Source organism: Budorcas taxicolor, chromosome 15, assembly GCF_023091745.1.
Source record: "Budorcas taxicolor isolate Tak-1 chromosome 15, Takin1.1, whole genome shotgun sequence".
NCBI lineage: Eukaryota > Metazoa > Chordata > Mammalia > Artiodactyla > Bovidae > Budorcas > Budorcas taxicolor.
In genome coordinates, this window is record NC_068924.1 from 65,846,512 (window position 1) to 65,918,600 (window position 72,089).

The following is a 72,089-nucleotide window of genomic DNA, read 5'->3' on the forward strand; positions in this document are numbered from 1 at the left end:
TGGAGTGATTTTAGTTTCATATTTATCTTAATGTGTGTTAGAAAATTATAACTAGTGCATACATACCTTTTGAATTCACTGACATTATTACTGAAGATGAGATGTCATAGTATTAAATGTAAACAAAAATCCTTATTATTTGTACCCATGGTGCAGAGACATTGCAAAATAAGTGTAGGTGTTAGAAGCAATGATTAAAAAGTAGAGAAGCCCTCACCTAACCTCTGGTCCCATCCTTATTCCAGTGGTGCTCCTCCTCTGTGTCTTTGTTCCTCCTTCACCAGGACGACTTACCTTTAGGCATCTCTTGTCCTGACTCTCAGCTGACTGTCAACTCCTACAGAGGTGCTAAGGGCTAAGCACTGCTGTCTAAAGGCATCACTTTTTATACCTCACATTCTTGCAAAAAGATTTAGAGTAGTTTAACATAAAAACCAAAAGCACAAGACAGAAACAGCTAGAGCCTGCTGCCCCCCTACATACACATGTTAAATTATTGTTGGTTAATTTTCCAGATTCTGCTCATCACCTGTTCTCCTTGTACTTCAAGCCAATGCTCTCAGAACTCCATAGTTTTGCTGTTCTTTTTGCCAGAATTTCCTTGTCTACCTGTTAAGACTTAGTTTTCAGATTTCTGCTTAAACCTTGATTCCTCTGGTTCCCTCAGCCAAGGTTAAATTCTTCCTCCATGCTCACATTCCTGTCTACCTCTTGTCATCCTAAGAATCAGCACACTGGATTGCAATAATCTGTATGTTTCCCTTCCTCCCCTGTGAGTATCCTGAAAGCAAAGACAATGCTCTATTGATCTGAGGAGCTTCTGCAGTCTGTCTCATTTGGGAATTAGTGATAATAACTTTCTGTACAAAATTTTTAATGTATTTATTTAATATTTCTAATGACCTCAAAAGGTATGTTCCAGGATAGTCCTCACATTATATGCAAAAAGGTGGGACAATATGATTATTAAATTTCCTCACATTGAGAAGCAAGAAAATGGCATAGTTTAGATTTTTAAATCTAAGCAAAGACTAGGGTCACTTTGCTTAATTCTGTTTTGACCCTCAGTGACTATCACGTCAGAATTGTTAGCTAAAGAGCCCTGTAATAACATTTAAAGAAGTTCCTCACAGTTAAAAACTTAATACACAATAAAAATTGGTCATGATATTTGAAGAGCCATGAGCCTACTTCCCAATTTAGGGAGTATTAATAAAATGAAGATGTTTATTTCTCGTTGAAGACTACTCCACACACTGGTCACTGCCGTTTACCTTTCAGTAGATGGGTGGCAGAATACAGTTTCTTCCAACCTTTAAACTCCCTTCTACCTCATCCCTGCTTTAGGGTGATGATTTCCATCAAACATCAAAGACTTCAGAGAATTGCAAAAGAGGTGTTCAGAAGAGCTGAGAAAATTATGCCACAAAATTAAAGAGGCGAGCAGGAATTGAAACAAATTGTATAAATAGAGCAGTAAAGAACTGTATTTACAGGGGTAGGAATGAAGAATGTAGCTTGTAATGACAGTGAGGAAAGGACTGTAGATTCTTAATTTAAAAAATGAGGATAAATCTGTGAGGATTTTATAGGTTATGTGCCAGTAACAAACAACCCCTATATCTTGGTGTTCTAATAAAAGTTTTTTTTTCTCTTTCCTGTCCAAGGTGGGTAGACAGCGTGCTCTGCTACTTATAGTCACTCAGGATTCAGGTCAATAGACAAGCCTAATATCAAAGGGAGGAGGGAACTTGGGGGCATGGAATAATATCAATTGCCCAGGAGGTGGATCGCAAGAAACGTTTGTGAATAGCATTAATTATTACTCTGGAGGATAATGATAGTATCTAGTCCCTGGGGTTTTTGTGTGTATTTAATGAGATCATGTTCAGAAAGTACCGGTCATATAGCAAGTGTTAGCTATTAATGATAGTAATAAGCAGACCTATTTTCTCACAAGCTTTTTTTTTTTTTAAAAAGAGAAAAAATATAATAGAATACATTACACACAGCAAGTCAAATTGGAGCCCAGGCTGATCAAATTTAATTTGTGATTGGAAGTGTTATCCTCAGGCCTTGTAACACAATTATAAATTGATTCTTGGCCACTGAGGGCAAAGTTTTTTTAAAGGCCTAAAGAATCTCATAATAAATGTACTACATTTGCTTGCTCCAAGGTACTTTTTAACATTTTAATATTTCTTAGTCTGTGTTGTATTTTATAATCAGTTGAACGGAGGACTTCCCTGTTAGTTCAGTGTTTGAGACTCTGCAGGACATGGGTTCAATTTTCCCGGGAAGATTCTACATGCCATGTACCATGACTACTGAGCCCATGAGCCCAGAGCCCGTGTTCTGCAACAAGAAGACACTGCTATGAGAATCCCACACGATGCAACTAGAGAAAGCTGGCACACAGCAAAGAAGACCCAGCACCACCAAAAGTAAAATGTAAAAAACTGAATGTAAATATACATTTTTTCCATTTAAAAATTTTGTTCCTGAAAAGCTACTAAAAAATGATTGGTATATCTTAAAATTTTTGGTGTTCTTAAACTAAGGAAAAAAAAGAGTTGAAAATAAAGTGAGTTACTGTCAAAAGAAATGAAGTAGCCTTCACCGCAGTGCTTCTTACGAAAAGACCATGCAGGATGTGGACTTCAGATGTATAACTATTTACCTTTGATCATTCTTCCACTTCTTGTTATTATACCAAGTTTCTTTGCCTACTTCACAAGAAATGGGATGCAAAAAATGGTTATTTTTTTTGCCATACTGAGAAAAGTATCCCAGTGGGATTTTTTTAAAGAGTAGCTCTTGGGTTCTGAATTGTTAGCTGACAGTGATACAACTTGGCGTGCAGCAAGGAGACGGCTTCCTCTCACTGGTGTGCTAAAGGCAAACAGCAGGAATTTCCATATGCAGTGTCGGTCTAGGTAAATGACATCTGTTATAAAATTGTATCTGTGACCAAGACAGCCATTAGTGGATGCAGGCACACCTTAACTACAGAAGGCAGCTGCCTCATGTAGCAGCAGGGTTCACCAGCAACAACAGAATCATTAACAGCAGCAATTTATAAATCACATCAAATTAAAACTGCCAACCTTGTGGCTGACTTAGAAGCTTCTTTAACATGAGTTTTCTGACTGTGAGTTGATTGAGGAAACACTGAGGGGGCTGACCTGCCCAAAGACAATCCAAATGCATAACAATTGATGGTGGCAGGGCAGCATAACTAACAGGGAAGATACCAGAGCACCAGAGTGACTGACTGCTCTGTGGGTGAGATGAAGCCCAGGGAGCTCCATGCCATGGTGGGTAGTGGGAGACATCACTGCCACTTCTGTCTGTGATTTTCCTGTTGCTTCACAGGAAGAGAAACTTGGCTGATCATTCCTAGGTTAATGAGTGTCACATTTTGTTGTGCAAAACATTATTCTGGGAAATTTGGTGAATTTCCTGACCCTAACCTAGGACATTTTGATTTGTAAGCACTAACGTTGAGTCTCATGTAGAAAGCGAGCCCTACTGTCCTGAACAATTTCCCCCAAATGGATTTATTGGTTCTTGAGTAGGAAATCAACTGTAAAGCTAACCAAAATTACTTTTTTTTTTTTTTGCTTCACCCTTAGAATGTCACAAAACTCAGTGGGTATAGGGATTTGTGTTTAAAAAAAAATGCAAAGATGATCCTGGTGCACACTTTACTAGGGACAGCTGTAGATTAACAATCTATGTTATAGAACTAAGTTACATAATTACTTCTGAAAGATCATTGAAGGTATGCATTGCATGATATGATTCAACATAGAACAAATCAGGAGACCTGCTGGTATTATTGAGGCTCTGCTATTTACTGATTAAGGGCATAATTAAGAGCCCTAGTTTTAGGGAACCACATTGACTGAGTTTGAATACTGGCCCAATTATTTTTTGCATATGTGAAACTGAGCAGACACTTCTGCTTTATTTTCCCCATGTATAAATCAGGTAACATAGGGTCACTGTATTAAGAGTGTCAGCCAAGAAAAACAATTAGAACACACCTATCACAGAGCAGATGTTCAATCATTCTTAGGTCTTGGTACTACTGTGAACCAGACACTTAATTGTGTCACTGAATTCTTAACAATTTAATAATGTAAAAACTGGAGATCATTAAAGATAGTGGAGTAGAAAGACCCTGAGCTCACCTCCTCTCACAAGCACACCAAAATCACAACCATTTGCGGAACAACCATCAATGAAAAAGACCAGAATCTACCAGAAAAGATCTTTGACAACTAAAGACACAAAGAAGGGACTACAAAGAGATGAGTAGGAGCAGTGGACCACGATACAATCAAGTCCTGAGCTGTACACCCAGAAACTGGAGAATAATTATATTGCAGAGGTTCTCTGTCACAGGACTGAGCCCTACATTGGGCTCCCCAGCCTGGGAGCCTTGCACCAAGAAAAGGAGCTCCCAGAGCATCTGGCTTTCAAAGCCAGTGGGGTTTAATTATTCGGGAGAATAGAAACTGAACTCTTAAAAGGTATACACAAATCTCACACTCTCTTGGACCCAGATGAAAGCAGTAATTTGAACAGAACAGAGGATGCCTGCATGGGCAGCACACAGGTTCACTGTGATAGGCCTCATCTGCTTCAGTGCTCACTTTTTTGAGGATAGAGAACACACTGAAGGACAAAGGAGACTTACTGAACTGGACCTTCAGGGCTTCTACTTCAACAACTGAGGAGGAAACTCTGTTCCCAATAGGGCTGTGGCAGTCACAGAGCAAAGGAGACACCCTATCCAACATTTGGTGCAGTCTCTAGTCACTACTTTCATCAAAAGGCTTTTTAGCTCCTCTTCACTTTCTGCCATAAGGGTGGTGTCATCTGCATATCTGAAGTTATTGATATTTCTTCTGGCAATCTTGATTCCAGCTTGTGTTTCTTCCAGTCCAGTGTTTCTCATGATGTACTCTGCATATAAGTTAAATAAGCAGGGTGACAATATACAGCCTTGACGTACTCCTTTTCCTATTTGGAGCCAGTCTGTTGTTCCATGTCCAGTTCTAACTGTAGAGGAGAGTGAAAAAGTTGGCTTAAAGCTCAACATTCAGAAAACAAAGATCATGGCATCTGGTCCCATCACTTCATGGGAAATAGATGGGGAAACAGTAAACACAGTGTCAGACTTTATTTTTTTGGGCTCCAAAATCACTGCAGATGGTGACTGCAGCCATGAAATTAAAAGATGCTTACTCCTTGGAAGAAAAGTTATGACCAACCTAGATAGTATATTCAAAAGCAGAGACATTACTTTGCCAACCAAGGTCCGTCTTGTCAAGGCTATGGTTTTTCCTGTGGTCATGTATGGATGTGAGAGTTGGACTGCAAAGAAGGCTGAGAACCGAGGAACTGATGTGTTTGAACTGTGGTGTTGGAGAAGACTCTTGAGAGTCCCTTGGACTGCAAGGAGATCCAACCAGTCCATTCTGAAGGAGATCAGCCCTGAAATTTCTTTGGAAGGAATGATGCTAAAGCTGAAGCTCCAGTACTTTGGCCACCTCATGAGAAGAGTTGACTCATTGGAAAAGACTCTGATGCTGGGAGGGATTGGGGGCAGGAGGAGAAGGGGACAACCCAGGATGAGATGGCTGGATGGCATCATGGACTCGATGGATGTGAGTCTGGGTGAGCTCCGGGAGGTGGTGATGGACAGGGAGGCCTGGTGTGCTGTGATTCATGGGGTTGCAAAGAGTCGGACACGACTGAACGACTGAACTGAACTGAACTGAACTAGTCACTACAACATCAAGCACACCCCCTTATCAAGGGGATAATGGCCAGCACATTCTGAAGAAAGACACAGCAGGCTTCCATACCAAAAACAGCCTTCACAGCAAAAATACTGGCCTCTTGCAGTCTACACAGTGATACTCACACATCAAAACTGCCCTTTAAGACCACAGCAGATAATTGTTTCTCCTAAATTCATAGAGACATAGAAATTTAAAATGGAAAAGCAGAGGAACAACTCCTAATTAAAGGAAAAAAGAAATCCCCTGAAAGAGCAAACAATTAAATAGACCTCTCCAGCTTACTAGATGCTGAGTTCAAAAAGGAGGCAATAAAAATGCTACAGGGATTAAGTAAATTTATGGACAGAAATGCGTACCCCTTGAACAAAGAGGTAGAAATAGCCAATGTAAACCCACTCCAGTACTCTTGCCTGGAAAATCCCATGGAAAGAGGAGCCTGATATGCTGCAGTCCATGGGGTTGCTAAGTCAGACATGACTGAGCGACTTCACTTTCACTTTTCGCTTTCATGCATTGGAGAAGGAAATGGCAACCTACTCCAGTGATCTTGGCTGGAGGATTCCAGGGACAGGGGAGCCTGATGGGCTGCCGTCTATGGAGTCACACAGAGTCAGACACAACTTAAGTGACTTAGCAGCAGCAGCAGAAACTATAAAGAGGAATCAATCAAAATTAGCTAACTTAATTGCTGAGATAAATACAGAGCTAAAAGCAATGAATAGCAAATTAAATAATGTAGAAGAATGAACAAATGATCTGGAAGACAGAATAATGGAAGTTACCCAATTAAAAGAGCAGACAGAAAGACAAAAGTAAAAACCAAAACAACATATGAGATCTATGGGATAAATAATATAAACTATGCCTGTCTCTGTATAATGGAGGTTCCAGAAGGAGAAGAAAGAAAAAATGGGATTGAAAAAATCTTCAAAGAATTATGGGTATAAAATTCCCAAACCTAAAGAAGGAAATAGGTATCCAGGTATAGGAAGCACAGAGGGTCCAAACAAGATGAACCCACTCAGATCCATGCCAACCTATAATTAAAATCACAAAAGGTAAGGACAAAGAGAGAATTCTAAAGGCAGGAAGAGAAAACAAAGAGTTAGTTTTAAGGGAACCCTCACAAGTCTATCAGCTGAGTTTTCTACAGAAACTTTGCAGGTCACAAGAAGTAGCATGATATATTTAAAAACGTGACAAGGAAAACATTTCAACCTAGGATACTCTATACCCAGCACGATTATTATTTAGAATAGGAGAAGCTAATAATTTCTCAGATAAACAAAAACTAAAAGAATACAGCAATACTAAAGCTAACCTAAAAGAAATATTGAATGGTCTTCTCTAAATAGAAACGCAGCATGAATCTATAGGAAAGGAGAAAACACAATAGGAGAGCCAAATATATAAAAGGATTGAAGATCATTTAAATAAGCTAGTATAAAGATTAAAAATAGTCAAAACATTTTTGTAAAAGCAGTTATAACTACAATTAACAGGAAAAGTATAAGCAAAGATAGAAAACAGGACATCAAAACCCCAAAATGCTGTGGAGGAGAATGTAAAATGTAGATCTTTTACAGTGTATTTGAATTTATAAAACTATTAGTCTAGAGTGAGTAGATATAGTTATGGGTTAATATACTTGAAAATGAGGGTAACCAGAAATCAAAGACACAATAGACTCACAAAATCCAAACAGAAAGGAACTCAAGCCTAATACAAAGAAAACTATCAAAGTCCAAAAGGAAAAAGAAGAAACAAAGAACTAGAAAATCGACTGGAAACAGCAATAAATACATACTTATCAATAACTACAGTTCAAAGAACTAAATGTTCTCATCTAAAGACACAGAGCAGCAGATTAGATAAAAAACAAAAACAAGATCCTATAATATGCTGCCTACAAGAGCCTTACATTGAGCAAAAGACACACACAGATTGAAAGTGAGTGAATGAAAAAATATTTCATGCAAATGGAAATGACAAGAAAACAGGAGTACCAATACTTATATCAGACCAAATAGACATTTAAATCTGTAAAGAAATATAAAGAAGGATACTATATAATGAAGGGGTGAATATAAGAAAAGGACATTATATTTATTAATATATATGCACCAAATATAAGAGAACCTAAACATATAAACACATACTAACTCAGTGGACATGGTTTTGGGTGAACTCCAGGATTTGGTGATGGACAGGGAGGCCAGGCGTGCTGTGGTTCATGGTGTCGCAAAGAGTCAACATGACTGAGTGACTGAACTGAACTGAACAGACATAAAGAGAAAATTTAACAGTAATACATTAATAGTGTGTGCATGTGTGCTAAGTCACTTCAGTTGTGTCCAACTCTGTGTGACCCTATGAACTGTAGCCTTCCAGGCTCCTCTGTCCATGGGATTCTCCAGGCAAGAATACTGAAGCGGATTGCCATTTCCTTCTCCCGGGGATCTTGCTGACACAGGGATCAAACCTGTGTCTCTTATGTCTTCTGCACTGGAAGGCGGGTTCTTTACCCTAGTGCCACCTAGTGGCTCAGTTGTGTCTGACTCTGCAGCCACATGAACTGTAACCCACCAGGCTCCTCTGTCAGTGGGGATCTTCCCAAACAAGGGATCAAACCCAGGTCTCCTTCATTGCAGGTGGGTTCTTTACTGTCTGAGCCATCAGGGAAGTCCCTGAGAAGCCCCCAAAACCTGAGACCCAATGAAATAAAATATCTTGTCAGAATTCTTACTCAGAGACTGTGTAAGCTCAGTTCAAGCACAACATCACAAGTAAATGGATAAGTGGCTTTCATTGTCCTTCTAATTTCAAAAAGAGAAGAACAACATGTTAATATCAGGGAAGGAAGAAGGCTATAAAGCAGGAGGGATGGAAGGAAGGAAATGCATCAAGAATTGAAAATTTATCAAATCTGCCTTGCAGTATAACCAATTAGTTTACCAAAGACTCCATGACAAGAAGGTAATGGTAGATGAGGTTACTATTTCTGAAGCTAGTTCTTAATCAACATATTCTTGTCTCCAGAAAATAAGAGAAAATTTTTTAGTTAATTACAACTGTAATGGTCACCTTAGTATGATTACTTATCTTCAGTTCAGTTCAGTTCGGTCGCTCAGTCATGTCCAACTCTTTGCGACCCCATGAACTGCAGCACACCAGGCCTCCCTGTCCATCACCAACTCCCAGAGTTCACTCAAACTCATGTGCATCAAGTTGGTGACGCCATCCAGCCATCTCATCCTCTGTCATCCCCTTTTCCTCCTGCCCCCAATCCCTCCCAGCATCAGAGTCTTTTCCTATGAGTCAACTCTTCCCATGAGGTGGCCAAAGTACTGGAGTTTCAGCTTTAGCATCATTCAACTCACAAATCAACTATTAGACATAACACATCTGTTGGGTGGTCTAGGAGGAAGAAGAGATGGAAGAAATAAGGTTTTAGGAGGCTTTCTTGGGAGCTTACCCTTAGCATTTGTTAACATTTTTCAGATAAAAAGTAGAGAACATTTTTTGGAAGTTCCAGATAATGATTCAGAGCTTTTACCTACTGATCCTATCACTTCATGGCAAATAGAAGGGGAAAAAGTGCAAGCAGTGACAGATTTTATTTTCTTGGGCTCCAAAATCATTGTAGATAGTGACTGCAACCATTAAACTGAAAGATGCTTTCTCCTTGGAAGGAAAGCTATGACAAACCTAGACAGTGTATTAAAAAGCAGGGTCATCACTTTGCCAACAAAGGGTCTGTATAGTCCAAGCTATGTTTTTCCCAGTAGCCATGTATGGATGTGAGAGTTGGACCATAAAGAAGGCTGATAGCTGAAGAATTGATGCTTTCAAATTGTGGTGTTGGAGAAGACTCTTGAGAGACCTAGGAATGCAAGGAGATCAAACCAGTCACTCATAAAGGAAATCAACCATGCATATTTATTGGAAGGACTGATGCTGAAGCTCCAATACTTTAGCTATCTGATGTGCAGAGGCAACTCACTGGAAAAGATCCTGATGCTGGGAAAGACTGAAGGCAAAAGGAGAAGGGGGCAGCAGAGGATGAGATGGTTGGATAGCATCAGTGGACTTAATGGACATGAATTTGAGCAAACTCTTTGGGACAGTGAAGAACAGAGACTGGCAGGCTGCAGTCCACGGGGTCGCAGAGTCAGATCTGACTTAGCCACTGAACAATAACAACAACATAGTCCAAGTTACCAGCGGTAAACCCAGCCAGTATCTGCTGCTTCATTTTCCTCTTTCTGTTTTAGATTTCTGTTGAAAAGAAACCACATGATAATTCTTAGGAAAGCAGGCAGGCATCCACTCCTTTCAGTGCCTGCTGGCCTCTACTTGAAATAACAATGTCAAGAAGAACAACAGTGCTCTAGACATTTAGGGTCATTAATAGTAGGAGATTTTAACACTCCACTGACATCAATAGACAGAGCTTCCAGACAGAAAATCAATAAGGCCACAGAGATCCTAAATGATGCAATGGAATACTTGGACCTAACTGATATCTACAGGACACTACACCCAAAAACCCCCTAGAATACAAGTTGCTTTCAAGCACTTAGGGAACATTCTTTAGTATAAATGACATACTATGACACAAAACAAGTCTCAGCAAATTTAAGAGGACAGAATTAATTCAAACATCCTTTCTGACCATGCTAGTATTAAATTAGAAATCAATCATAGAAAAAAGGGGGAGAAAAAACCAATTACAGGAAGATTAAACAACATGCTATTAAAAAACAAATGAGGTAACGATGAAATAAAAGAAGAAAACGGAAATTACCTCAAGACAAATTACAACGAAAACACAGCCTTGAAAAAAAAAAAAAACGAACCTATGGGGGTGCAGCAAAAGCAGCTCTAGAAGGAAAGTTCAGAGCAACACAGGCCTTCCTCAAGTAACAAGAAAAATCTCAAATAAACAACTAACGTATAACCTAAAAGAATTATGAAAAAAAAAGAACACGGGAATTCCAGAAAAAAACATCTCCTTCTGCTTCACTGATTACACTAAAGCCTTTGACTATGAAAAATTCTTAAAGAGGTGGGAGTACCAGATCACCTTATCTGTCATCTGAGAAACCTGTATGTGGGTCAAGAAGCAACAGTTTGAACCAGACATGGAACAACTGACTGGTTCAAAATTGTGAAAGGAGTACATGAAGGCTGTATAATGTCACCATTTTTATATAAAATATATGCAGAGTGCATCAAGCAAAAAGGCAGGTTGGATGAATCACAAGTTGGAATCAAAACTGTGGGCAAAAATATCAACAACCTTTGATGTGCAGACAATACCGCTGTAATGGCAGAAAGTGAAGAATAACTAAGGAGCTTCTTGATGGGGTTGAAACAGGAGAGTGAAAAAGCTGGCTTGAAACTCAACATTCTAAAAACTAAGATCATAGCATCTGGTCACATCACTTCATGGTAAATATAAGGGTTAAAACTGGAAGCAGTGACAGATTCCCCCCCACCCATCTTGGACACCAATATCACTGTGGACAGTGACTGCAGCCATGAAATCAAAAGACACTTTCTCCTTGGACGGAAAGCCATTGAAAAACTAGATAGTATATAAAAAATGAGACATCACTATGCCGACAAAGGTTCATAAAGTCAAAGCTATGGTTTTTTCTAGTAGTTATTTATGGATGTGAGAGTTGGACCATAAGGAAGGCTGAGAGCCGAAGAATTGATGCTTTGAATTGTGATTTTTGAGAAGACTCTTGAAATTCCGTGGACTGCAAGATCAAACCAGTCAATCTTAAAGGAAATCAACCCTGAATATTCACTGGAAGGACTGATGCTCAAGCTCAAGCTCCAGTACTCTAGCCACCTTATGCAAAGAGCTGGCTAATTGGAAAAGACCCTGATGCTGGGAAAGAGTGAAGGAAAATAGAGAAAAGGGTGGCAGAGGATGAGATGGTTAGATAGCATCATGACATGAATCTGAGCAAACTCTGAGACATAGGAAAGACAGAGAAGCCTGGAGTGTGGCAGTCCCTGGGTCACAAAGAATCAGACATGACTTAGCAACTCAACAAAAAAAATCATTCATATGTGGAATTAAAATACAAATGATTCTACTAATAGAAGAGAGACAGACTCACACATATAGAAAATACACTGATGGTTATGAAATGGGAAAGGGAGGGGTGTATAAATTAATAAAATTGGGGTGAACAAATACACACTGTTATATATAAAATGAATAAACAATAGGGGTTTACCAGGTAGCACAGGAAACAGTATTCACTATTTTGTAATAACCTAAAAGTAAAGTAATCTGAAAAAATACATAACACTCTCTGTACACCTGAAACTAACAAAGCATCTTAAGTCAATTACATTTGATTTTTTTAAAATGAGGTAGAGAAATAGGTTAAGTACCCATTTGGAAGTAGAGAAAAGACACTTTTAAAATAACTTCTTGGGCTTTTGATAGCTTGCTGTTTATTCTTACCACCCATCTTGACACCTAGTTAATGATCTTTTACTTGGAATGAATCTGCAGAATATCTTTTCAACAACTTTCATTTTATTCCTGCTGCTAAGTCACTTCAGTCGTGTCTGACTCTGTGCGACCCCATAGATGGTAGCCCACCAGGCTCCCCCGTCCCTGGGATTCTCCAGGCAAGAATACTGGAGTGGGTTGCCATTTCCTTCTCCAATGCATGAAAGTGAAAAGTGAAAGTGAAGTTGCTCAGTCGTGTCCAACCCTCAGCGACCGCATGGACTGCAGCCTACAGGCTCCTCCATCCATGGGATTTTCCAGGCAAGAGTACTGGAGTGAGGTGCCATTGCCTTCTCTGCATTTTATGCCTAAACTTGTTTAAATGAGCTTCATTCATTTGACACAAAATGGCCTTGACTAAGATGCTGAGGTTGGAAGAAACCAATACCTTTGAAGCACTTTATTTAACCATAAAACAGCCATGAAATATAGGCATTATCAACCATATTTTTAGTGGCAAATAAGTTGAAATTGATAACATGGAACTCACTTAAGATCAAACATCTATATACATGATATAAATAGAAGTCTTTGTGACACCATATCCTGTTTTCTTTACCACTTAACTATACAGGAGAAATCCTTATACCACATTAACAATGATATTCTAAAATGAGTAATTCAGGGTTATCTAGGGTAACTAAGAGTGGGTATGTAGGAATAGCCTAATTTTTATAGTGTGGATTTTCTGATTAAAGAAAAAGTCTAAAAATGCAAATAACCCCTTTTAACAAGTACATAAAGACAATTTAGGAATTTCTAATGGAAAGTTCCTGGCCTCCATGTTGTCCCTAGTCAAGTTTTGTTTTGCTTTGTTTTTCTGTGAAAAATATGAAACTCTGAAGACTTAACTAAGTTTTGGCAAATTTTCCTGTACTTTTTCTTTTCTTTTTAATTACAAAATACCATCTAGTTTTTTTTGTTTGTTTGTTTGTTTGTTTTCTGTGGTGTTTATTTAGAAGACATTTTTGTATAAGCTGTTTAATACTTTGGAACTGTGAAAGTCGCTCAGTGGTGTCTGATTCTTTGCGACCCCATGGCCAATAACAGTCCATGGAAATCTCCAGGACAGAATACTGGAGTGGGTAGCCTTTCCCTTCTCCAGGGGATTTTCTCAACCCAGGGATCCAACCCATGTTTCCCGAGTAGCAGGCAGATTCTTTACCAGTTGAGCCACACTTTGGAACTGTAGGATGATTCAAAATATTTACTATAATGTGACAGTTATAAAAATTTTCCTGTGAGAATATATTGCTCATCCTCTAGAAGAGACCTTTAAGTATGATGCATAACATACACTACTAGGGTGTTAGCATGATCAGGAGAGTACAGTATATCAGAGGTAAAACAAAATCTAGTCTCAATCTTCATTCTACTACTCAATAACTCAAGAAAATTGGAGATCTCAAGGGAACATTTCATGCAAAGATGAGCACAATAAAGGACAGAACTGGCATGGACCTAACAGAAGCAGAAGATATTAAGAAGAGGTGTTAGGAATACACAGAAGATCTATACTAAAAAGGTTTTAATGACCTCAACAAGCAAGATGGTGTGGTCACTCACTTAGAGCCAGACATCCTGGAATGTGAAGTCAAGGGAGTCTTAGGAAGTACTAGCAAAGCTAGTGGAGGTGATAGAATTCTGGAAGAGCTATTTCAAATCCTAAAAGATGATGCTGTGAAAGTGCTACACTCAATATGCCAGCAAATATGAAAACCTCAGCAGTGGCCACAGGAATGGGAAAGGTCAGTTTTCATTCCAATCCCAAAGAAGGGTAGTGCCAAAGAATGCTTAAACTACCACACAATTGCATTCACTTCTCAGGCTAGCAAGGTAATGCTCAAAATCCCTCAAGCTAGGCTTCGGGTGTACACGAACTGAGAACTTCCAGATGTAAAAGCTAGATTTAGAAAATACAGAAAAACCAGAGATCAAATTGCCAACATCCACTGGATCATAAAAAAAGCAAGGGAATTCCAGAAAGACATCTATTTCTACTTCATGGACCATGCTAAAGCCTTTGACTGTGCAGATCACAACAAAATGGAAAATTCTTAGAGAGATGGGAATACCAGATTACCTTACCTGCTTTCTGAGAATCCTGTATGCATGTCAAGAAACAGCAGAACTGGAAATGGAACAACAAAATGGCTCAAAATTGGGAAAGGAATACGTCAAGGCTTTATATGTCACCCTGCTCATTTAACTTATATGCAGAGTACATTATGCAAAATGCCAGGCTGGATGAAGCACAAGCTGGATTCAAGATTGTTGGGAGGATTATCAATAACCTCAGATATGCAGATGACCACCTTTATGGCAGAAAATGAAGAAGAACTAAAGAGCCTTTTGATGAAAGTGAAAGAGAAGAGTGAAAAAGTCAGCTTAAAACTCAACATTCAAAAATCAAGATCATGGCATCCCGACCCATGACTTCATGGCAAATGGATGGAGAAAAAGTGGAAACAGTAACAGATTTTATTTTATTGGACTCCAAAATCACTGCAGCCATGGAATTAAAAGACTCTTGCTGCTTGGGAGAAAAGCTATTGCAAACCTAGATAATGTACTAAAAAGCAGAGACATCGTTTTGCCAACAAAGATCTGTAGAGTCAAAGCTATGGTTTTTCCAGTAGTCATGAATGGATGTGAGAGTTGGACCATAAAGAAGGCTGAGTGCTGCAGCACTTATTCTTTAAAATTGTGATGCTGAGAAGACTCTTGAGAGTCCCTTGGACTGCAAGGAGATTAAACCAGTCAATCCTAAAGGAAATCAGCCCTAAATATTCATTAGAAGGACTGATGCTGAAGCTGAAGCTCCAATACTTTGGCCACCTGATTTGAAGAGATGACTCACTGGAAAAGACCCTGATGCTGGGAAAGACTGGGGGCATGAGGAGAAGAGAGGCAGCAGAGGATTAGATGGTTGGATGCCATCATTGATTCAACTGACATGAATGTGAGCTAACTCTGGGAGATAGTGAAGGACAGGGAAGCCAGGTGTGCTGCAGTTCATGGGGTTGCAAAGAGTCAGATACAACTAAGTGATTGAACAACAAAATAGCATATGGTAAGGACTCAATAGACAAAGGATATTTTAAAAAAAATACATTTGTTTATTTATTTGGCTGCACCAGGTCTTAGTTGCCTTATGTGGGATGTAGTTCCCTGACCAGGGATCGAACCTAGGGCCCTTGCATAGGGAGTGTGGAATCCCAGCCACTGAACCACCAAGGAAGTCTCATAAAGGCTATTTTTGTTAAAACAATATATTTGCAATCTCTATTCCAAGTGAAGTTGTATATATATATCTGGAGCCATATTGGAGACTGCAGAATAATGACTTTGATGTGACATAGTGATTCACTAAGCAGGAAGAGGAATAAAGACAGGTGATGGATTCAAAAGGATAAAGACTATGGTTGGAACTAAGACAATGATGTGTGAAGGTCAGCCTTTAGAAATGGAAAACAATAAGGAGGAGAAGATTCTTGAGTAGAGGGAGATGCCTAATATAGTAAAAGGTGTTATTGATGTTAACTTCTGCAAGGGTAAGTGGAATCTCTAGGGTTGGTATTTTTCAGATAATCACAGAGAATGCCACCTGCCCTGATGCTCTGCTGCCCTTCTAGAACACAGAAATAAAGCTTCAGATGAGGAGATACACCAACGTTTCTCTAAATATCATTACCTCTAATTACCTTAAAAGCAAAAAGAGGAACTATTTGCAAAATGTTGAATGTGAAATACAGCCAAATTACAGGAAACTACTTAGTTTTTACTTCTTGTAGAAGTTGGTCAAATTTGCAAAATATGGTGTGAAAGTGACCTCATCTACTAGGTGGTAAGATGTAGACAGTCCAGGAGATTCAGGCACATGAAACAAAATACAACAAATAACTGGAGAAAATGTGACTTTTCGTGAGGTAGAGTGATATAGTAGAAAAAACAAATTGAAGCTCAGTGATGGTGAGGGATAAGGAGGCCTGGCTTGCTGTGATTCATGGGGTTGCAAATGGTTGGACAAGACTGGGTGACTAAACAACAAGCATTTAGCTCAAATTTTGAGTAACCTTAATCAAATTATGTAAATTTTCTAATCTGCAGTTTCTTCATCTATAAAATGTGGATTTAAGTATACATAAATGTATTCAGAGTAGATGTATATTTAAATAAATTAATATGTATAAAGTACTGAGCCCACTGCCTGAAGCATAGTAGGTCTTAAAATCATTTCTTCCATCCCTCTCAAAGGAGTTAGACACTGAAATATTAAATGAGAGTGAAGAAAAATCCCATGAACTTTAAGAGAGAAAACACCAACCTCTCTGGTCTCAGGCATCTATCTTCAGGTCCCTGACTCAGCACCATGAAGCAGCCATGTGAGTGAGTATGGTTCATATCAGAATGAGGGACCGTGGCATCTAGGGAGCTTGGCTGTGATACATGTCTGCCAACTTGGATCACCAAGGTCTGTCAGCTCTGGTGTAGCAACTAAAAGAAGCCTTTTCTTCTCACCTGGACTCTTTCAGCACATTTGTTATGGAGAAAAATTCTCCATTTCTACCACTGGACTAAAAGTTCCTTATTTGCTTTCACTTTTGCTGCATTTCCATAATGTTGGATAATCTAAAACCACAGAAAAATATTTTGAAGTACAGCCATATATATGGTAATCTCACTGACTGACATTTGCTTGGCAGCACTGCACTGCTGTTGATAAATAATACATAGTATTACATTTTATACACTGAAGATGAGGTATTAGAAATAGAGAAAGAAAAAACCCTATTCAGGTATTCCAATCATTGCCTGCTATGATGTGATGCTGAGGGTCACACATGATTTAAATGAATATACAAGATGTAGGCATTTTGCATTTATTTCAGATTGTTATACAAAATTTAATCATAAAAATGCCAAGATAGACTGTAGGGTATCTTTTGACACATGGGTGTAGGACGATATAATGATGAGAACAGTTACCAGGCAGCGCATCAGCTTATCCTCATACGTGAATGGCAGGTACACAGCATAAACGTCATCATTTTGCATTGCAATTCCTATGGCAGCATCGCATATTGACCATGAAATGCTTTTCAACTGAATCCAGAGGTAGAAAAATGCCATCTAAACACAGTGCCAAGGCAGTCCCTATCAAATGTTGTCAACAAAATAAAACTCTGCTATAACTGACACACAAAGTTTGGAAGCTGTGGAGGAAGGCAGGGGCCTGAAAGTCTGGCTGAGGTCACAGCAACAGTTCTGACTACATTTGTAATTTCTTCAGGTTTAAAATAGTAGACAGACTTTCTAAATCCAGTGAAATAATATCTGAATCGCCTCATTGTGTCATATTGTGATTAATTTCCCAATGATTCTCCTGAGTGTCACCTAATTTAGTTAACAATTTTATTGAGTTCCCAAAATATTAGATATGTCAGTGCAACACCTGCTGCATCAACTTCCTCTTCAGTTCAGTTCAGTTGCTCAGTGTGTCCGACTCTTTGCGACCCCATGAATCGCAGCACGCCAGGCTTCCCTGTCCATCACCAACTCCTGGAGTTCACTCAGACTCACATCCATCAAGTCAGTGATGCCATCCAGCCATCTCATCCTCTGTCGTCCCCTTCTCCTCCTGCCCCCAATCCCTCCCAGCACCAGAGTCTTTTCCAATGAGTCAACTCTGCATGAGGTGGCCAAAGTACTGGAGTTTCAGCTTTAGTATCATTCCTTCCAAAGAATACCCAGGGCTGATCTCCTTTAGAATGGAATGGTTGGATTTCCTTGCAGTCCAAGGGATTCTCAGGAGTCTTCTCTAGCACCACAGTTCAAAAGCATCAATTCTTCGGGACTCGGCTTTCTTCACAGTCTGACTCTCACATCCATACATGACCACTGGAAAAACCATAGCCTTGACAAGACGGACCTTGGTTGGCAAAGTAATGTCTCTGCTTTTCAATGTGCTATCTAGGTTGGTCATAACTTTTCTTCCAAGGAGTAAGTGTCTTTTAATTTTATGGCTGCAATCACCATCTGCAGTGATTTTGGAGCCCCCCAAAATAAAATCAGCCACTATTTCCCTTGTTTCCCCATCTATTTCCCATGAAGCGATGGGACTAGATGCCATAATCTTAGTTTTCTGAATGTTGAGCTTTAAGCCAACTTTTTCACTCTCCTCTTTCTCTTTCATCAAGAGGATTTTTAGTTCCTCTCCACTTTCTGCCATAAGGGTGGTGTCATCTGCATATCTGAGGTTATCAAAACCTCCAAATTAAGTTTATTTCTGCATTAAATGATTCATGGCAGTAGTTTCCTGTTTGGGATGCCATACGAAACTTCTCAAGATGCTGAGATTTTATTAGTATTGGTAAAATACATCTTGGGAATTTGTACCAAATTATGACATGTTTAAATCAAATCTCACAATTCATTATTATATAAAATAAATTACATCATTACATTATTACAATGTCATTATTACAAAATTTTAAATTATTAAATTCCAGACATGGAACAACAGACTGGTTCAAAATAGGAAAAGGCGTATGTCAAGGCTGTATATTGTCACCCTGTTTATTTAACTTATATGCAGAATACATCATGCAAAATGCTTGGCTGGATGAAGCCCAAGCTGGAATAAAGATTGGCAGGAGAAATATCAATAACCTCACAGATATGCAGATGACATCACCCTTATGGCAGAAAGTGAAGACCTTACAAGCCGCTTGATGAAAGTGAAAAAGGAGAGTGGAAAAGTTGGCTTAAAGCTCAACATTCAAAAAACTAAGATCATGGCATCTGGTCCCATCACTTCATGGCAAATATCTGGGGAAACAGTTTCAGACTTTATCTTTCTGGGCTCCAAAATCACTGCAGATGGTGATTGCAGCCATGAAATTAAAAGACACTTATTCTTTGAAAGGAAAGTTATGACAAACCTAGACATCATATTCAAAAGCAGAGATATTACTTTGCCAACAAAGGTCCATCTTGTCAAGGCTATGGTTTTTCCAGTGGTCATGTATGGATGTGAGAGTTGGACTATAAAGAAAGCTGAGCACTGAAGAATTGATGCTTTTGAACTGTGGTGTTGGAGAAGATTCTTGAGAGTCCCTCGGACTGCAAAGAGATCCAACCAGTCCATCCTAAAGGAGATCAATCCTGAATATTCATTGGAAAGTACTAATGCTGAAGCTGAAACTCCAGTACTTTGGCCACCTGATGTGAAGAGCTAACTCATTTGAAAAGACCCTGATGCTAGGAAAGATTGAGGGCAGGGGTAGAAGGGGACAACAGAGGAGATGGTTGGATGGCATCACTGACTCAATGGACATGGGTTTGGGTGGATTCTGGGAGTTGGTGATGGACAGAGAGGACTGGCGTGCTGCGATTCATGGGGTCACAAAGAGTTGGACACAACTGAGTGACTGAACTGAACTAGAGACTAGGAAGCGTTAGACATGGACATATGGGTAGAAGTTTGGAAGGGAGAAGTTGGTAAGAGAAAGAAAAGATTGGTCTCAGTTGAGCCAGTTAAATCATTTTTGCCTATGTTCTAAACACTGTGCAAATATATCCCTATGGACGAAGCACAAGCTGGCATCAACGTTGCCAGGAGAAACATCAATAACCTCAAATATACAGATGACACCACCCTAATGGCAGAAAGTAAAGTGGCACTAAAGAGCCTCTTGATAAATGTGAAAGAGGAGAGTGAAAAAACTGGCTTAAAATTCAACATTCAAAAAACTAAGATCATGGCATTCAGTCCCATCACTTCATAGCAAATAGATGGGAAAACAATGAAAAGAGTGACAGGCTTTAATTTCTTGGACTCCAAAATCACTGTGGATGGTGACTGCAGCTATGAAATTAAAAGACACTTGCTCCTTAGAAGAACAGCTATGACAAAACTAGACAGTGTATTAAAAAGCAGAGACATCACTTTGCCAACCAAGATCTGTAGATTCAAAGCTATGGTTTTTCCAATAGTCATGTATGGATGTGAGAGATGACCATAAAGAAGACCGAGTGCTGAAAAATTGACGCTTTCAAACTATGGTGCTGGAGAAGACTCTTGAGGGTCCTTTGGACTGCAAGGTAATCAAACCAGTTAACCCTAAAGGAAATCAACATTGAATATTCACTAGAAGGACTGATTCTGAAGCCAAAGCTCCAATACTTTGGCCACCTGATGTGAAGAGCTGACTGACTGGAAAAGACCCCAGTGCTGGGAAAGATTGGAGGCAAGAGGAAAAGGGGCAACAAGTGAGAATGAGACGGCTGGATGGCATCACCGACTCGATGGACATGAGTTTGAGCAAGTTCTGGCAGTTCCAATGGACAGGGAAGCCTGGTGTGCTGCAGTTCATGGGGTTGCAAAGAGTCAGGCATTACTGAGCAACTGAATAACAAACAAGACAAAGGCAAAACAATACAATACTTTTGGAACTTCAACATTATATGACGGGGGGAGGCACCTTTAAGAAAAAGAACAAAAAATTACAAATTCAAAATTAGGTATAGTGCCTTAGAAATAGCATGCGCAAGTGAAGAAACCTGAAACTTAAGCATCATTAACTTCATGGTAGGTCTTTGACTACTGCCCCCAAATTTGAGTAAATTTTGGAAAATGTTCCTACATTTTAACAAGAGTGGCTACAGACATATCTGTTGGATTAATTGAAGAGGAGACCAAATTCACTTTATAGAAAATATTCACCTTTACATATTGAGTAAAATGGAAGAGTATTCCTCACAGACTTCCTTGAAGAGATGATGTGAAAGCCAAGTGGTTTTTATTTTTTTTAGTGTATTTCCCTCCTCTTTTAATAAGTGAAGGTCTATGATTTACCTTGTCTCAAGCCGTGTGACTAGGGGCAAATGGAAAACATTCATAGAGGTAAGATGACAGAGTGAGCAAGAGGTTCTGCTATAGGCTCAGCACGTGAGATTGTCATATTGAAAGGACTCTGGGTGTTGAGGTGAGAGTACCAAGAGGGAGGGGACCAAGAAGTCTGAATGAAGTTACCACATTGTGAATCACAGTTAGAATGATGCAGAATGAAGGCCCCTGTAAACAGTCTCCCCAAATCCTCAATGTACATCTCTAAAAGAGCCAATGTTTGGGTCCCTGACTAAGCAATCACCAGAGGACTATAAACAGCGTTAACTAAGTAAAAAGACTTTATTTTTCTCTCATCATTTCTCTCTTCTCCCTTACTTCACAAAATCTATGGAGAGGAAAAGAACTATAGCAAAACCTGCTTTTCCTCTTGCAGATCCCAAACTTTTAGTTAATGTTAGTCATTAAAATTTAGTCAAAACTAGTCTTGAACTAGGGTAGGAAGAAAATGTTTGAATTGTGTGAGAGGTTAGTTTTAATTCAAGATTATACTAGATGTCTTAATCATGAGAATGACACCCTTCTAATACCTAGAAGTTATCAGAAAGGCAACCTATCTGTCAAAGATGTCCAGGGAGAGGGAATGGAGATCTCACATAGTGAATCTGAAGGCCCTGATGGTAGAAAAACAGAATTACTTTTTGAATGTACCCTACCGAGTTCAGTGTGCTTACTAAACCTGTTAGACATCCTTATTTATTAAAATTTTATAAAATGTTTTGCCACATAGCATTCCATTGTGTTCAATTTTCTTCTCCAGAGAAACTATGTTCTATTGTTAGCATGCTATGATGAAAATTCATTACATAAATATAGTAATGTAAGAGTTACTATTGAAAGTACAGTACATGAAATTTTAGAATGTTTTATTTACTAGGTGAAGTAGATCCTAGAAAAAGCCCTCTACAAAGGCAGTGAAGAGGTACCCTTCTTCAGTACGTTGAAAAATAATTAAATTTGCTGATGACACAAAATTTCAATCCTTTCCCTCACCTTGGCTGGTGCAAAGTTTGTCATTTCTCTGGAATTTTGTCACTGTGTACCACCAGACATTACAAGCATAATAACATGGGGAGTAGTTTTATTATGTACAGAAGGTTGTATAGAAAGGGGTTATATTAAAAAAGACTGCTTTGTAACAAAGACTGACATTTACTACTGTTTACCACCCTTGTAAGTGATCAGTGCTAAAGAACTGCTGCCTTTTGTTAGTTGATACCTCTGATTCTTCATTCATTCAAGGAAACCCTGTTATTCAACATTGTGATGTTCTACATTCTTCCAGGTTTAATTTTTTAATGTAAAAAAGCAAAACAGAATTTATTTTAGTAGTAAATATTACCCTTCAAGGCCATGAATTTTGTGCGCACTTAAATATTCCCTAGAGAAATATTTTATCACCAACATTAAAATAATTTAATGGAAAATTTTACCTTATGAGGTATTAGGGTGATTATGCAATGACGATGACCTGCCCATAATACCTTAGCACTTTTATAAGCCCTTTATTGGTTACAATGTCACTTGTGTATATTATCTCACTTTATCCTGACAACTTCGTCTTGATTGAAAACTAGTTGATCCGAGATACCATAAATTTGACATTTCCCGTTCAGAGAGGTAAAATTTCTAAGACTGTAAGTTAGAACCAAAAAACGACAGAACCATCTCTAATACTAAATCTCATGTGTTCCTAAAACTGAATCCCATTCTTACTCCCTTTCAACATCACAAATATACTTGCCCTTAAAGGACTTGTTCTAAACAAGGGATATTAAACAAGAACGTATTTATCTTGGAAGCCAGTTACCACTTAAATGTTGCTGAGATCCATACAAAGAGAGTATCTGAATAACTGTTGGTGATTCTTAGAAGTCAGGATGAGGAAAAGTTAAGCAGCATTTAAAATAAGCCTTGAAGGGTATTTTGATTTCTTAAAAGTGGAGAATCAACCACTAACATTTTCCATCCATAGCACAGAACTGTGAGATGGAGTCTGAGAAACCCTGTTCTCCAAGCTGAGAATACAAAATCAGAGTTGTGGACTGCTTAAGCAGCTGGAATTTGCAGGGCATACATTGAAAAAGGGGAAGCTGTACAGAGGAAACACCCTAGAAGTTTGTGTGGTCATTCACTGTGGATGCTTGGCCAAGAGCTAGGCTGTACATGGATAAGTTTCGATCCCCTGAGGCCTAGCAGAGATCTCTGTGCTTTGAGGCTGAAAGCTGAATGATGACAGAAGCTGTGCAGTGCTGGAATTGTAGATTGTGTCGTTCTGAGTGATACTGGGATCCCACTCCACCTAGAATGGAAAGATCGCACTGAGCACTTTGTGCATATAATATAAGCCCCCAAAAGGTCACACCTGAATGGTTAGGATGCCTTACTATGGTGAGGAACTGCTGTAAGTCGAAGTTCTGAATGACAACAGGTCTACATTAACAAAGAGTGTAAGTAAGCCTAGAAGGAACAAAGGACTTGTCAGCAATTTAACTGTCTCCCAAAAGGTCAACATGCTTTCAAAAACTGACATCAAAGTTCAGCTCCATTCAGCATATAACACGATGTGAAGATAACATTTAAATAATGTGTGGATAGTCAAAAAATTATGAAAACGTGACCCGTTCCCAATTTTTTTAAAAAAGTAATAAACACAAATATTGGTATTAATATACAAAGAGTTTAAAAGTAGTTACTATTAATACATTTTAAAACAAAGGGGAAAAGTATTTGATGGGAAAGAGTAAACAGAGAATTTTAGAACAGTAACAGAAGCTATATAAAGAATCAAACAGAAATTTCAGAATTGAAAAATAAAAAATATCTGAAAAGTATTACAGGATAAACTTATCAGAACCAGAGTCAGGAAATAAAAGGGACATTAAATTGAGACATAATTAATAGAAAATATTCACTCTGAAGAATATGGGGGAAAATGCTGGAAAAATGAGCAACAAAATGTTAACTCAGTGACTTCCAGAATGAGATGAGAGAGAGAATGGTCAATGAGAATATTTGAAAACATAATTGCTGAAGCTTTTCTAAATTCATAAGAAAGACCAAATTACTTACAATTGTTGGTTTTCAATTCTAAGAAGGGTAAATATAAAGAAAATCATGGCATAGTGCACCATAGTCAGTTCAGTTCAGTCACTCAGTTGTGTTCAACTCTTTGCAACCCCATGGACTGCAGCACAGTAAGCTTCCTTGTCCATCACCAACTTCTGAAGCTTATTCAAACTCATGTCCATCGAGCCAGTGATGCCATCCAACTATCTCATCTTCTATTGTCCCTTCCTTCTCCCACCTTCAATCTTTCTCAGCATCAGGGTCTTTTCTAGTCAGTCAGTTCTTTGCATCAGGTGGCCAAAGTATTAGAGTTTCAGATTCAGCATCAGTCCTTCCAATGAATATTCAAAACTGATTTCCTTTAGGATGGACTGGCTGGATATCCTTGTAGTTGAAGCGACTCTCAAGAGTCTTCTCCAGCACCACAGTTCAAAAGCATCAGTTCTTCAGCACTCAGATTTCTTTACAGTTCAGCTCCCACATCCGTACATGACTACTAGAGAAACCATAGCTTTGACTAGATGGACCTTTGTTGGCAAAGTAATGTTTCTACTTTTTAATATGCTGTCTAGGTTGGTCATGGCTTTTCTTCTAAGGAGCAAGCATCTTTTAATTTCATGGCTGTAGTCCCCAACTGCAGTGATTTTGGAGCCCAAGAAAAAGTCTCTCACTATTTCCGTTGTTTCCGAATCTATTTGCCATAAACTAATGGGACCAGATGCTATGATCTTAGTTTTCTGAATGTTGAGTTTTAAGCCAACTTTTTCACTCTCCTCTTTCACTTTCATCAGTAGGCTCTTTAGTTCTTCTTCATTTTCTGCCATCAGGGTGGTGTCATCTGCATATCTGAGGTTATTGATATTTCTCCTGACAATCTTGATTCCAGCTTGTGCTTCTTCCAGCCCAGCATTTCTCATGACATATTCTGCATATAAGTTAAATAAGCAGGGTGACAATATACAACCTTGATGTACTCCTTTTACTATTTGGAACCAGTCTGTTGTTCCATGTCTAGTTCTAACTGTTGCTTCCTGACCTGCATAAAGATTTCTCAAAGACGCAGGTCAGGTGGTTTGGTATTTCCATCTCTTTCAGAATTTTCCACAGTTTATTGTGATCCACACAATCAAAGGCTTTGGCATAGTCAATAAAGCAGAAATAGATGATTTTCTGGAACTTTCTTGCTTTTTCGATGATCCAACAGATGTTGGCAATTTGATCTCTGGTTCCTCTGCCTTTTCTAAAACCAGCTTGAACATCTGGAAGTTCATGGTTCACGTGTTGCTGAAGCCTGGCTTGAAGAATTTTGAGCATTACTTTACTAGAGTGTGAGATGAGTGCTTTTGCAGTAGTTTGAGCATTCTTTGGCATTGCCTTTCTTTGGGATTGGAATGAAAACTGACTTTTTCCAGTTCTTTGGCCACTGCTGAGTTTTCCAAATTTGCTGGCATATTGAGTGCAGCACTTTCACAGCATCATCTTTTAGGATTTGAAATAGATCAACTGGAATTCCATCAGCTCCACTAGCTTTGTTTGTAGTGATGTTTTCTAAGGCCCACCTGACTTCACATATGCAAGTGGGCCTTTTCAGCATACTTAAGTATGGTGCGATGTGAAAATAAAGAGAATATCTTAAAAGAAGGCAGATAAAAAGTAATATGAGGTATAGAACAATAAGATTATGAAGGACTGATGATTTACTGTAACAAGGGAGACAAAGGAAAAATGGATCAACACCATTAAAGAACTGAATGTAAAACAGTGCTGACTATTCAACCCAAAATTCTGTAAACAATGAAAATATTCCTTAAAAAGAGAGAAATAAAGGAATTTCAGATAATGACAGGTAAGAAAAACTGTCAGTAGCATGCCCAAATTTCAGGAAATGAGGAAGTTTTGAGACTGAAGAGAGATTATAGCTGGTGGAAATTTAGTTCTTCCAGAGGGAATGAAAAACATAGGAAATGATAAATTATGTGGATAAATATAAACTACACTTTTTCTCTAAATTTTTCTGAAGATAACTATTTAAAGCAAAAGTATAACATTATATTGCCAGATTTCATAAGCAGATGCAAAATATATGAAAACAACTGAGGTTGGGGAATAAATGAAATTTCACTATTGTTTTGACATTTTACTTGCAATTTTGTAATACTTGAGTCTAAGTAAACTTGATACCTTAAAAACCATAGTAAAATTATAAATTTAAAGAAATATGACTAAATAGACTATAAAGAATAACTAACTAAATAAATAAAAATAAATAAATAATACATATTTGATCAACTCCAAAGAAGTGAGGAAAGGAGAAAAAGAAAGCCAAACCAGATAATATCACTAAAGAATATTACAAACAGTTGAAGTAAACCAAGCCATATATTTAATGATATTAAATATAAATGCACTAAGCATTGTAATTGGGCTTCCCTGGTAGCTCAGCTGGTAAAGAATCCACCTGCAATGCAGGAGAGCCCGGTTGATTCTTGGGTCAGCAAGATCCTCTGGAGAAGGAATAGGCTACCCACTCCAGTATTCTGGTCTGGAGAATTCCATATACTCTATACTCCATGGGGTCACAAAGAGTCAGACACGACTGAGTGACTTTCACTTTTAAGCACTGTAATTAAAAAGCAGAGGTGGTCAGACTGGATAAAAAACTCAACTATTTTGTGCTATCAAGAGTGAGTACTTTATATACAAAGACAGATCTAAGGTGAATTTAAAAGGATGAAACTACGTACTAGGACAACACTTAGCATAAGAAACATGGTATGTTTAGTATGGTACTTGCACAAGAACAGAAAAACACACCAATGGAACAATATAGAAAGCCTAGAAATAAACCTATGCACCTATGGGCACCTTAGTTTTGACAAAGGAAGCAAAAATATGCATTGGGGCAAAGACAGACTTTTCAATAAGTGTTGCTTGGAAAACTGGACAGTTACCTGTAAAAGAATTAAATTAGAACATTTCTTAATACCATACATAAAAATAAATTCAAAATGGATTAAAGACCTAAATGTAAGCCCAGAAACTATAAAAGTATCAGAGGAAAACCTAGTCAGAACACTGTATGACATAAATCACAGCAAGATTCTCTATGACTATCTCTTAGAGTAATGGAAATAAAAACAAAAATAAATGAGACTTACTTAAATTTAAAAGCTTTAATACAATGAAGGAAATTATAAGCAAAGAGAAAAGACAACCTTCAAAATGGGAGAAAATAACAGCAAATGCAACAGCTGAAAAAGAATTAATCTCCAAAATATACAAGCAGCTCATGCAGTTCAAAACCAGAAAAATAAACAAACTAATCAGAAAGTGGGCAGAGGACCTAAACAGATATTTCTCCAAAGAGGACAGACAGATGGCTAAGAAACACATGAAAAGATGCTTAACATTTCTCATCATTAGAGAAATGAAAATCAAAACTACAATGAAATATCACCTCACAACAGTCAGAATGGCCACCATCAAAAGTCTATGCATAATAAATGCTGGAGAGGGTATAGAAGAAAGGGAACCCTTCTGCACTGTTGGTGGGAATGCAAATTGATACAGCCATTATAGAAGACAGTATCGAGATTACTTAAAAAAAAATGGGAATAAAACCACCATATGACCCAGCAATCCCACTCGTAGGCATATACTCTGAGGAAACCAAAATTGAAAAAGATACATGTACCTAAATGTTCACTGAAGCACTATTTACAATAGCTAGAACATGGAAGAAACCTAGATGTCCACTGACAGATGAATGGATAAAAAGCTGAGTACATACACAAAATGGAATATTACTCAGCTTTAAAAAGGAAAGGTTTTGAGTCAATTCTAATGAGGTGGATGAACATAGAGCCTATGAAATCAGCCTATGAAATCAGAAAGAGAGAGATAAATATCACATACTAACGCATATATATAAAATCTAGAAAGATGGTACTGACGAACTAAAGAGCCTCTTGATGAAAGTAAAAGAGGAAACTAAAAAAGGTGGCTTAAAGCTCAACATTCAGAAAACGAAGATCATGGCATCCAGTCCCATCACTTCATGGCAAATAGATGGGGAAATAGTGGCTGATATTATATTTGGGGGCTCCAAAATCACTGCAGATGGTGACTACAGCCATGAAATTAAAAGACACTTACTCCTTGGAAGGAAAGTTATGGCCAACCTAGATAGCATATTAAAAAGCAGAGACATTACTTTGCCATCAAAGGTCTGTCTAGTCAAGGCTATGGTTTTTCCAGTAGTCATGTATGGATGTGAGAGTTGGACTATAAAGAAAACTTAGAGCCTAAGAATTGATGCTTTTGAACTGTGGTGTTGGAGAAGACTCTTGAGAGTCCCTTGGACTGCGAGGAGATCCAACCAGTCTATCCTAAAGGAGATCAGTCCTGAGTGTGCATTCGAAGGACTGATGTTGAAGCTGGAACTCCAATACTTTGACCACCTCATGCGAAGAGTTGACTCATTGGAAAAGACCCTGATGCTGGGAAGGATTGGGGGCAGGAGGAAAAGGGGATGACAAAGGATGAGATGGCTGGATGGCATCACTGACTCGATGGACATGAGTTTGGGTAAACTCTGGGAGTTGGTGATGGACAGGGAGGCCTGGAATGCTGCGATTCATGGGGTTGCAAAGAGTTGGACACAACTGAGCAACTGAACTGAACTGAACTGAAGATGATGGTGCATCTTCAGATTGATGGTGTCATTGACATCTTGGATGTTGTAGAGAAAATCTAGGAAAATAGTTAAAAGTGGCATGCCGTTTTAAGATATCACAAAAGTTAGATATTTGTGTACCACAGATATCATTTTCTGATCTGAAAATATAGTTAATACTGAGCAGATACTTGTAACTACAAATATTTTTAAAATGGTAAGTTTCACATTGGTAAGAAAATAAGCTGACTGTAAAGGAATAAGCATCATTTAATCAGGTTTGTGATGTATATCTTTCTCAAGACTATATACCGTCTGTTCCCCCCCGCCCCCCGACATCAGTCCTCCTTTTGCTAATTTAAGAACTAACTAGAGATAACTAAGCAGGCAGCTGTTTTCACAAACTTGCATCTTGATTTTCAATGCAAATCATCTCATTCTATTTTCTCAAATTCCAAGGAAATGAAACATACTGTTGCTGGTTCAAATTGGATAATGATGTACCAAGTTCACAGGTTTAGAATGAGGAGATGATCACATAGTGTGTTTTATGATTTTCTAGAAATTCTGTGGTTATAGCAGATCAGAACAAAGTGCTTACTCAGCATTATTAAAAGTAGTATGCCGTCACTTTGCCCATGGATATAGAATCTGGTAGACAGAATTGTATTTCCCCAGAGAGCAATATATCCCAAGGATTGCATCACTGCTCATTTATTTCCATTTACAATGATGTTGGCTGTACCCAGAACCTACTTATTTTCAATTATCGCAAATAAAAGGTGGCATCTTCTCTGCTCTCTGTAATTGGAAAATAACCTGTCATTCTGCATATCCCATTCTTAAATTTTGAGCTCAGATATCACATCCTTTATGAAGCTGTTGCTTTATCTCCTTTCTGCCAGCTTTTTCTCTTCTGAATTTCAACATATTTGTTTGTAGATGACTAATCCCTACAAACTGATTTTAGGCATCATATATTAGGAATGCTGTTTTCTAATTAGTATCCTCCATGGTGCTTAGAAAAATACTATACCTGAGACACTTAGTGACTCAATGAATTAATCTAACCCAAAGCAGGTAGAGATACTATATAGAAAAGATAAAAATAGATATAAGTTGGTTTGGTAAAATACAGTTTTGTTTTTCTAGCTAAACAATATGTCAAAAATCTTGGGGTTAATACTTTTAAATTGAATTGATGCACTAAAGTTGATTATGTGTGTGTGTGTGCATACCAAATTGCTTCAGTCATGTCTGTCTCTTTGCGACCCCAAGAACAGTAGCTCACCAGGATTCTTGGTCCATGGGAAACTCAGACAAGAATACTGGAGTGGGTTTCCATGCCCTCCTCCAGGTGATGTTCCTAATCCAGAGATCAAACCTGGGTTTCTTAGGTCTCCTGCTTTGGCAGGTGGGTTCTTTACCATTAGCACCACTTGGAAAGCCGAAAGTTGATTGTAAATATGTGAAATACATGACAGAGAATTTTGGTTACTAAAGACTGCAAAAGGAGAAATTCATATTTTTGAAATAAATTCACTATGTATTTCAATTCAGAAAATAGAATAAATTGTGTATTTTAAAATTTTTTAATTTTATTATTATTATTTTTTTATTTTTACTTTATTTTACTTTACAATATTGTATTGGTTTTGCCATACATCAACATGAATCTGCCGTAGGTGTACACATGTTCCTCATCCTGAACCCCCCCTCCCACCTCCCTCTCCATACCAACCCTCTGGGTCATCCCAGTGCACCAGCCCCAAGCATCCTGTATCATGCATCGAACCTGGACTGGTGATTCTTTCATATATGATATTATACATGTTTTAATGTCATTGTCCCAAATCATACCACCCTCGTCCTCTTCCACAGAGTCCAAAAGACTGTTCTATACATCTGTATCTCTTTTGCTGTCTCACATACAGGGTTATCGCTATCATCTTTCTAAATTCCATATATATGCATTAGTATATTGTATTGGTGTTTTTCTTTCTGGCTTACTTCAGTCTGTATAATGGGCTCCAGTTTCGTCCACCTCATTAGAACTGATTCAAATGTATTATTTTTAATGGCTGAGTAATACTCCATTGTGTATATGTACCACAGCTTTCTTATCTATTCATCTACTAATGGACATCTAGGTTGCTTCCATGTCCTGGCTATTATAAACAGTGCTGCGATGAGCATTGGGGTACATGTGTCTCTTTCAATTCTGGTTTCCTCGGTGTGTATGCCCACCAGGCGGGTTGCTGGGTCATAAGGTAGTTCTATTTCCAGTTTTTTAAGGAATCTCCACACTGTTCTCCATAGTGGCTGTACTAGTTTGCATTCCCACCAACAGTGTAAGAGGGTTCCCTTTTCTCCACAACCTCTCCAGCATTTATTGCTTGTAGACTTCTGGGTAGCAGCCATTCTGGTGTGAGTGAAATAGTACCTCATTGTGGTTTTGATTTGCATTTCTCTGATAATGAGTGATGTTGAGCATCTTTTCATGTGTTTGTTAGCCATCTGTATGTCTTCTTTGGAGAAATGTCTGCTTAGTTCTTTGACCCACTTTTTGATTGGGTCATTTATTTTTCTGGAATTGAGCTGCAGGAGTTGCTTGTATATTTTTGAGATTAGTTGTTTGTCAGTTGCTTCATTTGCTATTATTTTCTCCCATTCCGAAGGCTGTCTTTTCACCTTGCTTATAGTTTCCTTTGTTGTTCAGAAGATTTTAGGTTTAATTAGGTACCATTTGTTTATTTTTGCTTTTATTTCTAGTATCCTGGGAGGTGGGTCATAGAGGATCCTGCTGTGATTTATGTTGGAAAGTGTTTTGCCTATGTTCTCCTCTAGAAGTTTTATAGTTTCTGGTCTTACGTTTAGATCTTTAATCCATTTTGAGTTTATTTTTGTGTATGGTGTTAGAAAGTGTTCTAGTTTCATTCTTTTACAAGTGGTTGATCAGTTTTCCCAGCACCACTTGTTAAAGAGATTGTCTTTTCTCCATTGTATATTCTTGTCTCCTTTGTCAAAGATAAAGTGTCCATAGGTGTGTGGATTTATCTCTGGGCTTTCTTTTTGTTCCATTGATCTATATTTCTGTCTTTGTGCCAGTACCATACTGTCTTGATTACTGTGGCTTTGTAGTAGAGCCTGAAGTCAGACAGGTTGATTCCTCCAGTTCCATTCTTCTTTCTCAAGATTGCTTTGGCTATTCGAGGTTTTTTGAATTTCCATACAAATTGTGAAATTATTTGTTCTAGCTCTGTGAAAAATACCATTGGTAGCTTGATAGGGATTGCATTGAATCTGTAGATTGCTTTGCGTAGTATACTAATTTTCACTATATTGATTCTTCTGATCCATGAACACTGTATATTTCTCCATCTATTAGTGTCCTCTTTAATCTCTTTCACCAGTGTTTTATAGTTTTCTATATATAGGTCTTTAGTTTATTTAGGTAGATATATTCCTAAGTATTTTATTGTTTTCATTGCAATGGTGAATGGAATTGCTTCCTTAATTTCTCTTTCTATCTTCTCATTATTAGTGTATAGGAATGCAAGGGATTTCTGTGTGTTGATTTTATATCCTGTAAATTTACTATATTCATTGATTAGCTCTAGTAATGTTCTGGTGGAGTCTTTAGGGTTTTCTATGTAGAAGATCATGTCATCTGCAAACAGTGAGAGTTTTACTTCTTTTCCAATTTGGATTCCTGTTATTTCTTTTTCTGCTTTGATTGCTGTGGCCAAAACTTCCAAAACTATGTTGAATAGTAGTGGTGAAAGTGGGCACCCTTGTCTTGTTCCTGACTTTAGGAGAAATGTTTTCAATTTTTCACCATTGAGGATAATGTTTGCTGTGGGTTTGTCAAATATAGCTTTTATTATGTTGAGGTATGTTCTTTCTATTTCTGCTTTCTGGAATCCATTTTTATCATAAATGGATGTTGAAATTTGTCACAGGCTTTCTCTGCATCTATAGAGATAATCATATGGTTTTTATTTTTTAATTTGTTGATGTGGTGTATTACATTGATTGATTTGTGGATATTGAAGAATCCGTGCATCCCTGGGATAAAGCCCACTTGGTTATGATGTATGATCTTTTTAATGTGTTGTTGGATTCTGACTGCTAGAATTTTGTTAAGGATTTTTGCATCTATGTTCATCAGTGATATTGGCCTATAGTTTTCTTTTCTTGTGGCATCTTTGTCAGGTTTTGGTATTAGAGTGATGGTGGCCTCATAGAATGAGCTTGGAAGTTTACCTTCCTCTGCAATTTTCTGGAAGAGTTTGAGGAGGATAGGTGTTAGCTCTTCTTGAAATTTTTGGTAGAATTCAGCTGTGAAGCCGTCTGGACCTGGGCTTTTGTTTGCTGGAAGATTTCTGATTACAGTTTCAATTTCCGTGCTTGTGATGGGTCTGTTAAGATTTTCTATTTCTTCCTGGCTCAGTTTTGGAAAGTTGTACTTTTCTAAGAATCTGTCCATTTCTTCCATGTTGTCCATTTTCTTGGCATATAATTGCTGATAGTAGTCTCTTATGATCCTTTGTATTTCTGTGTTGTCTGTTGTGATCTCTCCATTTTCATTTCTAATTTTATTGATTTGATTGTCCTCCCTTTGTTTCTTGATGAGTTTGGCTAATCATTTGTCAATTTTATTTATCCTTTCAAAGAACCAGCTTTTGGCTTTGTTGATTTATGCTATGGTGTCTTTTGTTTCTTTTGCATTTATTTCTTACTTATTAATTAAGATTTCTTTCCTTCTACTGACCCTGAGGTTCTTCATTTCTTCCTTTTCTAGTTGCTTTAAGTGTAGAGTTAGGTTATTTATTTGACTTTTTTCTTTTTTCCTGAGGTATGCCTGTATTGCTATGAACCTTCGCCTTCAGTTCAGTTCAGTTCAGTCGCTCAGTTGTGTCCGACTCTTTGCAACCCTATGAATTGCAGCACGCCAGGCCTCCCTGTCCATCACCAACTCCCAGAGTTCACTCAGATTCACGTCCACTGAGTCAGTGATGCCATCCAGCCATCTCATCCTCAGTCGTCCCCTTCTCCTCCTGCTCCCAATCTCTCCCAGCATCAGAGTCTTTTCCAATGAGTCTACTCTTTGCCTGAGGTGGCCAAAGTACTGGAGTTTCAGCTTTAGCATCATTCCTTCCAAAGAAATCCCAGGGTTGATCTCCTTCAGAATGGACTGGTTGGATCTCCTTGTAGTCCAAGGGACTCTCAAGAGTCTTCTCCAACACCCCAGTTCAAAGCATGAATTCTATGGCACTCAGCCTTCTTCACAGTCCAACTCTCACATCCATACATGATCACAGGAAAAACCATAGCCTTGACTAGACGGACCTTAGTCGGCAAAGTAATGTCTCTGCTTTTGAATGTGCTATCTAGGTTGGTCATAACTTTCCTTCCAAGGAGTAAGCGTCTTTTAATTTCATGGCTGCAGTCACCATCTGCAGTGAGTGTCCCACAGGTTTTGGGTTGTTATGTTTTCATTTTCATTTGTTTCTATGCATATTTTGATTTCTTTTGTGATTTGTTGGTTAATCAGCAGCGTGTTGTTCAGCCTCCATATGTTGGTATTTTTAATAGTTTTTCTCCTGTAGTTGAGGTCTAATCTTACTGCGTTGTGGTCAGAAAAGATGCTTGGAATCATTTCAATTTTTTTGAATTTACCAAGGCTAGATTTATGGCCCAGGATGTGATCTATCCTCGAGAAGATTCTGTGTGCATTTGAGAAAAAGGTGAAATTCATTGTTTGGGGGTGAAATGTCCTATAGATATCAATTAGGTCTAACTGGTCTAATGTATCACTTAAAGTTTGCGTTTCTTTGTTAATTTTCTGTTTAGTTGATCTGTCCCTAGGTGTGAGTGGGGTATTAAAGTCTCCCACTATTATTGTGTTATTGTTAATTTCCCCTTTCATACTTGTTAGCATTTGTCTTACATATTGCAGTGCTCCTATGTTGGGTGCATATATATTTATAATTATTATATCTTCTTGGATTGATCCTCTGATCATTATGTAGTGTCCTTCTTTGTCTCTTTTCACAGCCTTTGCTTTAAAGTCTATTTTATCTGATATGAGTATTGCTACTCCTGCTTTCTTTTGGTCTCTATTTGCATGGAATATATTTTCCCAGCCCTTCACTTTCAGTCTGTATGCATCCCTTGTTTTGAGGTGGGTCTCTTGTAGACAGCATATATAGGGGTCTTGTTTTTGTATCAGTTCAGCCAATCTTTGTCTTTTGGTTGGGGCATTCAACCCATTTATGTTTAAGGTAATTATTGATAAGTATGATCCTGTTGCCATTTATTTGATTGTTTTGGGTTCGAGTTTATACATCCTTTTTGTGTTTGCTGTCTAGAAAAGATCCTTTAGCATTTGTTGGAGAACTGGTTTGGCGGTGCTGAATTCTCTCATGGTGCTGAATTCTCTCAAGATATCACAAGATATTCAGATATACTATAATCAAATGAAGTAAACCATTCAGTTAGCCATAGGTTTGCAAAGAGCTGGACATGACTGAGCGACTGAACTGACTTAAAATATTTTCAGATATCTGAAATGCAACATTAGTCAATATTTTACAAGTAAAGATGTTATCTATAGCCATTTTTGTTAAATGCCAAGAACTATTAAGTCTTCTCTGATTGCAACACTTTTTCTGAAAGGTCGAATCTCTAGCAGTAGTTATTCCCTCCATGTTTGGAGCTTGTGGGACCTGATTCTCCTTCTTAGCCTCAGGTCTCACTGAATTCTGGAAATTAATTTGTCCACTTGCCTCTTCAGCCCTTAGCATAAAAGCAGCTTCTGGCTTTTGCCAACATTCTTTATCTGTTCTCTTAATACTCCTCACAGCTCTGCAGTTATTCCTTAAGGTAATATCTCTTCAATACTGGCCATATGTTATTTTGAAAGTGAAAGTGTTAGTCACTCAGTCGTGTCTGACTCTTTGCGATCATTTGGACTGTAGCCCACCAGGATCCTCTGTCCATGGAATTTTCAAGGCAAGAATACTGGAGTGGGTAGCCATTTCCTTCTCCAGGGGATCTTCCTGACTCAGGGATAGAACCCAGTTCTACTGTTTTGCAGGCAGATTCTTCATTATCTTAGCCACCAGGAAAGCTCATATGTTAACTTCAGTCCAGTTCAGTTCAGTTCAGCCATTCAGTCATGTCTGACTCTTTGCGACCCCATGAATCACAGCACACAAGGCCTCCCTGTCCATCACCATCTCCCACAGCTCACTCAGACGCACATCCATCGAGTCGGTGATGCCATCCAGCCATCTCATCCTCTGTCGTTCCCTTCTCCTCCTGCTCCCAATCCCTCCCAGCATCAGAGTCTTTCCCAGTGAGTCAACTCTTCGCATGAGATGGCCAAAGTTCTGGAGTTTCAGTTTTAGCATCAGTTCTTCCAAAGAAATCCCAGGACGGATCTCCTTTAGGATGGACTGGTTGGATCTCCTTGCAGTCCAAGGGACTCTCAAGAGTCTTCTCCAACACCACAGTTCAAAAGCATCAATTCTTCGGCTCTCAGCTTTCTTCACAGTCCAACTCTCACATCCATACATGACCACTGGAAAAACCATAGCCTTGACAAGACAGACCTTTGTTGGCAAAGTAATGTCTCTGCTTTTCAATATGCTATCTAGGTTGGTCATAACCTTTCTTCCAAGGAGTAAGGGTCTTTTAATTTCATGGCTGCAATCATCATCTGCAGTGATTTTGGAGCCCCCCAAAGTAACAGTTTCCACTGTTTCTTCATCTATTTCCCATGACTTGATGGGACCATATGCCATGATCTTCATTTTCTGAATGTTATAGGATGCTAAATCAGGAATAACTTATTCCTATGTTCATAGCTTACATTTGCTGTTGAAAAGTATTTTATATTCTGGACTGGATATATTTTCACATTCCATATTTTTATTCTCTCCAACTTCTCCTGCCCTGAAAATATCAATCTGGGATCTACTTTTAACCCAGGTTAACCTTCTATGCAGAGAAACCTAAGGGGCAAAATTTGAGTCAGCATGTCATTTAAGGTTGAAAGAGTGCCAGACTCACAAGTTCCATATTAGGTATATGTCACATCCATTACAACACACTGAAATAAAAGTATCAATTACATACGACAAAGTTAATAAATAGGTAAAAGCTCATGGAAGCTCCAGAATATGACAACCAAACCTTAGCAGTTTCTAAATCTTTACAGAGATCATAGGTCTGTTTACAAACCCCACTGCCTCTTTATTGCTTTCAGAGCTTACCTATGAAATATAAAGTTTTCTGTAAGGTAAGAAATCATTAAACATTGAATTTTTAGGTAACTTGCATATACTGTTTCCTTTAATAAAGTTCATTTCTAATGGAAAGGCATATCTCCTACTTCTGCCTCCTACTTCAGCATGTGTAACTTGCTCCCACACTGATCTGTCTCCAGTGATTCTTCTATCAGAAATCGTTGTCAACCTACTCAGTTGCTAAATGAAGCCATGAATTTTTCCCTGTCCTCTTGGATTTTTATTAGCCCTGCTCTCCTTTCACGAAATTATCTCCTATGAATTTGTTCACCTTCACTCTTTCCTTTTTACTGATATCTCCATACATGTCACAGTTTCTTGTTATTTTCTCTCCTTCCAAGCATAATTCTGTTTCCAAAGTCACATTTTCAAATAGTGTTTCAGCTTGAGTTATAACCTTATAGGAATGACTCATATATTTATCATTACTAACTTTAACCTTAACTTTGGGTGTGCATTTTTCTCTGGCTTTTGGTTATCTATTTTTGATGCCATAAAAATCACTTCACCTACATTCTTAAGGCCAAATAATCTTTCTGCCACATATCAGAACTGAAACACAAAGTTCAACCCTTTTCTGACTGCTGAAGTTTAACACAGTTTTGTGCAGATGTCAAAAAATTACAGGCCATGGGCCAAATGCAGTCTTCCACCTGTTTGTATATAGCATGTAAGCAAAGAATTTGTTATATTTCAAATAGCTGAAAAAAGTAAGGGGAGAATAATACTTCATGACATGTAAATCTTATGAAGTTAAAATTGTCTATCAGTTCAGTTCAGTCGCTCAGTCATGTCTGACTCTTTGTGACCCCATGAATCGCAGCACACCAGGCCTCCCTGTCCATCACCATCTCCCGGAGTTCAGACTCAAGTCCATCGAGCCCGTGATGCCATCCAGCCATCTCATCCTCTGTTGTCTCCTTCTCCTCCTGCCCCCAATCCCTCCCAGCATCAGAGTCTTTTCCAATGAGTCAACTCTTCACATGAGGTGGCCAAAGTACTGGAGTTTCAGCTTTAGCATCATTCCTTCCAAAGAAATCCCAGGGCTGATCTCCTTCAGAATGGACTGGTTGGATCTCCTTGCAGTCCAGGGGACTCTCAAGAGTCTTCTCCAACACCCCAGTTCAAAAGCATCAATTCTTCGGCGCTCAGCCTTCTTCACAGTCCAACTCTCACATCCATACATGACCACTGGGAAAACCATAGCCTTGACTAGATGGACCTTAGTCGGCAAAGTAATGTCTCTGCTTTTGAATATGCTATCTAGGTTGGTCATAACTTTTCTTCCAAGGAGTAAGCGTCTTTTAATTTCATGGCTGCAATCACCATCTGCAGTGATTTTGCAGCCCCCAAAAATAAAGTCTGACACTCTTTCTACTGTTTCCTCATCTATTTCCCATGAAGTGATGGGACTGGATGCCATGATCTTCATTTTCTGAATGTTGAGCTTTAAGCCAACTTTTTCACTCTCCTCTTTCACTTTCATCAAGAGGCTTTTTAGCTCCTCTTCACTTTCTGCCCTAAGGGTGGTGTCATCTGAATATCTGAGGTTATTGATATTTCTCCCGGCAATCTTAATTCCAGCTTGTGTTTCTTCCAGTCCAGCGTTTCTCATCATGTACTCTGCATAGAAGTTGAATAAGCAGGGTGACAATATACAGCCTTGGAATATAGCCCTGCTTATTTGTTTACATGTTGTCTACACACCCTTCTCTCCTATATTGACAATAGCTGCAACAGACACAATATGTATTTATATCTGGCCCTATTTGAGAAAAAAGTCTGCAGACTCCTGCTTTAATCCAAGACCTCAGTTTAAGCATATATGGACAGAGCTACATATAAATCTTATATAATCTCCTCACTAAATGAAATATCAGAGAACGTTACTTAGGACTAATGAGCCTTAGTTTTATATGTAAGTTAGAAATACCCACAGTCAAAAGCTTATTTCATTTCAAGCCTAAAACAGTTACTACAGACTTTTAAATTCTCAGTTTCTTCTTCCTAATAGGTCTGGTGAAGCAACAGCAGACAAAATACATGATATCATCTCAGAAATACTTTGTAACACCACTTTTGGTCCAGCCTCTTTGACATTCAAGTGAAAGAATCTAAGCTTGAATCAATTTAACCAAATAAACATATTAAACAATAATATATTATTTTAGAGTTTGCTTTTTTCATTTTATATACATAGTATATACAGGCATAAATGGTATGCAACATATTATCTATATAAAGTGTATTACACATATGGTGTTATTAAAATGCTTCTTTAAAGTTGGAGAAACTGCCTTACCATCTTACATTACAAAAAGAGAATCTCATTTTATTTAAATGCCTATGTCTAAAAGTTACAACTCCATGATAATAGAAAATGTTGGAAAATTTCTAGGATCTCTGATCTCATAATACATGAGACAATTTTATTCTGACTCTTTCAACATCAGGTCATTGTCAACACAGAAGCCACTTTTTGTCCCTCTAACAGATTTTAGGGCACTAATTTTGTTTTCCTTGAAGTGGTTTTAGAAGCAGCATTTTTTATGACAAGCCATAAAAGTACTTATATATCCAAGGTGAAGAACATATTTTAATTAATCCTCTATTTAAAAACAGAACTGCACTCCCTTGCACTCCAAAGTATCTTTTGTTTTATAGTGCTAGTTTTTCTGTGTTCCTCATCTTCTTGACTATCTGTGCTGAGCTAAACTCTGCAGGCCTGCAAGCCTTGTAGTTGACCAGCCTTGGGACTGAAGAAAGAAGCTGGAGACAGCAACAGCCATCAACAGCTTATTGGACAGATGGTATTGCATATCTAAACCTGAGATTCTGGAGCAATAGCCCACTGTGGGCGGCAGACAGCAGACAGGACATAGCAGCAATTTTTACTACTCAGGGAGAAAGATCAGTTACCACTTCTAGGGGAATTGACTTCAGGCTGACTCATCAGTTAATAGGGAAAGAAGTGGCTGGGGCAGGGGGCAAGCAGGTAGGCATTGCTAACTAAGCCTTATAATTAAGAGGAGTCATGTAAGTAAAGCAGGGACTGGTTAACCAGGGGATAAACAAGATAACAGCCAACTTCAATGGCCTGACCATACAATTTCTATGAACACACACACTCATGAATATTGATATCTAAACATGCTCATCTCTCTCTATATATTATATATATGTACACACAGTATACATAAATATGTACATCAAGTTTATGAAGAATTGATGCTTTCAAACTGTGGTGCTGGAGAAGACTCTTGAAAATCCCTTGGACAGCAAGCAGATCAAACCACTCAATCCTAAAGGAAATCAACCTGGAATATTCATTGGAAGGACTGATGCTGAAGCTCCAGTACTTTGGCCACGTCATGCAAAGAGACGATATATTGGAAAAGACCCTGATGCTGGGGGAAATAGAAGGCAGGAGGAGAAAGGGACGACAGAGGGTGAGATGGCTGGATGGCATCACCGACTTAATGGACGTGAGTTTAAGCAAGCTCTGGGAGATGGTGAAGGACAAGGAAGCCTGGCATGCTACAGTCCATGGAGTCACAAAGAGTTGGACACGACTGAGAGACTGGACAACAACATGTGTAAGTATACATATAAATATTAAATGCATACATTGGACACATTATGGGTTACAGTAGCAAGAAGCAATCAATTAGATATATAATTGGAAATATAGATAGATCTTAAAACATTTTTTGAATTAAAAACAAAACCTCTCTCTCTATATATACGTGTGTGTGTGTGTGTGTATGTGTGTGTGTGTGTGTGTGTATCATCACTTAGTGGGCTTCCCAGGTGGTGCCAGTGGTAAAGAATCCTCCTGCCAATGCAGCAGACATAAGAGACGCAGGTTTGATTGCCGGGTCAGGAAGATCCCCTGGAGGAGGGCAAGGCAACCCACTCCAGTATTCTTGCTTGGAGAATGCTCACAGAAATAGAAGCCTGGTGGGCTACAGTCCATGGGGTTGCACAGAGTTGGATACGACTGAAGCGACTTAGCATGCATGCAAATAACTTAGTATATATGAGTTGATAACTTGATAACTCACTCTCTTGGTCTCAGAGTTTATAGTTGAATAGGGAAAATGTAAGGAGCCATATTGCATAGGAATCTTGAATGTTAGGTCCATGAATCAAGGCAAATTAGAAGTGGTCAAACAAGAGATGGCAAGAGTGAACATAGACATTTTAGGAATCAGTGAACTAAAATGGACTGGAATGGGTGAATTTAACTCAAATGACCATTATATCTACTACGGTGGGCAAGAATCCCTTAGAAGAAATGGAATAGCCATCATAGTCAACAAAATAGTTCAAAATCTCAAAAACAACAGAATGATCTCTGTTCGTTTCCAAGGCAAAACATTCATTATCACAGTAATCCAAGTCTATGCCCCAACCAGTAATGCTGAAGAAGCTGAAGTTGACTGGTTCTATGAAGACCTACAAAACTTTCCAGAACTAACACCTAAAAAAAATGTACACTTCATTATAGGGGACTTGAATGCAAAAGTAGGAAGGCAAGAGCTACCTGGAATAAGAGGCACATTTGGCCTTGGAGTACAAAATGAAGCAGATCGAAGTGTAACAGAGTTTTGCCAAGAGAACAACTGGTCATAGCAAACAGCCTCTTCCAACAACAGAAGAGAAGACTCTACACATTGACATCACCAGATGGTCAACACCAAAATCAGATTGATTATATCCTTTGCAGCCAAAGGTGGAGAAGCTCTATCTACTCAGCAAAACCAAGACTGGGAGCTGACTGTGGCTCAGATCATGAACTTCTTATTGCCAAATACAGACTTAAATTGAAGAAAGTAGGCAAAACCACTAGACCACTCAGGTATAACCTAAATCAAATCCCTTATGATTATACAGTGGAAGTGAGAAGTAGATTCAAGGGATTAGATCTGATATGAACAAGTATGGATGGACGTTTGTGACACTATACAGGAGGCAGTTATCAAGACCATCCCTGTCAGGAAGCATTTAACAGGAGGCTTCCTGTGTGCTGTTTTGGATCTGTCAGGAATCCTCTGTTCCTTATTAAGAGGAGAGGCAAGCCTCTCCTGGGGCTGAGGAATCCAGGCATTTCCTTTGATAGTATTTCAATACAGTGATAAGCATCCTCTTCCTTCTTATGAACCATATGGTAAAAGTGATTGTTTACAACTCTCACTCTATCTTTAATATGGATCGCCTATGTTTTGTGAGTCTGGAATTTTAATGTTTATCTATGGTGAGAATAACTACCTTGTAAGACAGTATATATGCCCACACAATGTTGAATAAAACACCTTTGCTCCATCAGAGCTTTGGTCCCTGTGTCTTTCTCTCTCTCTCTCTCTCAGGCTATTTCTTTGGAGTGCAGAGGCCCTCTGGGTTCACTTTCCTGCCTGGGCTTCTAAGACCCTCTCAAGAAGGCGCTCTACAGCTTTACCCCGTCAAGAAGGTGCCTGAGGCCTACGTGAACAGAGCAAGCCCTGTGTCAGGGACTTTACTGGCTTTCTGTGTAAACCAAGGAATATCAGCCTTTCTCTCTCCTTTACTTTCTTATTATCAACTCCAGACCACCAGGTTCCAGTCCATTAAAGGACCTCAACACATCCCCAAGAAAAAGAAATGCACAAAGGCAAAATGGTTGTCTGAGGAGACCTTACAAATGGCTGTGAATAGAAGATAGTTCAGTTCAGTTCAGTCGCTCAGTCATGTCCAACTATTTGCAACCCCATGAATTGCAGCACGCCAGGCCTCCTTGTCCATCACCAACTCCTGGAGTTCACCCAGACTCACGTCCATCAAGTTGGTGATGCCATCCAGCTATCTCATCCTCTGCTGTCCCCTTCTCCTCCTGCCCCCAATCCCTCCCAGTATCAGAGTCTTTTCCAATGAGTCAACTCTTCGCATGAGGTGGCCAAAGTACTGGAGTTTCAGCTTTAGCATCAAGCTAAAGGCAAAGGAGAAAAGAAAAGATATACCCATTTGAATGCAGATTTCCAAAGAACAGCAAGGAGAGATAAGAAAGCCTTCCTCCGGGATCAATGCAAAGAAATAGAGGAAAACAGTAGAATGGGAAAGACTAGAGATCTTTTCAAGAAAACTAGAAATACCAAAGGAATATTTCATGCAAAGATGAGGACAATAAAGGACAAAAATGGTATGGACCTAACAGAAAGAGAAGACATTAAGAAGAGGTTCAAGAATACACAGAACTATGCAAAGAAGATCTTCATAACCCAGTTAACCACAATGGTGTGATCACTCACCTAGAGCCAGACATCCTGGAATGTGAAGTCAAGTAGGCCTTAGGAAGCATTACTACGAAGAAAGCTAGTGTGGGTGATGGAATTTCAGTTGAACTATTTCAAATCCTTAAAGATGATGCTGTGAAAGTGCTGCATTCAATATGCCAGCAAATCTGGAACATTCAACAGTAGCCAGAAGACTGGAAAAGTTCAGTGTTCATTCCAATCCCAAAGAAAGGCAATGGCAAAGAATGCTCAAACTACTGCACAATTGCATTCCTCTCACACACTAGTAAAGTAATGCTCAAAATTCCCCAAGCCAGGCTTCAGCAATACGTGAACTGTGAACTTCCAGATGTTCAACCTGGTTTTAGAAAAAGGAGAGGAACCAGAGATCAAATTGCCAACATCCTCTGGATCATTGAAAAAGCAAGAGAGTTCCAGAAAAGCATCTATTTCTGCTTTATTGACTATACCAAAGCCTTTGACTGTGTGGATCACAATAAACTCTGGAAAATTCTTCAAGGGATGGAAATACCAGACCACTTGACCTGCCTCTTGAGAAATCTGTATGCAGGTCAGGAAGCAGTAGCTAGAACTGGACATAGAACAACAGACTGGTTCCAAATTGGGAAAGGAATATATCAAGGCTGTTTATTGTCACCCTCCTAATTTAAATTACATGCAGAGTACATCACACAAAATGCCAGGCTGGATGAAGCACAAGCTGGAATCAAGATTGCTGGGAGAAATATCAATAACCTCAGATACACCAATAACACCATCCTTATGGCAGAAAGAGAAGAAGAACTAAAGAGCCTCTTGATGAAAGTGAAAGAGGAGAGTGAAAAAGTTGGCTTAAAACTCAACATTCAGAAAACTAAGATCATGACATCTGGTCCTATCACTTCATGACAAACATGTGGAAACAATGGAAACAGTGACAGACTTTATTTTCTTGGGCTCCAAAATCACAGAGATGATGACTGCAGCCATGAAATTAAAAGACACTTGCTTCTTGGAAGAAAAGTTGTGACCAACCTCCACAGAATATTAAAAAACCAGAGACATTACTTTACCAACAAAGATCTGTCTAATCAAAGCTATGGTTTTTCCTGTGGTCATGTATGGATGTGAGATTTGGACTATAAATAAGCTGAGTGCCGAAGAATTGATTCTTTTGAACTGTGGTATTAGAGAAGACTCTTGAGAGTCCCTTGGACAGCAAGGAGATCCAACCAGTCTATCCTAAGGGAAATCAGTCCTGAATATTCATTTGAAGGACTGCTGCTGAAGCTGAAACTGCAATACTTTGGCCACCTGATGCGAAGAACTGACTCATTTGAGAAGATGCTGGGAAAGATTGAAGGTGGGAGGAGAAGGGGATGACAGAGGATGAGATGGTTGGATGGCATCACTGACTCAATGGATATGAGTTTGGGTAAGCTCCGGGAGTTGGTGATGAACAGGGAAGTCTGGCATGCTGCAGTCCATGGGGCTGCAAATAGTCAGACACGACTGAATGAGCTTAACTGAGGGAAAAGGTGAATATTCATTGGAAAGACTGCTGGTAAACTTCCAATATTTTGGCCACCTGATGTGAAAAGCTGACTCACTGGTAAAGACCCTGATGCTGGGAAAGATGGAAGGCAAAGGATAACTGGGCAGCAGAGGATAAGATGGTTAGATAGCATCACCGACACAAAGGACATGAGTCTGAACAAATTTAGGGGAGATGGTGGAGGCAGAGGAGCCTGGCATGCCGTAGTCCATAGGGTTGCAGGGAGTGAGACATGACGTTGGGATGGGACAACCACAGGGGAAATTGGGAGTAAAAACCAAACCAAAATGAATGAATATATGTATACCTACCACATACAGTATATATGAGGATAGCAACAGGTTTATATTTGTAAGTACTATGGATCACAATCCAAGCAGGTTTAAGGACTTTCTAAAAGACCTACATATCATGAAACAAACTTCTGTCATGTTATGGTAGAAATTAATATAAATATGGAGCTAACATAGTTCACGTACCTAAACTGTACAGTACCTAAACTGTAGAGTTTAAGATTAGTGCTACATATTCCCATATCATTTTATCAGTGTAAATTCTGACAAAGAGCATAGTATTCATGCATTCAGAGAATACAGAATTATTAATTGGAAAATTTGACTAATGTAATGAGGTTGCAAGGAAAAAAAACAGTTAATTTTTAAATTAACTTAAGTTGGATACTTATTTATAGAATACTTACATTTTCTTTTTATTACTGTGCCTACCTTTCTCCCTCTAGGAAATGACCAACCTGCCTCTCCTGCAAGGCAATTTCAACCTGTGCCCATTTTAATTAAATCTATTATTACCTCATCTTGCACTTATATAATTTCTCTTCTGTGTAATTGGAAATTATGTTTTATTCAATAATTATCAAAGGGATGATTTAAAGATGCTGGTTTTACTGAAATGTGTGTAGAGGAGTGTTTTATGTAAAGAAGAACAATATTTTTATTTCAGACTCCTTGTTATATTAAGATTCAGGAGTTGTTATTTAAATGGAGTTGAAGGAGAACCTATTTATTGCTGGCAATCATAGACTGAGCATTTGGAGTTCCTGTGGTCTGATCTTACTGTATATTATTTGAATAGAAGGCATCAAGTGAAATAGGGGGAAATGCAAGATAAATAATTCACAAACATAAAGGTAAAAGAAAGCTAATGTCTGTATCTCTTGCTTTCTCAAAACCTATCATGACCCTGATATATTACAAAAGTCTTGAAGTATATGTTCAAAGTATTCAGTAGTTTAAAAATAATTTACTGAATGAGAATTAAAGTAATGTCCCTCTCCAAAGTACTCTTGCTAACTTCATAATGGGAAATTTCAGTGCTGATAAATATAGAACTTTTAGTAATAAAGTGTTGTTCCAACTAGATATCTTTGAATTATGTGCATTTTCTTGATGAATGTAACCAATACTTCTCTATGCATTGTGAAGTGAGAAATGGGGGTGGGTAATAGTATTAAAATCCCTTTATGTTTTATAAAGTTCTATTATATACATTTATCAACAATCTTCTGTGGGTGTCTGAGCAGGTATTATTAGTCTTCTGACTCCCAGTTAAAATTTCTTGCATACATTAGGCTGCCATTCTTATCCTTAAAAAAAAAAAAATCTGAAAACTATTGGAATTATCCACAGTTTGTAAAAACAGGTCTGAGTTTCTAATTTGTGATTAAATATATTTCAAAGGGAAAACAGAACAAATTTTGTCATTCAGCAGCCAAATCTATTTACTGAAAATTATGGAATAGTATAGAATGCTCAGGAGAACATTTCTGATATTAATATAGGTGCTGATTATATAAGATCTATCTGAGAAGGAAAATAACTATTGTCATATTTTTAAGATGTTGGGTGGAAAGATCAATTACCATATAGGTGTCCCCACAAAAAACTTCCTGGATAAAGAATATGAAAGGAAAGAGAAGAGATATCACAGTAGTGGGTCCTTTAAAGTTAACATGTAAGAGATTCTCTTTCAGAAATCAAACTAAAATTTTCTAAGAGGACGTGGCAAGAACACTACTTTTTTGGAGCATTTAAAGAGGTCAAAGAGGCAGGATGATATAGATAGAGATAAGGAGGGTTAGGGGACTTGTGTTTTTTGGGATATCTTAGAGAACATGTGCTTTGGAGTTAGGTTGACCTATGTTTAAATCCTAGACCCATCACTTTTCCAGAGATGTGACTAGCAATTTTAAACTAAGATCAATCCAAACATGAAATTTGAAGTAATTAGCCAGAGTAATATGAAGTATGCAAAGGAAATATTTGAAAACAAGTTCATGGCTCTAGAAATCGCCCCTCCCTCCCCATCCCTGGACATAAAAACATTGAGAGAGAGGGCTGACAGAGGACACGAGAGGCTCAATCCTTGCAGAGAGTTACACATGTGCTGTGAAGCTCTCCCATCCCAGAGCAGAGGGACAGGGGGTGCCTGTGGCTAACCTCAGCTCTAATGACCAGGGCTTCTGTGGGATCCCTTGGAGAGTCTGGTAGGTGTTTTCTATAACTGTAGAAGAGCAACTGTTTTGCTGTTCACTGAACCCAGGGTAGGCAAGATTTCAGCTAACAGGCTGGAAGAAAACTCAAGGAGCTGTAGGAACTGCCAATACCTTTGTTCTCTCTTGGCTGGCACAGCAGCCATAGCAGCAGACATAACATAACCTCCCCGCCCCCAACCCCCGCCAAGGGCTTTGCAGGTGGAACTTATACATGCTTACAGAACAAAAGTAGCTTATGGCTAAGTGAGTACTCATGATACCCATGCACAGTGCTTTAACTGATTTAAGTTACATAATCATTATTCACAAAATGTGGGGTGAGAGAGCCTGACTATGGACATCTTGGCTAATTTGCCCTTTCCCTGTATGCAGGTCAGGAAGCAACAGTTAGAACTGGACGTGGAACAACAGACTGGTTCCAAATAGGAAAAGGAGTACATCAAGTCTGTATGTTATCACCCTGCTTATTTAACTTCTATGCAGAGTACATCATGAGAAACGCTGGGCTGGAGGAAGCACAAACTGGAATCAACATTGCCAGGAGAAATATCAATAATCTCAGATATGCAGATGACACAATCCATATGGCAGAAAGTGAAGGAGAACTAAAGAGCCTCTTGATGAAAGTGAAAGAGGAGAGCGAAAAAGTTGGCTTAAAGCTCAACATTCAGAAAACGAAGATCATGGCATCTGGTCCCATCACTTCATGGCAAATAGATGGGGAAACAGTGGAAACAGCGGTTGACTTTACCTTTGGGGGCTCCAAAATCACTGCAGATGGTGATTGCAGCCATGAAATTAAAAGACGCTTACTCCTTGGAAGGAGTTATGACCAACCTAGACAGCATATTAAAAAGCAGAGACATTACTTTGCCAACAAAGGTCCGTCTAGTCAAAGCTATGGTTTTTCCAGTGGTCATGTATGGATGTGAGAGTTGGACTATGAAGAAAGCTGAGCGCCGAAGTACTGATGCTTTTGAACTGTGGTGTTGGAGAAGACTCTTGAGAGTCCCTTGGACTGCAAGGAGATCCAACCAGTCCATCCTAAAGGAGATCAGTCCTGGGTGTTCATTGGAAGGACTGATGTTGAAGCAGAAGCTCCAGTATTTTGGCCACCTGATGCAAAGAACCCACTCATTTGAAAAAACCCTGATGTTGGGAACGATTGAAGGCAGGAGAAGGGGAGGACAGAGGATGAGATGGTTAGATGTCATCACCGACTCAATGGACATGGGTTTGGGTAGACTCCGGGAGTTGGTGATGGACAGGGAGGCCTGGCGTGCTGCGTTTCATGGAGTCGCAAAGGGTCGGACACGTCTGAGCAACTCAACTGAACTGAACATACTCCATCTTGTACCTCTGTCAGGAACCAGGAATCTCTCAGATTTTTAGAGCCTTCCACGCATATAACACAACTGGTTACGAGTTACTGTTCACAACGGTGCAGGAAGCTAGCGGAGCAGCGCTGGAAGTGGTGAGCAGAGGCAGCTTCGCCGAGGGGACCTGGAGAACGTAGCCTAAGGTTGGTGGAGGTACCTGGAGAGTGCGCGCATGCGCCCTGGAGCACGCTTCTCAAGAGCGGCCGCCCTTGTTCTTGTTTAATTTGATCTGCGTGGTGAGAGCGGCATCCAGCAGTAGTTCAGTCTGCACCTGTGGTGTCTTGTGGAGCCTCAGCGCTCACCTGCAGGGAAGAAAAGAAAAAACTCTTCTCAGGACCATGTGGTATTGGCTGGCCCTCTGGGTCACAGACTTCCTGGTCTTGAGCGAAGTGGAGATCAATATTTATCTTAAGCTGAAGCACCTTGTAGGAGACCTCCCCTTGATCTTCCACATCAACAGGTACACGCTGGTGCATGATGTGGTTTCCTCGCTGTGCTGGGACCGTGTGCTTGTGCTGCAGTTTGTCCACCGTTCACTGCTGGAGCTGAGCAGCTTTTACACCACGGCATGCCCCTGAAACTCGTGAATACCGCGTTCCAGAACCTGTTCTCCCATCATTGTGCACAAGGCGAACCTGAACACCATCAAGCGCTGCCTGCTCCCAATTACAGCCCCTCCTCCCCGGACCCGGACTTCCGCGGTTATAGCATCCAAGTAGTTGTGGGAGCAAGTTCTGGAATGACGAAGCATCTCCAGAAGACGTTCCCCCGACAAGTGTTCACGGTAGGACACGAGTGAGCTCTGGCCCTTTCTCGGGCCTTGAGGCAGAGCTGGTTTGTGGGCACAGTTACCCAGGCTCCTCGGGGAGTTGCCCGGTGCTGCTGTGATTGGGCCTGCGATAACCTACACCTCACCCAGGAGGGTGTCAGGGAGGGGAACGTGCTGTCCTGCGGTTTCCGCACAAGACTTTGACGGAATTCCAGGCCAGCCTGGTAGCCAAGAACGAGAAGCGGCAGCTCAGGGCCCAGAAGGAGGACCAGCAGGCCCAGAACTTTCAGAACAAGTGGGAACAGTGAGAGGCCCACTAGAAGACGGGCCTGGGATATCAAGAAGGCCAGTGAGGACTGTGATGCCCCCCGGGGGAACCCCAGAAGCAGAGGGAGCCAGCCAGCAGGAGGAGGGGGTGAAGTCTGGTGTTGCCATCAGATGCTGAGCAAGGAACTTGACACCTGCTGCTGAAGATGGTTCAATGCAGCAGCCCACCAGGCCCGGCCACCAGGCTGGAAAGGCCAGTAAAGGAGTGAAGCCAAGCCAGGCTGGGGCCTGCATGGTGACTGAAGGCTTCCGAAGATTGCTACAAAGACTGCTACTGTAACCGAGCCCCGTGACACTTTGGTGAGGTTTGTCAGTCTGTTTTTTAATTTTGGTGTCTTTTTATCTCAGTTTGGTGATGACGTCCTTGCCAGTGGGAGGTAGAAGGACAGATATATAGGCAAAATTAACTTATTTAACTTTTCCAGGAACTCTAACTCCACCAAAATTTGATTTTTAAAAGACATAAGCAAAACTTTATTATAAAATCAGTTTAGGCAGGGTTGAGTTGGCTTTTGTCTCCCACCTGCTTCTTTAAGCAAGATTCTTAAGGATGATTAGAGGACAGTGGGAAGAGAAAAGTGGAAAGGATGGCTGCTGCTGCTGCTAAGTCAATTCAGTTATGTCTGACCCTGTGCGACCCCACAGATGGCAGCCCACCAGGCTCCCCCATCCCTGGGATCCTCCAGGCAAGAACAATGGAGTGGGTTGCCATTTCCTTCTCCAATGCATGAAAGTGAAAAGTGAAAGAAGTAGCTCAGTCCTGTCCAACTCTTTGCTACCCCATGGACTGCAGCCTACCAGGCTCCTCCATCCATGGGATTTTCCAGGCAAGAGTACTGGATGGCTAGGCCAGGTTAAAACAGAAAAGCAACCCAATTAGGGGAATGCAGAGGTTCATTTTGGGTGCTAAGGGCCCTCCATTTTCCCAGTAAATTCTCCTGGGACCAATAAAAAAAGGCAACTTTCTAGAAGATTCTAGCTAAGCATGTATCCTAGGATTATCACTGTGTGTTTTTAACTTATCAATCTTCAGTTAAAGGCTCCAAAAGTCATTTGGATCTGAGAAGGTCTCAAAACCTCTAGCCAAAATAAGGATCTCTGTCAGCAAGCAGTCTGTGTTTTGTTCCCATAGCATTTTATGAGATTGGAGTTTTGCATCATACATGATGTTTTATGGGTGGGTTTTTCTTGTTGTTACAAAGTAAATATGACATATAATAGAAAGGTCAGGATACAAACAGTTAAACTGTGTAAGAAGGCAGTTTATAGGGAAGGAGATAAATAGCTGTGGGAAGACTGGGTCTATAAAACATTTCCAGGAGGCCATGATTAATTGCTCTAAGGAATAAATTTCTGTTCTCTTAAGAGAGTACTATTACCTGTAGAAGTCTTAAAATATCCCTGAGGCTCCCTAAAGGAGAAAAGTTTGATGGTGAAATAGAAACAGAAAGATTGTAGTAAGTCAGTAATGAATTTTCAGAGGAAAGTATTAATTTTATTTTCCATTTAATTTTCATATAAGTACTTGTACGATTTATGGACATGTTACAAAATAGAAGTGGAAAGTACGTCTTGTTGTTTTGTTTCAAGTTTTTAATGATCATTAAGAGATGTGAGAACTTTGTTGTAGTCAATTATGATTAGAAACTTGATTGCAATGTTATGTGTTTTAGCTGATGTTGAGTCAAGTCACTTAAAATCTTGTTCAATTATAGTGTTTAAATATATTGAGAAGTTTCAATTTATCATTAATTTATTAGGCAACTATTTATTGAGAGCCTGCTATATGCCTGGTACTGTTGTAGGTCCTGAAAACATAGCTGCTGCTGCTGCTAAGTCGCTTCAGTCGTGTCCAACTCTGTGCGACCCCATAGATGGCAGCTCACCAGGCGCCCCCGTCCCTGGGACTCTACAGGCAAGAACACTGGAATGGGTTGCCATTTCCTTCTCCAATGCATGAAAGTGAAAAGTGAAGTCACTCAGTCATGTCCGACTCTTAGCGACCCCATGGACTGCAGCCCTCCAGGCTCCTCCATCCATGGGATTTTCCAGGCAAGGGTGCTGGAGTGGGGTGCCATTGCCTTCTCCAAAAGCATAGCAGTACAATAAATATTCAAAGGGCCTCCCTTTATGATGCTTATATTTTTGAAGGGACAAAAACCGTAATCAGCTAAAAATTAATACATATTATTCAGTAGTTAGAATAAAGTTAAAGGGACACAGAGTGACAGGAGGTTGCTATGTTAGCTGCTACTGCTGCTGCTAAGTCACTTCAGTCGTATCCGACTCTGTGCGACCCCATAGACGTCAGCCCACCAGGCTCCCCATCCCTGGGATTGTCCAGGCAAGAACACTGGAGTGGGTTGCCATTTCCTTCTCCAGTGCAGGAAAGTGAAAGTGAAAGTGAAGTTACTCAGTCGTGTCCGACTCTTCACGACCCCACGAACTGCAGCCTACCAGGCTCCTCCGTCCTCAGGAAAGGCATCCTTGAGGGAGTTTCACTTGTCTTGAGTGAGGTGAGGAAGTAAGTTATTTGGCTAACTATGGGAAGAATGTTTCAAAAAGTAGAACAGGAGGAGCAAATACTGTAAATTGCAAAATAATTTCTTAAGTTTGAGAAATTCTAAGATCAGGTTGGTCAGTGATCAAGGAGAATATTGGTAGGAATGAGGCCAGAGAGATAGATGGGAGCCACATAATATAGGGATTTGTAGGGGGTCCGCTGAAGGATGTCAGAGCAGGAGAGGGACATAATCCGATTTACACTTTGAAAGTATCTTCTGCTCTTTAAGCAATAGTTAATAGAAGGAAAAGGCAGAAGTGAAGAGATCAGAAGCTATTTTAGTTGTAGGGGATAGAATGGTGTTCCCATGGACTAGGGAAATTGCCTGGGAAGAGGTGAAAGTGATCATATTTCAGATATATTTGAAATGTCAAAAACTTGTGATAAGTTCTTATATGTAATATCTAATTTAATCCTCAAAGTAACTCTGTAAGGAAAACAGATATTAGTATCACCTCCATTTCTAGAGGAGGAATCTGTGGATGAAAAGTGTCAAGTAACTTTCTCAGTGTGCTTGCACTGGTAAATGGAAGGATTAAAAATGATTAAACCTGTCTTTGGCTGTCTCCATTATTTGACTTTTTGACCAAATATTACATTGCCTTTTTAAAAAACAAAACAAAACAAAAAAAACCTTATCTATTAAGCAGACCATGACAGCAGGACAGCAGTAGAAAAATAACCTCCAAATGTCAGGCGTAGTTGCAATGAAATTGAACTTGTTTGTTGGTTACTTTGTTGCTGTCAAAAATGGTTTTGCCTCCCTCCCCGCCACCAACCTTTGAAGAATACCTTTAATCCCAGTAAAGGAAAAGGAAAGATTCTAGGAATTGCACACAGTAAGCTTGTAGATAGAGGAGTGAAAAGAATGTCACATCCTTCCTGTCCACAATAATCCACCATGAGAACAAAGGCGAATTATGTTTTATTCTTTTTAGGATGAATAATTTATTTTCTCAATGCATTATTCCAATTAACGACCAGTTTTTAAGGTAAATACATCAGATTTAACAATGGTTTCTCCCAACAAACTTACAAAATTTATAATGTTAACAAATTTACAGTTGTACAGACTTCACCATAATGCAGACTTAGAACATTCCGTAATTTCTCAGAGTTAATTCCCACACTCAACTCTAGGAAACCACAGATTTTCTTTCATTCCCTATAAATATAGCTTTTCTAAAATATTCGTATAAATAAAATCATATGTTGTAGTTTTTTTCTTTCCCCCCTAACATTTGGCTCCTATCTCTAAGCCTACTGGTTTTGAGGTTATCCAGCCTGTAAAGGTGATGGCACCCCACTCCAGTACTCTTGCCTGGAAAATCCCATGGGCGGAGGAGCCTGGTGGGCTGCAGTCCACAGGGTCGCGAAGAGTCGGACACGACTGAGCGACTTCACTTTCACTTTTCACTTCCATGCATTGGAGAAGGAAATGGCAACCCACTTCAGTGTTCTTGCCTGGAGAATCCCAGGGACGGGGGAGTCTGGTGGGCTGCCATCTATGGGGTCGCACAGAGTTGGACACAACTGATGCAACCTAGCAGCAGCAGCAGCAGTGTGAATAGACAGTTCATTCGTTTTTGTGGCTGAATAACAGTCTATTGTACAGGTGTACCACATTTTGTTCATTCATTCATTCATTCATCAGTTGATGGGCAATTGGGTTGTTTCCAGTTTGGGGCGGTTAGGGATAATGATGTGTGAACACTCACACGTGTTTTTATGGAGGCCTGTCTTTTCGTTTTTCTTGGACAGATTCCTGCAAGTGAAATTGCTGAGTTGTATGCTAAATAACTTTAATTTTTTAAGAAACATTTTCCAAAGTGTCTGTACCACTTTTATTTTCCCACTGGCAATAAATATCAGGGCTTCCCTGGTAACTCAGTTGGTAAAGAATCTGTCTGCAATGCAGGAGACCCTAGTTTGATTCCTGGGTTGGGAAGATCCCATGGAGAAGGGAAAGAATATCCACTCCAGTATTCTGGCCTGGAGAAATCCATGGACTGTATAGTCATGGGGTCACAAAGAGTTGGATACAACTGAGCGGCTTTCACTTTCAGCAGTGCCTGAGAGTTCTAGTTTTCTGTATCCTCTCCAACAATACTGTTTGATTTTTATGATTAGAGCCATTCTAATGGGTGTGTAGTTGTATCTGTTTCTGAATTTAGCATTTTCCTAATGATTAATAATATAAGCATATTTCAAGTGGTTTTAGCCATTAGTGTATCTTCTTTTGTTAAATGTCTGTTCTAATGATTTGCTGACTTTTAAGTTCAGTTGTCTTTTTATTGAATTTTAAGAGTTATTTGTGTATTCTGCATACAGGTCTTTTTTAGATGTATGATTTTCATAATGATATTCTTTGAAGCATAAAAGATAATTTTGATATAGTTCAATTTATCATTTAATTCTTTTGTGGATCGTGTTTGAATTCCAAGACTATTTTTTCAAACTCAAGATTACAATGATTTTTCTATTTTCTAGAAGTTTTGTAGTTTAATTCTTATATTTAGGTCTCTGAGATTACTTAATCGATTAACATGGTTATTTTCCCATTTATTTAGAACTCCTTAAATTTCTTTCAGCAATACTTTATGGTTTTAAGTATATTATGCCCTTCTTTGAATATTAAATGTATTCCTATATATTTTTCTTTAATATTATTGTAAATGAAATCGTTTTCTAAATTTAGTTTTTTATTGTTCACTGATAGTTTGTCTTGTATCCTTAATTAAATCCAACAGTATTTTAGTGACTTCCATAGGATTTTCTATATAGAAAATCATGTCATCTGCAAGTAAGATGATTTTTATCTTTTTTTCCTGGTACATAGCCATGACAAGGCTATCCAATACAATGGTGGACAGATATGACAAGGATGCACATTCTTGAGTCATTTTTCATCTTTGGAGGAAAACATTCATTTTCACACTAAGGACTATGTTATGTGTAGATATTTCATATGGTGGTAGCCTTTGTGATGAGATTAGTGCCTCTATAAGAAGAGACATGACAAAGCTTATTTCTCTCTTTAACTTGTCAGGATACACTAAGAAGAATGCCATCTGCAAACAAGGAAAAGGGCTCTCACCAGAAACCAAATCAACCAGCACCTTGATTTTGGACTTTCCAGCCTACAGGACTGTAAGTAATAAATTTCTGTTGTTTAAGCTACCTAGTCTATGATATCTTGTTAGAGCAGCCTGAACCAAGACAAGTGTGGCATATAATTTTTGTGGTGTATGTAAATATATCTAATTTTTGTAGTGTGTGTGTATATATATGTGTATATATATAATTTTTTCATTCTCGTTTTTGGTAATTTACCTTTCTTGAATTTTTCAAGCAAAAAATTATGAGTTTCATCGAGTTTTCTCAATAGTTTATATGCTTTTTATTTCATTGATGCCTCTGCTAATGCCTTTTATTTACTTGCTTATGGTTGTTTTTGGTTTAGTTTGCTTATGGATATCTAGTTTGTTGAGGTAGTACAAGCTCAGGTTATTATTTTCAGGTATCTTTTTCTGATGTAGGTCATATGGCTATAAGTTTTCCTCTAAGCACTGTTTTAGGTGCATCACATAAATCATATGTTGTATTTTCATTTTCAGTCATTTCAGAATGTTTTCTATTTTGCCTGTTATTTCTTTGATTAATGAGTTGTTTAGAATGATGTATTTAAAATTAATATTAGATGATTTTTCACATTTCTTTTTGTTGTTGATTTGTAATGTAATTCCATTGTGGTCAGGTCACATACTGTGTATGAGTTCATTACTTTTCAATGTGTTATGATTTGTTTTATTGGCTTGCATGTGGTCTATTTTGGAGAATAATGCATGAAAGGAATGTGGGTTTTGCTGTTGTTGGGTAGAAATTACTACGCTTCTGTTGATATTCTTGTTCATCTCTATATATGGTTTATGATTTTTTTTTATTCTACCATTTATTGAGAGTAAAATATCAAAGCTTGTTACTATCATTGAATTACTCATTTCTGTGTTCAGTTTTGTTCATTTTTTGTTTCATATATTTTGTGCCTCTTTTGTTTAGTTACATATATGTTTACAATTATTATATGTTCCTCATGCATTGACTCTTTTATCATTATGAAATTCATTGTTTTTCTCTAATAATACTTTTTGCCTTAAAATCTATTGTTTTACATTAATATAGAATTCCAGCTGTCGTGTTTACTGTTTGCATGATAAATCTCTTCACATCATTTTACTTTCAATCTGTCTTTGTCTCTTAGTCTAAGGTGGCTGTATAGAACAGCTTGCCGTTGGTTTTGCTTTTTCATTCATATACAGTCTGACAGTCTGCCTGTTGATTGTGGGTGTTTAGATCATTTGCATTCAAAGTAATAATTGGTATGGTTGCATTTATCACTGTCATTTGTAATTTGTTTTCTAGATGTCCAGTCACTTATTGCATCTCACTTGCTATTTGTCTCCATGACTGCATTTATTTTTGTGATGGATTAGTATTTCTTAAAGTACCATTTCCACTCCTCTGTTGATTTTTAAATCCATTTTTTTGTTGTTTTCCGAATGGTTGTTTCAAGAATTATAATACACTTGTTAATTTGTCAGACCTGGATTCCAGCAGTGAAAGCGTTGAGTCCTAACCATTGGACCACCAGGGAATACCCATGACCTCCCTTGTGTCTGATGAGAAAAAATGGTTAATGTTCCATTGTATGTAATGAATGATTTTCTCTTGCTGATTTCAAGATTTTGGTTTTGATTTTCAGCAGTCTGAATGCTGTGTATCTAAATAAGAATCTCTTTGTATTTATTATACTTTGATTTGTTGAGTTTCTTGGCTGTATAGATTTTTGTTTTCATCAATTTGGAAGTTTTTAGTAATTTTATCAAATATCTTGTCTGCTCCCCTTTTTTATTTCTGTTACAGTGATCAGTCTAAATTAGAAATATGCTCAACTTCTAACCACATAATATCAAGCTAATAGATATTTGTTGATCTCCTCCATTTATCTCAGTCTGAGAAGTCATATCCACTGCTGTGTTGCTGGGCATTTGTGACACCTGTCACTCAAAAAGTAAACCCATTTTGCCGGCTGCAGGGAATCTTATAATCCCTGTGGCTTGACGCATCTTGGCAGAACTGCTATGTTGAACTGGGATGAGACTGGGGACATGGTGGGTGGCCAGGCCGGAATGCATAGATCTATATGTTTCTTATTCAATGTCCAGCAGTTTTGAAACCAAAAATAGTTTTCAGGTTGTATCATTCCTTCTGATGATTTTCAGAGCACTGAAACTGTTTTCTTGGTTTTTGTTTAATTGTGTTTTTGGTCTATTTGTTTGATTTTGCAGTTGCTTTATGAGGAGATGATTTGCCATTCTTTTCTTTTTGCCATAGCTGTAATCCCTGCCACTCTTAAACAACACAACAACAATAACTTTGTTTTGACCGATGAATGAATTGGATTAGGGTTTGGGCCTGTAGATCAAAGCAGTTTCCCTCCAGACTGCATGACACACTGATTTCTGGTATGGAGGAGCTATTAGCTAAGACACTTTGAGATGAAAAGTTGGTTTCCCCTTCAATTCTTTGTTCAAATACAATGCAACATTTGTTTAAGATATCAAAAAGTGAAAGCTTGCAGTACAGACTGTGGAGGCATAGATTCTGAGAAAATTTGCCACTAAGGAGATTTTAAAATTTATCTTTAAAGTACATTAGTTCAAAAGTTATTGACCTTTTTGTTTTATTTTATTTTCCTTTCCATCTCTTGCAAGAAAGGAGGCTCATGCAAGCCCAAATTTTACCTTCAGCTGTTCAGACCTTCACCGTGCTTTCCTGTCTCCCCATCAGGGGATATCATTAGCCAAAGCAACTTAGTTATTATGGTCTTTACTCAAACCCTGTGAGAACTCAGAAGTGAGATAAATTGGGAAATTTGAAGAAGGAACAATATCTTAGAGATAATTGTCTTGCTTCCACAAAATGCCTCTTTATTTTAATGGGGCAGGATAAAAACCAACATACATCTTAAATGCCTTCACCTGTGTCATTAATTGTATCAAAAGTTGTTTAAATGAAACAATTGCTACAATTGTGGTTGGCTCATGTGTTTCACCAAACTTGGCAAAGCTTCCTCTTTCATCTAGAATATTATGATTGTGAAGCAGTAACAAACAAACAAACAAAAAAATAAGTCATTGTTTTCTCTCTGAAAATTTATAAGAGAACTAAAGAAAAAATATTTACTAGTCATTGTATACTTTATTTGCATTTATATATTTCATTTTTATTTAAATAGAAAAATTAATTTTTGCAGCTTTCTATGACAGAAACTTATGCTTTTACCCTAATATCAAATTTTTATCAATCTCCTTTTAATAACAGTATTACTTTAGTTTTATCTGAGCTTATACCTGCTCATTTATAGGCTGAATTTTCATATTTACATTACATATAGGAGTGGTCATGAAACTCAGTCTTGGTTAATTGACACGCCAGCTGTCACAAAGTAATTTCTTGTGGAACTGGAACATGAAACCATATATTCAACCTCTAATAAAAACTTTTTGGGCTAAAATAATCTAAATTTTGAGTATAGATTAACTCAATTAGCTATAACTTTCTTATATAAGGGATTTCATTCTTCCTAATAGCCAACAATTATATTATTCATGTTAATATTTTCCTTTTAGATATTTAGGAATGAAATGAAAACTATTCTCAGTGGAGTTTATTCATATTCATCATAAATCTAATCATGTTTAGGTGATGTAATAATAATGAAATACAAATAGCCCAAGAGACTAACTATTCAAATGGTCATAGAATTTCCATCAATCACAAGATAAAATACCAGAAAATGAATATGCAGTTGCAGTATAATAGGCCTTCAAAATGCAGTGGAATCAGCAGAGCATAAGTTCAGTTTTATCCACAAAAGAAGAAAATGGCAACCCACTCCAGTGTTCTTGCCTGGGATATTCCATGGACAGAGGAGCCTGGCAGGCTACAGTCCCTGGAGTCACAAGAGTCAGACAAGACTGAGTGACTCCACACAATCCTCCAGTCAACCTCTGAAGCAGAAAAGATGTTGAATTTAGGTTACATATGGCCCATTTGTGGAGAAGACAATGGCACCCCACTCCAGTACTCCTGCCTGGAAAATCCCATGGACGGAGGAGCCTGGAAGGCTGCAGTCCATGGGGTCTCTGAGGGTCGGACACGACTGAGCGACTTCCCTTTCACCTTTCACTTTCATGCATTGGAGAAGGAAATGGCAACCCACTCCAGTGTTCTTGCCTGGAGAATCCCAGGGACGGGGGAGCCTGGTGGGCTGCTGTCTATGGGGTCGCACAGAGTCGGACACAACTGAAGTGACTTAGCAGCAGCAGCAGCATGGCCCATTTAAAATGATCCAATATCAAGGATCAATATGGAAGCAGACATTTTTATTTGAAAGTAATTTAGCTATTTTATTGTTTTTGTTATTGTGAGCTTGGGTTTGTAGCTCTTACCTCTACATACACATACTTTAGAATGAAGGAGCTATTTTGGTGGATGAAAAATAGGGATAGAAGTTAGAAGATAAGGAATTAGAGGTTTCTTTGTCCATTGCTGACTAACTTAGTCATGTTCAGTGAAGCAGCTGAGTCAAGTCTTTTTTCTAAAACTGGTGGAATTTCTTACCTGAAAAATGATAATAATTTAATCAATTGTACTTTTCTATTTCCAATTTTATCCTGTTTTACATCAGAACACATATGACAATAAACAGCATCTTATAAGTGACAGAATGTTTTACTTTTTAATTGTACTTAAGATGATAGTGCATCTTCAGGTTGATGGTGTCATTGACACCTTGGATGTTGTGGAGAAAATCTAGGAAAATAGTTAAAAGTGGGATGCTGTTTTAAGATATCCCAAACGTTAGATATTGAAATAACTTCAGCTTTAAAAAAAAAAAAACAAACAAACTATAGAAGTGCTTAAAAGCAAAGGTGACCATAAGATTTGTTTAATGATGACAGAATTATATTCTTGAAATTAAAGTTGATTCTATATTTTAAAAGGATATTTTGGTGAGTAGTATGGAAATAAAACTGAAAATCAAAATCAAGATACATTTTGGGGATGCTGATCTTCCAGGACAAAGAAGAAAGTAAATGTCTAGGCAGAAAAAGCAAGCTACCAATGAAGAGGAAAATTTAAATGAAGTTTTCTTTCACAACAATATGTATCAGAAAACTGTGTTGCAATGTACATTATCTTTTGAATGAAACAAAGTATCACAAATAACAAACCCAGCCAGATTGTCCTTATTAATTAAAGGAATTCAAGCACCTATCCATTTTTTCTTGGAGAAAAAAAAAATCATAATGAAATGTAGTCCACTGAGAGATGATCTCATGATAAAGAATTTAGCCTATTATACAGAGTGAAGTAAGTCAGAAAGAGAAAGATAAATATCATATACTAATGCATATATACAGAATCTAGAAAAATGGTACTGAAGAATTTATTTACAGGGCAGCAATGGAGAAACAGACATAGAGAATAGACTTATGAACATGAGGAGAGGGGAGGAGAGGGTGAGATGTATGGAAAGAGTAATATGGAAACTTACATTACCATATGTAAAATAGATAGCCAACAGGAATTTGCTGTATGGCTCAGGAAACTCAAACAGGGGCTCTGTATCAACCTCGAGGGGTGGGATGGGGAGAGAGATGGGAGGGAGTTTCAAAGGGAGGGGATAGATGTACACCTATTGCTGATTCAGTTTGAGGTTTGACAGAGAACAACAAATTCTGTAAAGCAATTATCCTTCAATTAAAAAATGAATTAATTAAAATTAGGAATGAATATATGTAAAAGGGATTGGTAGTGAGTATACAGTCAACTTTAAATTAATTTAAAATAATGATTATAGAAGATAATATATATGTTAAGAATACTAACAGTTTAAGCCCCAATGTAATTAAGAAGATTAGAAGGGGAATGAAGTTCCTTCTCATCTTTCACAGCAAGTCAACTGACACAACTTAAGCTTGACTAAACTTGTAAAATGTAGTTTAAAATGAATTATTTCAACCTCAATATTTCTCATGGTTTTTAATTAAATTTTGTGCTGGTATGTTTTAGCAATACTTTTACTGTTAAGAAATACTTTTTAAAATTTAGTAACTTTTAATCTATCTAAAAGCTAACATTTTTGCTAAATGTGTTCATTTTAATTGAATAATCTCAATATTTTTATTTAAAATATGAAAAATATGAATCCATGTTTAGTAATGCCTTTATAAATAATTTTCTGATTCATCCTATCTATACTGATAGAAAGATCAATGAGATCACAACATATATATCTCAATATCCTGAATGAAATGTGCTAATGTTGACGATTGCTACTTCTCTGTGGTGGGATTGGGATGATTTTATATCTTCTTATTTATTCATTTATTATTAAAAACCAAGAACATATCTATTTATAAATCTAAGAATGACAATAAACTTAAAGTTGGTCTATACACATATCTAACTAAAGCCTGTTTATCACCCAGTCACCCCACCACACTTTTTGCAATCTGCTTCTAGCTTGTGTGGCAATACTCTTTCAAACTGTGCTGGTTGTAGCTACATTTGCAGGTATTCCTTCATCAGTCTTCTGCAGTTCACACCAAGATGTTGACAACTATTTTACATTGCGTTCTTTAGTTAACTACCCCTAAAGAAGAGTAATACAGTTGAAAATGCCTTTTAAAAAATTTCAAAATTAGCTTAGCTGGAAGATCAGTTTTGCATAGTGGTTAAGGTCATGTCCATTGAGGTCATATAGCCATTAGTCAGGGCATTGCCAGTTACAAAGTATGTGACCTTGAGCAAGCGACCCAACATCTCTCAGACACTTATTTCATTTCTAAAATATTGATTTCAAGTATAGAGCTCATCATGAAGATTACATTATAAAACATTTGCAAAGCACTTAGCATAAAGACACACATGTAGAGCTTAGTCAGCAAAAGCCGTTCAAATAATCAATTGCCATTGTCCTAAGTTCTGGACAGGAGATGCCTTGGATGCTGTGGGAGCTGGGATGCTTGGGAGCTTGGATGCTGGGATGCTGTGGGAGAAGGTCCAAACCTAATCTGGGGGGTTGGTGGTATTTCCAGTACTCTATGAGTCATCCATCTACACCAGCATTTCTATAGATTATCTAGAGTTGTAGGAGACCTCTATGAGAGTCTGATGATGGTGAGGAAAAATAATTTCAATGATTAGAAATCAGTCTTTTGTTCTTACAAAAAAATTTCAGGAGATGTCATATAAATCTGTAGGAATCACTTGCCTGAAAGTAGCTCATTGGGTAATGAAAGGTCAAGGAATCCTACCCATATCATAACTTATGATAGCTTTAAGCTTTAAAGTGTTTTTCTCTTTTCTTTGAAAAAAATTTAACAGGAAGTGAAGGAATTAGAAAGAAAACTAAGATATAGCCTGAAAATTGCAATTCAGTACACAAAAGAAAAGGATTACCAAAAAATAAAAACAACCCAAAACCCCAAACTTAAACCAAAAGCAAACACCACACACACAGCTGAAGATATTGGCTTTTCAAGTATAAACCTTCATGGCTTCTTGGGCATCAGTGAGTTTAATCGTTCTGACCCAGACACTGCTCTTGATACACTTCCGGCATGTTACCTTATGTGTTACAGACACCCTTCCACCAAATTACATACCAGGAAACACTGACAGTTGTATTGATAACACTAAATGGATCCTGCTCAGCCCAGTACTAAAATGCTTGCTTGTCCCTCTCACTGGGAAAAAAAAAAAAAAAATCTCCACTTTGCAGATTCCACAGAAGGTGAGAATAGTATTGAAAAGGTTAGCCTTTCTAGAAGACTGTCTGGGAATGTCTAAAATGGACATGACAAACACAGCATTCAAGCTTTAGGATGACTGTCTGAAGCACCATGCTTTAGAAACTCTGAACTGACTGTTTCAAAGTCAAAAACATCGAGGAAGTGAAGCAATTGGGGAAAGGCAGTGAAATAAACAAAAGATGTGCTTGAATAATTTGAAAAATCTAGAAGTTTTTCTTTTTTTTCCCACCTAAGCACCCATAAATGTACAGGGCAAACAGAATTACTCCAGAACCTTCTCAAATGTTCCCCCAAAGCCACATTTTGCCTATTTTTGTCTTCAATCTTTGTTTAATCGTAGCTTACACATAACTTCCTGACTAGACATATGTTAGGGGAAATGAGCGGCCAGACTGGTTATTGCTCAGTGTCCTTACATGAGGAATGAGGGAAGTAACTGCAACTGAAATGATACCCATTTTTTGCAGTCCACACCCTACCCCCACCCTCCCAGATTGGTAGGTAAAACAGTTGAGTATATGTATTTGAAGGTTTTCAAAACTAGGTTGAAGAATCTAGTAAATATGTGCAAAGAGCAAAAACATCATCAAGAGTCAGTTTATATCCATCCTCTACCCGCCCCCATGAGACAATTGCTATAATTGCTTTTCTTGCAAAACGTTTTCTAAGTGCCAAGTTATGCAGGGAATGAAGCGTTACCTAGCAATATGGCCAACTTTCAATTATCCATGGCAATGGGAGACAGGGATAGTAGAGATAATTAAAATTCACAGACTGTCTTCAAACTTCAGTTTAATCACTTGCACCCTGCTCCTCTTGCACCAAGCACGCTGGAAGTGCTACCTGAAGATGATATGTTTTGATTCAAGTTTCATCTCTTTCCATGTTCCTTGTCCTCCAAACAGGGGGAACAACAGGAAGCCTTATTTCATTGTTCTATCTTCAGGGCCTAATAAAAAATTTGGATCATAGCAGATGTTCAAAAAATATTGAATTGTTAGAAAGGATGAAATGGAGGGAAAGGGCTTTTGTTATTCCTGAACTGGCAACTGGGTATGAGCCTTACCTGTTTTTGCAGATACTACCAGTCAAACTTTTATAGTATTCTATGAAAACCTTCCTTTTAAAGTTGTTATAGTTACACCCATTCATTCATTCATTCACAGATGTTTACACTGTGTCAGCCTTTGTATTTGAGTACTGGATATTCAGCAGAGAACAAGACAGACAAGATTACTTCCTTTATGGATCTTAGATTCCAGTTGGAGGAATCAGATTTAAAAAAAAAGCAAATTAAAAATTGTAAGTGGAATGTATTAGTGCTGTGAGGAAAATCTATGGAGACACAATACAATGTAATTTGGGTGAAGAGAGGCATTAATATAGCATAATTAAAAGTTCCTCTTTGTTGGAAGATGAGGTAGACTGTGCCTTGCAATGGGTCAGACAAAGTGTTCCAGGTAAAAAGGACTTAGGCAAAGAAAAGGATTTTGAATCTGGGGAACAATATCACGTAGTGTAAACTCTCAACTGTTACATCATTCCTTCAAACTGGGATCAGTTGTAAGTGAAAAAAGTTGCATTCTTTTTAAGTTTCAAATAGGGAACTTTAAAATCATAATTTCTAGGTCAAAAGAACTGATTCTTCAACCATATTTAGTGCACAAATCCACTTTAGACTCTAATTAAATGTATGATTTTTTTTTGTCTGCTTGTAATATAAAAAGCACACACATCCTCCTCTTTTAAATAATCATGAAATTCAATGAAACAGATCATTTTGTCATTGGAAGCTCAGAATACTTTATTCAGCCATTTATTGAATGCTACTTTGTGTTACTTACTGCTTTACATACTAAGGTTAAATACAGAAAAGTCTACTTCTCATGGAGCTTTGTCTAGCACAGAATTTTTAGGTGGTTTTAAAACTGCCTGTAACCTTGTTTTCTGTCATTACTGCATTTTTTTCTTACAGACATTCTAGTAATTGCCTACTGCCAAGAACCTGCTAATATGTCCATATTATCTCAGTTCTCTTGACTTGTGTGTCTCCTCCCAGCTGATGGTTTATTCACCATGAATAAGTTCAGGCTGTCCGGGGAGGCCTTACAAATAGCTGTGAAAAGAAGAGAGGCGAAAAGCAAAGGAGAAAAGGAAAGAAATAAGCATCTGAATGCAGAGTTCCAAAGAATAGAAAGAAGAGATAAGAAAGCCTTCTCCAGCAATCAATGCAAAGAAATAGAGGAAAACAACAGAATGGGAAAGACTAGAGATCTCTTCAAGAAAATTACAGATACCAAGGGAATATTTCATGCAAACATGGGCTCAATAAAGGACAGAAATGGTATGGACCTAACAGAACCAGAAGATATTAAGAAGAGGTGGCAAGAATACACGGAAGAACTGTACAAAAAAGATCTTCACGGCCCAGATAATCATGATGATGTGATCACTAATCTAGAGCCAGACATCTTGGAAAGTGAAGTCAAGTGGGCCTTAGAAAGCATCACTATTAACAAAGCTAGTGGAGGTGATGGAATTCCAGTTGAGCTGTTTCAAATCCTGAAAGATGATGCGGTGAAAGTGCTGCACTCAATATGCCAGCAAATTTGGAAAACTCAGCAGTGGCCACAGGACTGGAAAAGGTCAGTTTTCATTCCAATCCCAAAGAAGGGTAATGCCAAAGAATGCTCAAACTACCGCACAATTGCACTCATCTCACATGCTAGTAAAGTAATGCTCAAAATTCTCCAAGCCAGGCTTCAGCAGTACGTGAACCGTGAACTCCCTGATGTTCAAGCTGATTTTAGAAAAGGCAGAGGAACCAGAGATCAAATTGCCAACATCCGCTGGATCATGGAAAAAGCAAGAGAGTTCCAGAAAAACATCTATTTCTGCTTTATTGACTATGCCAAAGCCTTTGACTGTGTGGATCACAATCAACTGTGGAAAATTCTGAAAGAGATGGGAATACCAGACCACCTGACCTGCCTCTTGAGAAATCTGTATGCAGGTCAGGAAGCAACAGTTAGAACTGGACATGGAACAACAGACTGGTTCCAAATAGGAAAAGGAGTACGTCAAGGCTGTATATTGTCACCCTGCTTATTTAACTTCTATGCAGAGTACATCATGAGAAACGCTGGACTAGAAGAAACACAAGCTGGAATCAAGATTGCCGGTAGAAATATCAATAACCTCAGATATGCAGATGATACCACACTTATGGCAGAAAGTGAAGAGGAGCTAAAACGCCTCTTGATGAAAGTGAAAGAGGAGAGTGAAAAAGTTGGCTTAAAACTCAACATTTAGAAAATGAAGATCATGGCATCCAGTCCCATCACTTCATGGGAAATAGATGGGGAAACAGTGGAAACAGTGTCAGACTTTATTTTTTTGGGCTCCAAAATCACTGCAGATGGTGACTGCAGCCATGAAATTAAAAGACACTTACTCCTTGGAAGAAAAGTTATGACCAACCTAGATAGTATATTCAAAAGCAGAGACATTACTTTGCCGACTAAGGTCCGTCTAGTCAAGGCTATGGTTTTTCCTGTGGTCATGTATGGATGTGAGAGTTGGACTGTGAAGAAGGCTGAGTGCTGAAGAATTGATGCTTTTGAACTGTGGTGCTGGAGAAGACTCTTGACAGTCCCTTGGGCTGCAAGGAGATCCAACCAGTCCATTCTGAAGGAGATCCACCCTTGGAATTGTTTGGAAGGAATGATGCTAAAGCTGAAACTCCACTACTTTGGCCACCTCATGCGAAGAGCTGACTCATTGGAAAAGACTCTGATGCTGGGAGGGATTGGGGGCAGGAGGAGAAGGGCATGACCGAGGATGAGATGGCTGGATGGCATCATGGACTCGATGGACGTGAGTCTGAGTGAACTCCGGGAGATGGTGATGAACATGGAGGCCTGGCGTGCTGCGATTCATGGGGTCGCAAAGAGTCGGATACGACTGAGCGACTGAACTGAACTGAAGTTCAGTGTATATTTCTTCCTTAATCGTTTTAAAGAAATAGTTGACGTATAATAAACCTTACATACAGAGAGTGTACAGTTTTCTATTATATGTATGCAACCATCACCACAGTCAAGATGATGAATATGTATCCTCCCCCTAGGTTTACTGATGCCCTTTTCCATCTCTTCTTCCTCTCAAACCTCCGATCAGTCACCTGCTCATCTATATACTTCTTGTCAGTACAGGTTAGTTTGCATTTCCTCAAATGTATAAATAGAGTCTGATAGTATTGCTCTTGTTTGGTGTAACTTCTTTCTCTCAGTGTAATGATTTTGAGATACCTCAGTGTTGTTTAATGTATCAATAGACTGCTCACTTTTTATTCCTGAAGTAGTAAAACTATCGCAAATATCATCAAATCCACCCCTTTTAAGTGTATAATTCAGTGATTTTTAGTATATTCAAAAGAACAACACAACTGCCCAATTCCAGAACAATTTTGTTCTACCCCAAATAAATCCCATACCCATTAGCAGTCACTGCATTTCCTTTTCCCCCAAGCCCCTAGCAACCACTGATATACTTTCTGTTTCTGTAGATTTGCCTATTCTGGACATTTCATGTATATGGATCACGCAGGATGAGGTATTTTGTGGCTTCCTTCGTTTGGCATAATGCTTTCAAGCTTCCTCCTTGTAGCATGAATCAGTGTTTCCTTCCTTTTCATGGCTGAATTCCATTGTATGGATGTGTTATTTTGTTGTTATTATCATCGTTTAGTTCCTACATCATGTCCAACTCTTTGTGACTCCATGGACGGTAGCCTGCCAGGCTCCTCTGTCCATGGGATTTCCCAGGCAAGGACGGTAGAGTGGGTTGCCGTTTCCTTTTCCAGGGAGTCTTCCTGGTCCAGGGATCAATCTATGATTTGAAGATTTTTTCTCCCATTTTTTTGTCCTTTAACTCTTTGATAGTGTCTTTTGAAGCCAACATTTTTCAAATTTGATGAAATCCAATTTGTCTAATTTTTTCCTTGGTTTTTGTGCTTTAGGTGCCATATCTAAGAAACCGGTGCCTAATTCTTGGTCATGAACATTTTTATCGATTTTCTTTTAAGAGTTTTAAAGTTTTATCTCTCATATTTAGCTTTTTGACAAGTTTTGAATTCATTTTGGCTATGTTGGGAGGAAGATGTCCAACTTAGTTCATATCTAAGTGGATATCCAGTAGCCTTAACACCATTTGTTGAAAAGACTATTCTTTCTCCACTCATTTGTCATGGTGCCCATGTGAAAAATCATTTAACTGTAAATGTATTGGGTCATTTCTGGTATCTCAATTCTGTCCCATTGATCTATATGCCTATTCTTTTGACAGCACCCATGGAATTTTGTCCAGTAGAGCAGACAAAACAAATGAAGCAGTAGGAATGGTATTAAGTAAATGAATGGGAATTCACAGCCTGCAGAAAACATTCTTCCTTAGAAATACAGTATATTGTTGTCTGAGAGAAAAGGAAAAGTTACGAGAGTATTCGAAGTCTAATTCTGTTTTCCATTTTGTTTTCATATACAATTTCATCTTTTGATGTCTAAAATTGTAACATGCATCAAGAAAGACATGTTAAATGTCAAAGCCCTTCCTGGACCTTCTACTTACTCATGGATTATAGGTTGAATACCTTAGCTACAATCTGATGGGCAAGCACAGAGACGATTTCACCACTGGAATTAATCAGCTCTTCAGACATAATGAATTGTATTCCATTCCCACATCCCACAAATCAAGATAAAATGATGAGGAGGAAATGCTAATTTGTTTACAGTAATGCTCTGTTGAGGAGGACGTGGCAGGGATGGTAAGAAGCAGCGGCATCTGAAATGTATGTGTGCTCTCTTAACTATTTTTCTTTTTTAATTTTAAAATTGAGCATGATAATTAAGTTCATGGGAGCTGGCTAAGATTGGGCAGCCAATTCACAGGTGTGGCAAACATCTGAGTCAACCCCACCAGTGGTGACGGTGCCACGGCGAACACCTGGCTGTGCATAGGAGTTGCTTTGTCTGCCAAAACCACTGCTGTGAAATGATCAGCAGAATGAACAGCAATCCAAAGACTAAGCACAACTGAACACTGAATGAAAAGAGGGTCCCGAGGATAAAAAATCCAAGGTTGGGAGCTAACAGTTGGAGCAAATGCTCTCTAAATGCAACAAGCGGAGTAACTTTTTTCAATTATTGTCATTAAGTATTTTTAGCACTAAGACTGAAAATCATTGGTACTTTGTTAGAACAACATTCCAAACTAGTGTGATAACACAGGGCTTTGCGTTTGATATTAGAGTAGGAAGAAATTTTAAGATCATTCACATTAAATGTATTGTGTGATATTTGAATATCCCTGCAGCCAAGAACTAAGCTAAACTTTGATGTACGGAGGTGAATATGCTGTGTTCACCTTCAGAGAAACTATAGTGCTGATAAACTATTGGATCATAGAACATTTCTTATAAATCATAATAAATGTATTATATACACATTCTGTTTTAAAGGGCCAGTAGAAGAAGCAATGTTAAATTAGGAAAGAATATAGAACTGGGTTTGCACAAAAGGGTATCAGTTGTGAAGGACAGGGAATTTCAGGTAGAAAGCAGGGGGTTGTCTGGTAGCTTGATATGTTCAGGCAGCTACATGGAGATATTCCTTTTATTGACATATCACCTTTACATAATTTTTTAAAAGTCTTGCCTCCCTTGTGGCAGATCTTCCTATATAACCTGAATAGGGCCAAGTTTCTAAAATTTCTGTTGTGTAGCTGTATTTAGGTCACTCCCTGGAATAATCATGCTCAATGTGGAAAATTAAACTTGGTGAATAGTAGATTGTACTTTTTATTAAAAATTCTTTCTTTCCTCTCTGCCCTTGAGGTGGTTCACTGTGAATGGAGTGTACGTCTCCATCTCGTATGTTGGGCTTGGCCTGATCAGTGGAATTTGGAAGGAAATGATAGGGGGCCATTTCTGAGCCATGTCCATAAGCAAGCTGCCATTTACGTCTCTCAAGCTTTTCTGATCCATCATGGAATCAAAAATCTTCTATACCATGAGTGTAAAATAAAATGTTTGTTGTTAGAAGCAACTGAGATTTGGGGGTTGTTTTCTATATAGCTGTATTGCAGCAAAAGCTAATAAAGCAACCATGTTCATTGCTAGAAAGTAAAAAAAAAAAAGCTATTGTTGCTTCAAATGAAAAATATGAATTTGAGTTTTTCAAGCACCCTGATACTAATATTTATGTATCTGTGGCAATGGCAACCCACTCCAGTACTCTTGCCTGGAAATCCCATGGACAGAGGAGCCTGGTAGGCTGCAGTCCATGGGGTCATGAAGAATTGGACCTTTACTAAGCGACTTCACTTTCACTTTTCACTTTCATGCATTGGAGAAGGAAATGGCAACCCACTCCAATGTTCTTGCCTGGAGAATCCCAGGGACGGCGGAGCCTGGTGGGCTGCCATCTGTGGGTTCGCACAGAGTTAGACACGACCGAAGCGACTTAGCAGCAGCACTGCAGGATTAAAAACCAAATAAAATGAAAATATTTAAAAAGTGGAGTAAATACTGCAAAATAAGGTCATGTTATAGTCTTGTAAATTATATCCTTTCAATGGAATATGATGGTAAATATGGAACATTAAAATTTAAAAGGTGATAAATAATATAACAGGATGATGAACCCACATTATACTGTTTTTTTAGTGTTTTTGGTGATGTATGAGAGAAACCAAATTCACAATACTTTCCATAGCTACATAATATATTTTAATTCTCTTTGCTCTCAGTAGCACCCATATTCCTATTCTGCTTTATTTTGTTTTCCTTAGCATATATCACTACCTAGCACACTTTAAATAATTACTTATATGTCTGTCCACTGTCTCTCTTTCTGTTAGAGTGTGAGTTCCATGAAGTCAGGGCTTGGTCTCTTTTGTTTATAGTTGTATTTTTGTTGTTTAATGGCTAAGTCATGTGTGACTCTTTTGCAGCCCCATGGACTGTAGCCAGCCAGGCTCCTCTGTCCATGAAATTTCCCAGTGAAAATTATTGCCATTATCTAAAAACTAATCTTGTGAATCATAAGCATTGAATAAATATTATGGGGAAAATAATACATAGCTTGAGAAGAAAGGAAATTACTTACATGTTTAGCTAAAAAGGATGCAATTCACCAAATTGAAGAAATAATTACAAGGAAACTCCTTTGTAATTTTCCAAAGGACAATTCCCAATTCCTGTGGGAAAATGGGAATGTTATTAATGCCTCTAGAATACCCTCTTGTCCATTTTTCAGCACTGCTGTATCTCTGATTCTTTGATGTGTATGTATGTGTGTGTGTGTTCATGCATGTGTTGGCCCTTCTTTCCTCTACTGTAGATGGTCTTCCTCCATGCAATTAGTAAGGATAGCCACTGACATACCCTGAAATGTATCATCCCATAGCAACTTCACAGAGAAGGAGAATGCTTCTTCCTCC

The 72,089-nt window shown here is 38.5% G+C and overlaps 1 pseudogene; it reads left to right on the forward strand.

Moving 5' to 3' along the window:
• The first annotated feature begins 17,310 nt into the window (after positions 1-17,310).
• On the forward strand, positions 17,311-50,256 carry LOC128059933 (suppressor of SWI4 1 homolog; annotated as a pseudogene).
• Positions 50,257-72,089: the final 21,833 nt, after the last annotated feature.